This window comes from Garra rufa, chromosome 2 (assembly GCF_049309525.1).
Source record: "Garra rufa chromosome 2, GarRuf1.0, whole genome shotgun sequence".
In the NCBI taxonomy this organism is placed as follows: domain Eukaryota; kingdom Metazoa; phylum Chordata; class Actinopteri; order Cypriniformes; family Cyprinidae; genus Garra; species Garra rufa.
This window is the reverse complement of record NC_133362.1, coordinates 12,630,773-12,702,861: the sequence shown is the minus strand read 5'-3', so window position 1 is coordinate 12,702,861 and position 72,089 is coordinate 12,630,773. Positions and strand designations below refer to the sequence as shown.

Here is a 72,089-nt window from a genome sequence, read left to right as displayed (position 1 = left end):
AGATCCGAATAATTTTTGCCATAAAAGAAAAATAATTTTGACCCACACAGTGTATTTTTGGCTATTGATACAAATATACCCATGCTACTTAAGACTGGTGTGGAAATGTTAAATTTTTTTATTAGCAAATTAAACTAGAATGATTTATATTTCCTTTACCTGAAATAAAATAAACATTAACCGAAATAAAATACAATATAAAAAACTTTAAAGCTTTTAAATTGATGTAAATATTTCATGTATGTATGTATGTATGTGTGTGTATATATATATATATATATATATATATATATATATATATATATATATATATATATATATACTCATATATAACTTAAAAAAAAAAAAAAGTAGTATCCACTGTAAAAAAAAATGACCGTGATTTTAGCGGTAAATGACTGTAAAAATGCTACAGTAAAAAACTGTTAAAAAACTGGTTAATGGTAAGTTCCCCTATTATATAATATAATATGAAGTAATATATAATATATATATAAACTGTATTGGACATTGCATGTAATTTTACGATAGTATACCGTTTTTGAAATTGAAAAAGAATGTATAATTTACAGCGAATAAATTGACATTCCCAGAATTCCCTGCATTACATTTCACATTTTATGTTTTTCGTTTAAATAACCATGTTTTCTCTCATCAGTTTTGTACATTAGAGTTGTATGTTACATCTAATGTTGCTAAAATAATGTTCATTGCATTATTTCAGTCTCAAGTCTGTTACCATAATAGTGTACTACAAAGTAGGCCTACTGCAAAGGTATAAAACTGATTTCAGTACTTCAAGAGGTTGGGATATTAACATCATTTAATGAAATTACAGTATTTAAATGTAAATTTAAGTTAAATCCATAAAACCTAAAATGTTGCTACCGTATTTTTTTTACGGTAAAATTCTGGCAACCACAGCTGCCAGTTTTTAACCGTATTTTTTTCTTATAGCGTATCTGATAATAAAATAACGTTAAAACGGTCGTAGAAACTACGTTTAGTGTCCCAATCCTGAATATGCGGTTACATTCTTGCTAAGTTACAATGAGTTTCGACGCTGTCAGATGAAATATGTGTTGTTGGACCTCTTAGCCCATTTACAACGTATCTCTTACCAACATGTCCCTCATAACATGCCCACTCTGGATCTTTAAGAGGTGTCTCCTGCTACATTTTTTTCTCTCTCCCCTTTTGCTTTCTTCTCTCTTTTCCTAAAGAGTGACTCATGATATTTAACCTACTTACTGAGCTCCACCTATAGCTCCTCGGTAATATGGACGTCTCGGGTCCGCAAACTCAGAATGCAGCAAAGGGAAAACATGGTGGTCTTTCAGTCAAGTCCATCAAACAGAATTGATGAAACCGGCGACAGAAAACAAAATAACCAACATGGAGTTTAGAAAAGGCCCTCACTCAGCGAAGTGCGCTGACCCCTAGCAGGGGAGGCTAATGTAACACGTGAACAACACGAGAAGGTCCTGCACAGGAATGTCTCTCTGTGTACATGTTTGGTATGACTTGCTGACTTTCCGTCATGGTCCATGCATGTTTTTGAAGTCTCAAATTCTGCCTTTCATTAGAATGGAGCTGATCATTATGCAGCATTTCAGATGTTTGTTGATGTTATTGCAAACTAATGTTCGTTGAGGCGGGTCTCTAACGAATGCTCTTTGATATAGTATTAGTTGACAGAAGCTGCAAACCATTCCCCAGGAGGCACTTGTGTCATATGCTTCTGTGGCCTCCGCTCTTCTCTCAGCCTGTCTCTTTCTCTGTCTGTCCCCAGGCCAACAAACCTTGTGCTGGAAGCTTCAAATCCCATAATTACAAAGCTGACAGTTAACACACAGGTAAGCTACCCTTACTGACCGGCAAAGAATGCAAACATCTTCTGCATGGGGTTGAGAGACGGAGATGGAGGCCATGCTGCAGGTGTAGAAGTTGCTCCTCCATATTTCCTGGGGGTTGTGAGGGCATAAGATCATCCCAACACAAAACTGAGAGCGTAATCTTATCCTAAATCATTATGGGTGTTATCATTTGAATTATGCATATGACATATTGTTTTATTGGTATGTTCATTCTTAAAAACTAAAATTCTTTATTGACATCTGAGCTTCCATGAAGAATCTTTAACATCTATGGAATCTTACTATTGCATGAAAGGTTCCAAAAGTTTTTTTTTCATGGTGATGCAATAGAAAAACTATTTTTGGTTCCCCAAAGAACCTTTCGGTTAACACTTTTTAAAATACCTTTTTTTTTTCTTTGTGCGAAAAGCAAAGAACCTTTATTTTTAAGAGTGTTTTGGAAGTTTTGGTACTCTTGCTTATTTTAACAAATGTTCACTGAAAGGCTTTTTGAGTAACCTAAAAAAGTTCTTCTATGGGATTATTGTGAAAGCCACCTTTCTCTAAACCTTCATTTTTAAGAGTGTCCAGAAGCAGGTAAATACTTTCCATGGTCGTGTAATTAAATAATTAACATCTTAGGACTTTGCAGGTTATTTCTATGATTTGCTCACATTCTCACAAAACAAACAAAACAATCTCAGTACTTGAAATACAGGTCTGGGTTGTGCAGGTGATTTGAGGTTGATAAGTTATCTGATGGTGCTGCCACTCTCTCTAAGAGGGAGATGGCAGTTTCATATCTTTTTCAGGTTCATATCTCTCGCTAATAGCAGGTCAAGAGAAGCAAAAGCGTGATTGTTTAAGCTGACAAAAATCTATGCCAGATTTTTAAGATACACTATAGCTGCCTGGAGTGGCTTTCCAGCAGGACCTATATTCTGATGTCCTAAAAGCATATAATCAAAAACAAAAGATAAGCCTAAATCTACTTTAGCCTTTTTAAAGTTTAAATGTTGTATGATCAAACTTAAAAAGAAGAAGTAATGGAAAAGTAGTACGATAATGAACTAGAGGTCACACGTTGTCTGAACACACATTTTTAGAGACCTTCATGATATAAATATACCACCAACAGATCAGCTCATGTTTCCCTTTTCCCTCTTGGGCCTTGAATTATGATTCCATTAGAGCCCTTACAACAGATAACAAGTGTTAACATGTGGGACAGTAGCAAAAGCTTAGACCTCCACCTTGTGGCCTCATAGGGACATTACATACGAAAATATGTTTTATTGTCCTTCTAAAAAAATAAGGTTTCGCTTTTGGATTTCTGGATGTCATTGTAAATCTTAATTCATTGTAAATAGCCTAAATGTTGAGGTCAGTTTTGTAAAACACAGTGTATTGTGCTGTTCTCATTGTCTGGATACCTATAACATTAACTTTTGAAAATTATATTGAAAAAATAATAATTTGCATTTTATTCCATTGTTTATTAATATTTATTTTATATTTTCTTTGTCAATTATGAAACTTTATGTAAAAAATGTGTCCCACATTTTGATGTTTTAGTCCATTGGCTGAGATTGATTTTAACTACACCCCTACATTTATGATCAGGAGATATTCATGTGTCACTGTCTCTCATAGCTACATGGTAAGTAGATAGGCCATTTGGAGGTAAATGTGTTCAAATGTGTAAAAATGCTGTCTGTAACTTTAAAGAATGTCACTACTGAACATAATTTTTCTAAACGTTTTTGATAGTTATTCCATAACATTTAGTCTTGATAGGTGCCAAACTGTTCGAAACTGTGTTAGCTAACCATGTGCTGATTAGCATCTTTGAGCTAGGTTAAAAAGTTTCTTAAATTTGTCACTACTGAAACATGTTGGGCCAACTTAATGGCTGCACTTTGTTCTGCATATGTGCACTTTAAGACAAATGGATTTGTTGTTTGTTGTGTTTTTTTTTATATTTAAGAGATTTTAAGCTGGATGCAGCTTTTTTGGGTTTGCATCGAATGTTCTTCTACTTGTATACATAATAAATTTGTTTATGAATAAAGATTGATCTTTCCTTCTAAGCAAAAACCGCTAAAACAATTTAGCTGGTCATCCAGTCTTCTTTTAGCTGGTCATAGCTGGTCAGCAGGCTGGTTTTAGAGGGGTATTGGCCACTTTCGTAGTTGGTCGTGCTGGGAGACCAGCTAGAACAACCAGATAAAACCAGCCTAGCCAGGCTGGGAGACCAGCTAAAACCAGCTGCTTCCATCTTAAACAAGCTAAAACCAGCCAACCAGTTTAGGCTGGTTTTAGCTGATAATCCACCTTGGATTTCACTGGTCAGCAGACTGGTTTTAGAGGGGTTTTGCCCACTTTCTTAGCTGGTCAGGCTGGTTTTGGCTGGTCAGGCTATGAGACCAGCTGGAGCAACCAGTTAAAACCAACCTAGCCAGGCTGGGAGACCAGCTTAAACCAGCTAAGAACAGCCAACCAGTCTAGACTGGTTTTATCTGATAATCCACCTTGGATTTTGCTGGTCAGCAGGCTGGTTTTAGAGGGGTTTTGGCCACTTTCTTAGCTGGTCAGGCTGGTTTTGGCTGGTCAGGCTATGAGACCAGCTGGAGCAACCAGTTAAAACCAACCTAGCCAGGCTGGGAGACCAGTTTAAACCAGCTAAGAACAGCCAACCAGTCTAGACTGGTTTTATCTGATAATCCGCCTTGGATTTTGCTGGTCAGCAGGCTGGTTTTAGAGGGGTTTTGCCCACTTTCTTAGCTGGTCAGGCTGGTTTTGGCTGGTCAGGCTATGAGACCAGCTGGAGCAACCAGTTAAAACCAACTTAGCCAGGCTGGGAGACCAGTTTAAACCAGCTAAGAACAGCCAACCAGTCTAGACTGATTTTATCTGATAATCCGCCTTGGATTTTGCTGGTCAGCAGGCTGGTTTTAGAGGGGTTTTGGCCACTTTCTTAGCTGGTCAGGCTGGTCTTAGCTGGTCAGGCTAGGTAAACAACTAGAACAATCAGCTAAAAGCTGCCTGACCAGCCTAGCCAGGCTGGGGGACCAGATAAAACCAGCTACGTCCAGCTTAAATCAGCAAACCAGTTTAGGATGGTTTTAGCTGTTAATGCAGCCTGGTTTTAGCTGGCCGCAGTTGGTAAGCAGGCTGGTTTTAGATGAGTTTTGGCCACTTCCTTAGCTGGTCTGGCTGGGAGACCAGCTGGAACAATCAACTAAAACCAGCCTGACCAGACTGGAAGACCAGCTAAAACCAATTTACATCTTAAACCATCTAAGACCAGCCAACCAGTTTAGGCTGGGGTTTTTCAGCAGGGCTTTGAAAGCAGTTATTTTGAGTTAGATGCCAAATGTTCTCCTCCTATTTAAATTTGACATTGAAGGGGTGCATACAATGTATTTGCCCACCAGCAAATATAGTTGCTGCACATTCAAATACAGTTTTCAAGAAAAAAAAAAAAAAACCTGGAGAAAATAAATGCAGAACATGTTCACATAGGACACGGGGGAACCGCAGAAGTCCACTATGAAGGGAAACCCTGCAATGTTTTCCTCAAAAAACATCATTTTATTACAACTGAAGAGAGAAACCATGAACATCTTGGATGACAAGGGGGTGAGTAAATTATCTGTACATTTTTGTTCTGGAAGTGAAGTTTTCCTTAAAGTTTGAAATCAGTATAAGCAACCTTTTACAAAAAAAAAAAAAAAAATTGCAATCAAAATACAACAAATCTGATAAATCACACTTGAAATGTTGTTAAAATGATAAATGTTATTGATTTACCCCTGAGAACATTTCAATAAAATAGCAAAAAATAAGCATAATAAGCATGAATAAGCAATATCTGTGTTTCAGTAGTGACAAATATGGGAAGAGGACAAATATTCCAAAAATTTTCTAAAAACAATGTGAGAACGAACTGCACAACTACTATCTATCCAAAACATGTACCATATTTCCTCTATTAAATTTGCTATGTGATATTTTACCACATTTATATATTATATAGAGACTTATAGTGTTGTAATTTAAAAGCAATATCAAATTCAATCGTGTTTTGGTTGATATGGAAGGTGGAAGTGCGAAGTACTAATATCATCATAAAACCGAACTAATCAGGTTATTATGAAACGTTTGTTTTCCTAAACGCAGATAACAGCCATAAATTTCACAACTTCAAATATGATCTAGATTACTGAAAGTGGACGTCAAATAACTGCGTGGGAGTGAATAAAAACAACGCTGTCCATTGAAGCAAACGGAGCCCGCCCTCTCTACTTCATCATTGGTCAAAAGGCACGCCACTCTTACAAATTCAAGTTCCCATTGGTCCCCGTAGTATTGTCGAACGCGTTCTTTGATGACGTACAGGCTTGACCTTCCAATACTAAAAGATGATTGGGCAACCTTCGAGTCGAACATAAACTTCTCGGTTTCTATTGGTTTGTTTAGACACGCCTGTCCTCCATTGCCCAAATCTCACATCTGAAGGTTAAAGTCTGGCTGTCTCCATCATACCGCTTTTCAGCCCAGCGGTACTTGCGTATCAGTCTTTCACTTCTCGCTCATAAGTTGTAGAAATATTAACACAATATCATGTCGATATTTGGTGAAGTCCCGCAAGCTGCTCCTGTCGCAGTGTTTAAACTGTCAGCTGATTTTCGTGAAGATCAGAATCCCAGCAAGGTGAATTTGGGAGTCGGAGGTGAGAGATGCGCTTTATATCAGCACACACATTTACATACCAGAGCATACTCATATGAATGTCATTGTATGTCTATTTAATGCATGCTTTGGCCATGCACACAGTTGCATTCTTTCTATGACAACTGTAGGCCTCACCAATAATAAAAACTGAAAGCATATGTCTGTTCTGCTTCACTACAGCTCATTGCGTTTAATAATGTCTGTTTTATTAATAAAAGTGAAATATAGCCTGTTTTGAATGGGTATGATGGTGGTGGCCAGATCAGCTGATTTCTGAAATCCAATAACTGAAAGCATCAGTAACATGAGACACTATGCATGGTCTGACATTAACTGTTATATTCTTAACTGCATAACATGTGTATGATTTTATACTACAGGCAAGTCCTGCATACAAATCTGATATTGAATATTTTTTTTCTATTTATATTGGTGCTGTTAGACTAATAAAAACTTCTGAGTGTATAGGACCAAACATTTTAACTGCATGTTTAAAGAAAGAATTAAAAGCCTAAATATTTAATTATATTTTATGTATATATTATATGTGACCCTAGACCACAAAACCAGACATACTTCAATATTGCGAAGCTGGATAAATACATTTTCCATTGATGTATGGTTTGTTAAGATAGGACAACATTTGGCTGAGATGCATCTATTTCAAAATCTGGAATCTGAGGGTGCAAAAAAAATTAAAATATTGCCACATATTGAGAAAATCATCTTAAGAGTTGTCCAAATTAAGTTCTTTGCAATGCATATTACTAATCAAAAATTAAGTTTTGATATACTTACGGTAGGAAATGTACAAAATATCTTCATGAAACTTTATCTTTACTTAATATTCAAATGTTTTTTTGACAAAAAAAAAATCTATAATTTTAACCCATACAATGTATTGTTGGCTATTTAATTTAATGTGTATATATTGTATTATGCCACATTAAATTAAACTGTGATTTGACATTAAACTGAAGTCATTGCATTTAGCTCCAGAGGCATTTAGGGTTTCTAAATATATTGAAGGATAAAGTTACTCTTCCAGCATTGGTGGTTTCTATTGGAGACCAGACCCATGTTCAGTGCAGTTAACCGGGGATGAATAGATTGTGTTATGTCAACAGTATTATTGTGTAGAAGCAGTCGTCATGTGTCATCTGCTGTTTAGTTATTCCTGATCCTGGCTAGAGAGCTTGACCTCAGAGGATTCTGGGAGGATTATCTTTATCTTCCGCTTTTCCTGACATCCCGCCGGCACCATGACTCCTGAGATTCTGTGGCACGAGCAGAAGATGAAAGTCAGATCTCTGAAAATCCCCGAGTCATGGTTGTGTGGACTGTTTTTGAACACCTCCCCCTGGCCTGTGGTCTTTCCTCAGATTGAAATGATTATCCCTCTTGAGCAACCCAGAACACTGAATTCTTGTGCTTTCTAAAGACATTTAACATCTGTAACTACATCTTGTCATACTTCTGCAGAAGGTGACAAAAATATGCTTCAGAATATACAACTTTATTTTTTTTTTTTAAAGGTTGATACTCATACTAAACTGGATATGTTGCGTTATAAATTCAAAATGATTAATGCAAATAAATGCGAAATGTATTAAAATCATTCTTCTGCTTCACAATCTTTTGATTAAAAAACTTTACCAGTTTATGAACAGATCTGAATTTGGTTTAAATACATTTTGTTTTCCATTTGTTCAAGATGTTTCATTCAAGAATTGCATCAGGATTATTGCTGTTGTGTCGAATAAGCTAATTTTGCTCTTGGGTAAAAGTTCACAGATAAATCCTAATCAGACAGCCTTGATAAAAAGGAACAATTACGCATGACAGATATTGATTAGATAGGAATTCAGGGTGCTGTAATGTACACTGTTCGAAAGTTTGGGGTCTGTAATTGTGAAATATTACAATTGAATCTTTTCTATTTTTATGCGTTTTAAGATTTAATTTAATTCTGCAATGGCAAAGCTCAAAGTCTTCAGTGTTACATGATGTCTTGGCAGATTTTTAGATGAATGGGAAATTCAAATGAACAGCATTTATTTGAAACAATTCTTTTCTAACACTGAAATGTATATGCTGTCACTTTTGATCAGTTAAGCATCCTTGCTGAGTAAAACTCCTCGTTTGCACTAAACTTTTAATTGTAGTGTACAAATCTGAATTTTGCCTTTGTATATTGCAGTTTTGTTAAAAGCGTTAGTTCACCCAAAAATGAAAATTCTGTCAATAAATCCTCGTGTTGTTTCAAACCTCATCTTGAACACAAATTAATATATTTTTGATGAAATCCGAGAGCTGACCCTCCATAGGCAACAAGGGTCTAACCAATTCTGTCACATGGACTATTATGTTCTTGTTACCTTTCTGGACCTTGAACAGGACCATTGCTGTCTATGAGGTGCCAGAGAGCTTGGATTTCATCAAGATGAATGAAGGTCTTATGGGTTTGGAACGACATGAGGGCGAGTAATTGACAGAATTTTCATTTTTGGATGAACTATCCCTTTAAATGTTCATCCCATTTCTCTCCTTAGCCTACAGGACAGATGAATGTCAGCCCTGGGTTCTCCCCGTGGTGAGAAAAGTGGAGAAGATGATCGCTGATGACCATAGTTTGAACCATGAGTACCTGCCCATTCTAGGCCTGCCAGAGTTTCGTTCCAGCTCGTCTATGATCGCTCTGGGTGCAGACAGTCCTGCCATCAAGGAAAATCGGGTCAGTATGGGTCATTCAATTTACTCCTGTGATGGTAAAGCTGAATTTTCAGCATCATTACCCCTGTCTTCAGGGTCGCATGGTCTTTCAGAAATCATGCCATCAGATTTAGCAAAACGTTTATTTTAGACCTTGTTACGCATTTTGAAATGGCATTATTGTAATGTAGAGGTTTCTATTGTTTTGTATTGCAGGTAGGAGCTGTGCAGTGTTTAGGTGGCACTGGTGCTCTGAAGATCGGAGCCGAGTTTCTTCGCCGTTGGTACAATGGAACTGACAACACAAAAACACCAGTTTATGTGTCTTCACCCACATGGGGTGAGAAAAGGATCTAATTACACATGGAAAATACTGTAAAAATGCCTTTCTAATTTTTAAAACTTTTTTTTTGTCAAAATTGACAAGGTTTATATAATAAGCAATTACCATGTTTTGGCTTATCCTGAATCACTACGGTACACCTATAAGTTTTTATTAGGGCTGTCAGTCAATTAAAAATTTTAATCTAATTAATAACATGATGTTTTGATTAATTAATCTAATTTTGGCTGTGAAAATACGCACAAAAGATTATTTAAAGCTATTATTGTGTTAAATGAGAAAGTAGCAAGTAGACATTGCAAATAGCTTTAGAAAGAAATATTTGATTTGATTCAGCATACAATTTATTACACATAAATATTTGGACTGCAACGGCCTGATGTAAACTATGGAACATAAAAGAAGAGAATCTGAGAAACATCTCAGCATTTTTTCGTTCATACAGTTAAAGTCATTGGTAACCAAAACAGACTGCAGAATTAATTGACTACGATATAAAGTATGTGTTAATGTTTTGCCTCAAAAGTAGGCTTAACTGTTTTCATGCTGACCTTAAAGAAGTTGTTCACTTCCAGAACAAAAATTTACAGATAACATAATCACCACCTTGTCATCCAAGATGTTCATGTCTTTCTTTCTTTAGACATAAAGAAATAGTTTTTTGAGGAAAACATTTCAGGATTTTTCTGGGATTGCTTACAACCGCGTTTGGGATCATTTGAAGCCGCATTTAAACTGCATTTTGGAAGTTCAAACTCGGGGCACCAAAGCAGTTCACTATGGAGAAAAACCCTGAAATGTTTCCCACAAAAAACATACAGTAATTTCTTTACGACTGAAGAAAGAAAGACATGAACATCTTGGATGACAAGTGGGTGAGCACATGGTCTATAAATTTTTGTTCTGGAAGTCAGTTTCTCCTTTAAGTTCAATAATTACTTTGTTTTTATGTATTGTTGTCTTTTATTCAAGAGAACCACAATGCTGTTTTCTCTAATGCTGGATTTGAGGACATCCGTCCATACAAATACTGGGATGCAGGGAAGCGTGGACTCGATCTGGAAGGTTTTCTGGGTGACCTGGAGGTTAGTAGTGATTGCAAAATTCCATTGTCCATAACGAAAACGAACTCTTCGAAGTTACTTATTTATCAGTAATTGATGAAAGTTATCTAAAAACATTTGATTATGTGAAAAAGAAGTGTTGACCCTGACAGATTTTTTTTCTGCTGGGGTCAATGAGGGCATTAGTTCAGATTTTTTTGCTCTAGTGACATTGTCAATGACTCTAAAAATGTCAAACTCTGTTTTTAAAAAATATACAGTTCGCTACCATTATAGAAGTTTGGGGTCAGAAAGAATTTTTTAAAATAAGAAATTACACTTGTATTCAGCAAGGATACGTTTAATTGATCTAATGCGACAGTACATTCTTTAAAAAAATATATATTTCAAATAAATGATGTTGTTTTGAACTTTCTGATTATCCAAGAATCCTATAGTAAAGTATTAAGCGGCTCACAACGATAATTGATAATTTGAAAAATAATTATTAGTAGCAATTCAGAATATTAAAATGATTTCTATAGGATCATGTGACACTGAAGACTGGAGTAATGATGCTAAAAATTCAGCTGTGCCATACTTTTTGATTTGTTTACAAGGAAAACAGTGATTAGTTTCAAAATAATATTTGCTATATACCAGAAACGCTCAGACAATTCAAAGTTGGCCCATGATGACCTTTGATTTGGCCCTCAATGAAAAAAAAATCTTTTTGAGGGTTTTTTGCATTTTAATATAAGAAACAATATATGACTCTTTGTCTTTAGTAGCATGGGTATATATGTAATAATAGCCAAAAATACATTTTATGGGTCAAAATTATTTCTTTTATGGAAAAAAATCATTAGGGTATTAAAGTAAAGATCATGATCCATGAAGATATTTAGTACATTTCCTACTGTAAATGTAATTTTTGATTAGTAATATGGATTGCTAAGAACTTCATTTAGACACCTTTAAAGGCAATTTTCTCAATATTTAGATTTTTTGCACCCTCAGATTCCAGATCAAAAAGTTTGCACACCTCTGCTATATACAGTCTAATTGAAACCACCTCTTTACTGTCAGAGTGCACCTGATCACTCCATCTTTGTGCTGCATGCCTGCGCTCACAACCCCACCGGCACAGATCCCACCCAGGACCAATGGAAGCAGATCTCTGATGTAATGAAGGTGAGACCATCACAACAACCCCACATCTGATTCAGATTAGAACACTGAAGCACATGGTACAAAAATGGACCTTAATTGCACGTAATAAGCCATTTAAGCGCAACATGCAATTACAACCTACTGTTGTCTAAATTTAAACTCCTAGCAGTTTTATAAATACTGAGTTAACTCTTGCATAATCACCTAAAACCAACATATAGCAAAATTGTAGAGTCATGCAGGTCACAGAATGTTCTTGAAAAGTTCAGATGTTGGTATCTAACTTTTTCTCCTCTCATCTCTCTCTTCAGCGAAAGAGTCTGTTTGCCTTCTTCGATTCAGCCTATCAAGGTTTCGCCTCAGGGAATTTAGATAAGGATGCCTGGGCTATCCGCTACTTTGTGTCACAGGGTTTTGAATTGTTTTGTGCCCAGTCATTCTCAAAGAACTTTGGTCTTTACAGTAAGTGGTTCCAGAAGAGTTTATATTTGTTAAAGATTACATTTGAATGCATTGCATTGTGACATTGTTTTAAACTATTTGATTGTAAAGTATAATGTGATTTCACAGATGAGAGAGTGGGGAACCTGACTGTTGTAGCCAAAGACCAAGACAATTTGAACCGTGTATTGTCTCAAATGGAGAAGATTGTTCGAATCACCTGGTCCAACCCTCCATCCCAGGGTGCACGCCTGGTTGCCATCACACTCAACACCCCTGAACTCTTTGCTGAATGGTGAATGCAATGAAATAAAACATTACAGTACATGGTAGATAGTTTTATTAATATTTTGGAACTCGGCATGATCAAATTAGGTAATATTAGGCTTTCTATGCAATCCGGTAGATGTTTTTGTTGTAGATGTAGGGCTGGACAGTTTTTTTTTACATGTTGGGATGAAATATGCCCTGGATGTGTTCTTGACAGGTTTTGTGAGATTCGCCAGTGTATATGTATGTTTAGGTTATGGGTTATTTCAAGTCTGGCTTTTTTCCATCTTTCTACAGGAAGGACAATGTGAAGACCATGGCAGACAGAGTCCTGCTCATGCGTGCTCAGCTGAAGGAAAAACTCAAAGCACTGGGAACTCCAGGAACCTGGGAGCACATCACCGAACAGATCGGCATGTTCAGCTTCACCGGACTCAACCGTAAGCATCTCCTTCTAGTGCTTTCACACCCTGTTCATCACATCTGGACATATCTGTTCTGACACAGCACTCAGTTATGCTTTAGCTACTGGCTCTACACTTTACTACAACTGAAGATAAATAGTTGCTGTGGTTTCAAATATTCATGTAAAGTTTTTTAGGTTATAGGCTTTAAAAGTGGTAGTAAAAGTAGGTAAATGCTTGTCCTAAGAACGAAAAAGAAATACTGAAAAAAAGTTAGTACTAAGAAAAGAGTTGAACACTAGTACTTAAAAAATAATTAAAAGCTAGTAATCAGAGATTAGTTAAAATTAGTATTTAGAAAACGGTTAAAACTAGTATTTAGAAGAGAGTTAAAAGTTAGTACTGAGAAAATTGTTAAGTTAGTACTGAGAAAATAATTAAAAGCTAGCACTTAAAAAATAGTTAAAAGCTAATAATCAAAAAACCTAGAAAAGCTAAAATAGTTGAAAAATAGTTTTAAAAAAGTGCTTAAAATTGTTAAAATGAACACTAGAAGAATAGTTAAAAGTTAGTACTGGAAAAATAGTTACAATTGGTACTGGTTTAAAGTTTATTAGTTAAAAGCTAATACCTAGAAAATAGTAAAAAATGTAGTACTGAGAAAATAGTTTAAAAATAAGTGCTTGGAAAATAGTTTAAGTTTAGTACTGGAAAAATAGTTAAAAGCTAGTATTTAGAAAATAGTTAATTAGTACTGAGAACATATTTAAAATTTAGTACTTAAAAATAGTAAAAAAACTATTAATCAGATATTAATTAAAACTAGTATTTAGAAAACGGTTAAAAGCTAGTACTTGAGAAAATAGTTAAAAGTTAGTACTGGGAAAATAGTTACAAAATAGTTAAAAGCTAGTACGTTGAAAAAAGTTAGTACTGAGGAAATAGTTGAAACTTAATCTTGGGGGAAAATAGTTTAAAGTCAGTACTGAGAAAAAGTAGTTAAAGTTAGTACTGAGAAAATAGTTAAAATTAGAACTAAGAAAATAGTTAAAAGTTAGCACTAGGAAAATAGTTAAAAGCTGATTCCTAAAAATAGTTTAAAGTTAGTGCTGAGAAAATAGTTAAAAGTTACTACTGAGAAAAATGGTTAAAAGTTACTACTGAGAAAATAGATAAAACTTAGTACGGGGAAAAATAGTTAAAAGTTAGTACTGAGAAAATAGTTAAATGTTAGTCTTGGGAAAATAGTTTAAAGTTAGCACTGGGGAAAATAATTAAAAGCTAGCGTTGGAAAAAGGCATATTTTGTTTGCAGTTGCCACTTAGTTTGATATTTTGTTAATGAATGCAGTGTATGTGTTTCAAATTTAGATAAAATGTCACTAAAGCATTTCGAAATGTTATTTTTTGTTTTCCAGCTAAGCAGGTGGAATACATGGTGAAAGAAAAGCACATTTATCTAATGGCGAGCGGTCGCATCAACATGTGTGGCCTCACCACCAAGAACATCGACTATGTGGCCGAGTCCATTCATGAGGCTGTCACTACAGTCCAATAAGCACCTTAACCACACTTCCTGATTGTGTGTGTGTGTGTGTGTATCCACAAGAACATATACTCACACAGACACACTCTAATACACACCATCACTCAAATTTACTCATCAGCATTTCAACATACTGTTATAACTTGTAATTATACAACAATGAAGCGCTCTCAGAAGATATATGTTTCCCTTTACCTTCTCCTGTGTTTTCAGAAGAGATTATGTTTAAATATTATCCGTGGTGTTCATTTAAATCTTGTTCTATGAATAAGCACTTTGTGGTGGGATTTTATGATCTTTCGTGGTCTTAGATTCAGTTCAAACAGGTTTGTGTGACTGAGTCAAGAGTTATAGACAACCTTTGAGTTAGTGGGGTGGAACGGGTAGAAACTGGCCTTTGTTAACTTAACTCGTTGATTTTTATCATCTTGTGTCTAAACATTTCACTGTATTGAGTGCAGAACTAAAGGACAATGTGCGTGTTTCATGATCTATATGTCTGTATTCTTAAAACATGCACAGAGAGACGACTCTAGGACTAAATGAATGGGGGCATTAGATTGTGTTCCAGTGTCAATTCCTGATGCTCTTACCTCAAATTAAATGGCTTGAAGAATCATTTTACTTTAAAATCCAACTTTTGTGATTGAGTTTTAAATTTGTTGACTAGTTAAAAAAACTGAGGTAGAAACCTGGAAGATCTCTGAGTGAATTATACAGAAAAGTGATTTGAGGGTTGAATATTCCTTTAAGCTTTTCGTCTTTGATGTTCTGGAAATACTGGGTTGTGAAGAGCCCATGCATTGTTTTGCACTTTATTTTCTGATGTCTTTTTAATGTGCTAAATCTGGTCCATCACTTTTACTGCTGTGTTCTTGTATTCAGGCTCATTTGTGCACTGCAGGACCGTTTAATGAATGTGCAGCCATTAGTCCAAGTACATTATACTCCTCCACCCTGCTTAGTCACAAAAGATCAAACCTGTAGGCGTATAAAAAAAACTCTTTGAGCACAAATATACTAATCAAAGTGCATTGAAATAAATGAAGTAAACGGATATGTTTTCTGGTGTGTTTTATTAGCACAAGTCACATGTCCCAGTGACTAGTGATAGTTTTTTTACAGTATTATTCAGAATTTTGGGGTATTATAAAAAAAAAATCAATACTTGTTTTCCGCAAGGATGCATTAAGGTGATCAAAAGTGAAATTACACTCTTAAAAATAAAGGTGCTTTAAAAGGTTCTTCAAGCGATGCCATAGAAGAAACATTTTTGATTCCACAAAGAACCATTCAGTCAAAAGTTCTTTGAAGAACCATCTCTTTCTTGCCATTTTATAATCTAAAGAACCTTCTTTCGCCACAAAGAACCTTTTGTGAAACAGAAAGGTTGTTCAGATGTTAAAGGTTCATTATGGAACCATTTAGACAAAAAAGTTCTTCTATGGCATCGTGACATATTTATTGTAGATTTTCTGAAAGAAAACATAACTGAATAATGAGATTGAGATTAAATTGGTTGTCCCACAATCATTCTCTTTTGACTATTATATGTGATAATCCCAAATGATCTAGAAACAACATACTCTTGACTTTCATCTTCTATATAATAAGTAAGCCGTTTTGTGAAATGAGCATGAACAAACATATATTGTGGAGTGGAATCTGGGTTGGGGCAGACTAAAGATTCTTATATCCTGTAATGTTCAACTTTGTAAAGTTTTGAATATAACAAGGTTGGCAAAAATTTGTTTTTAAAGATTAATCTATGGCGTACTGTTTTTAAATGTGTGATTTATTATTGCACCCAGAGAGTGACTAGGATTTACTGTTTATTTTATAAGCGTATCAATTTTAAACTTGCTGTGATTAGGTTTGTTTCTTCCTCAAAACAGATTTGGAGATATTTCTATATATATCTCTGCAGTGAATGGGTGCCGTCAAAATGAGAGTCCAAACAGTTGATAAAAACATCACATTAATTGACAGGTAATCCACACGACTCAAATCCATCAATTAACAGTTTGTGAAGTGAAACGTTGCTGTTCTCTTACATCAAAATCCACCATATTTGTTTTCGCTTGTAAACTCTGCTTGATCTGTGCATATTTCTGACTCCACTGATTATGGATAGAGGACTTTTATAACTGAATATTTTAGGATATTTCAACTGGAAGCCACAGTGTGACGATTACGTGCAGCTTTTCTCTTCACCAGACGTTAATTGATGGACTGAAATTGTGTGAATTATTGTGGTGTTTTTATCAGCTGTTCTTACGGTACCCATTCACTGCAGATGATCCATTGGTGAGCAAGTGATGTAATGCTAAATTTCTCAAAATCTGATAAAGAACAAACTCAACTACATCTTGGGAGGCCTGAGGTGAGTGCATTTTCAAAAAAGATTTTAATTTTGGGTCATGAACCGAGACATCAAACTTTCCTTGGTCTTTTGACATACAGTGAGGAAAAAAAAAATTTGATTGCCCAGTGACAAAGAAATGATCAGTCCATAATTTTAATGGTAGGTTTATTTAAACAGTGAGAGACATAATAACAAAAATATCCAGAAGAACATATTTCAAAAAAGTTATACATTGATTTGCATTTAATAAGTGAAATAAGTATTTGAAAAACATGACTTGGCAATCACAGAGGTCAGACATTTCTTGTAGTTGGCCACCAGGTTTGCACACATCTCAGTCCCACTCCTCTTTGCAGATCATTAAGGTTTCGAGGCTGACGTTTGGCAACTCAAACCTTCAGCTCCCTCCACAGATTTTATGGGATTAAGGTCTGGAGACTGGCAACTGGCCACTCCAGGACCTTAATGTGCTTCTTCTTGAGCCACTCCTTTGTTGCCTTGGGTCATCATCATGCTGGAATACCCATCCACCCATCCATTTTCAATGCTCTGACTGGCTTCAATGCCCTGGCCCTGAAGGTACATGGCCCCATCCATCGTCCCTTTGATGCGGTGCAGTTGTCCTGTCCCCTTAGCAGAAAAACTTAATGTTTCCACCTCCTTGTTTCATGGTGGGGATGGTGTTCTTGGGGTCATAGGCAGCATTCCTCCTCCTCCAAACACAAGTTGAGTTGATGCCAAAAAGCTTGATTTTGACCACAATACTTTCACTCAGTTCTCCTCTGAATCATTCAGATGTTCTAACCAATTGTTTCCTTGGTAATTATGGTCCCAGCTGTCTTGAGATCATTGACAAGATCCTCCATTGTAGTTCTGGGCTGATTCCTCACGTTCTCATGATCATTGAAATTCCACAAGGTGTTTCTTCCATTTGTGAATAATCGCAACAGCTGTTTTCACCTTCTCACCAAGCTGCTTGGCGATGGTCTTGTAGCCCATTCCAGCCTTGTGTAGGTCTACAATCTTGTCCCTGACATCCTTGGACAGCTCTTTGGTCTTGGCCATGGTGGAGAGTTTGGAATCTGATTGATTGATTGCTTCTGAGGACAGCTGTCTTTTATACAGGTAACAAACTGAGATTAGGAGCACTCATTTTAAGAGAGTGCTCCCAATCTCAGCTCGTGACCTGTATAAAAGACAACTGAGAGCCAGAAATCTTCCTGATTGATAGGGGATCAAATACTTATTTCAGTCATTAAAATGCAAATCAATTTATAACTTTTTTGAAATGCATTTTTCTGGATTTTTTTGTTGTTCTGTCTCTCACTGTTCAAACAAACCTACCATTAAAAATATAGACTGGTCATTTCTTTACCAGTGGGCAAACGTACAAAATCAGCAGGGGATCAAATCAATTTTTTCCTCACTGTACATATTTTACGAGGTGGCAAATTCATAGTAATTCATATGAATGACCACCCGTAACCCCTAAAACTACCCCTCAGAAAACGCACAAAATCATACGAGTGAGGTTGTACAAATTCATACGAATTGGTCATAGATATAGTGTTGTTACATTCTATGCAAAGCTGTAACCATATATTTTTTTTAATTTATCACTGCCATTTTACAGGCACAAATAGCACCTTCAATGCAGTAGGTTCTGAGTGATCGAGTGGCATCATCTGAACAAGCTTTATAAGCAGCATATTCAAAGAATGTGTTCTGCCTCAAAATAACACCTAGCAAAGGTTATCATCCTGAAATAGTGCAGCAGTTGTTAGACCTCAATGAACTTTCTTTTTTTACTCATGCAACTTAAGTGGAATTTGCTGATATGAATCTAAAACATTTTCTTTCATAACAAGAGAGCTCAGGCATACCATAGTAAACCTTATTGTAATTATAAGTATTCATCAAAAATGATGCTTTCCAAGACAAATTTGAGTCAAATCTTCATTTATTGGGAGGCCAGTGGTACTTTTCATTCTAAAATACCACATACTTAATAGAACATTTGATATTCTCTTTATATATATATATATATATATATATATATATATATATATATATATATATAAGTCCTTGTATAATCAGAGCATCATTTTTAGTAAAGTCATACACAAGTCATCAGGTGTTTTCAAATAGAAGTCTTTGTAAACTCTGTAGAAACATACATCTATCTTTCAGCCAACCCACTGTACAGAGAGCAAACGCTGGAACATCTTTAGCAAATACCCACAGTTTAAGGCTTAAATACACATGTCAGTGGATGTCTTGTCTAAAGCAGCTGAGTCAATCAGTAGATGTGTTTGTAGGGTTGATCCAGACATCAGCATGCGTCATTCGGCCCACCCTGCAATGCAGCACCGTGACGTAAAAAGTGCTTCCCCCCTTTCCTTCTTTCTCTCTGTCAGCATGTGCTCTCCGTACAGCGATTTTAGCTCACAGTATTGCACACCACAAAGTGTCCATGTGACCTGAAAGCAAGCAGGCACGTTCAGTTCACTCCAGATCATCAAGATGCAAAGCAACTTTATAAAAGGGGCTAGCTCGGTTATTGCTATTAAATATTAGGAATAATAAGAAGGGGAAAGAAAACAGACATCCAGTGGTTTCCAGCCTGAGTCTTTGTGCTTTCTGTGTTCGACTCCCTGGTGGTGTCATAGGTCACTGTTAGCATAGAGGCAAAAAGAGTCTTGCGTGTGGCCCAACAGTTTCTATATGTCACCAGTGTCTGCTGCATGCATGCGGGGGAGAGGTATTAACTCGACATACTCAGTAAAAAACAGCCTTTCATGCAAAACACATCCTATGTGTAATCCCCTGGCATAATGTAATCATGTGACCTGTTGTTGGCAGGGATGAGCTGATTGGTTAGTTGTCATGAGCACGGCATGCTGGGAAAGTCATGGCAGTGAACCAGGAATGGCAGCTTGGATATTCTTCTGATATTTGGGTCAAACGTTTCAGGTCAGTAAGTATTTTTAAATGTAAAAGCTACATTTTCAGCATCATTACACATTACTTTTTAGTGTCACATGATGCTTCAGAAATCATTCAAATATGCTGATTTGCTGCATTATGTTGAAAAAAGTTACTTACTGATCCCAAACTTTTGAAGGGTAGTATGAACGCCATAATTTACAGGAGGTATAAAGCTTAAAGATGAAATTCACATAACAGCATGCTTATGAAAGCAAACATGGGTGAGATTCTCAGCATGTCGCATTACTAAGCATTCTATCGTTTTCAGTTTCAAAAGGGCTTAAAAACAAAATACTATAGGCTTCTTGCATGTTTTGGATATTGCTTATGATTTTTCATATATATATATATATATATCTGAGGTGACTTTTTAGTATCAACGCTTCAAGTTTGTTCAAGTTATGGCTTGCGCATATCCTAACTATCTATATTTCATACAGTAAACACAATGCTGCTCTAATAATAACAATAATAATACTGCTGTTTGAGAAAAGCATGCTGATATAATAAATGTTATTTTTTTTAAACAAATAAATCTATTGTCAAATACATGTGCTTGGACTATTAGCACTGGCATCTCTGACTATTTTTAAAAACTACTGAATATGGCCTAAAATAGCTAAAAAGAAAAAAGCCATATCTCTCTGTACCCTGTGCTCTTAGCCAAACAGAAGCCAAATAAAAAGCAAAATGATAAGAAAATAGCTTAGAACAACAAAAAATAGAAAAAAATTCTGACAGCACTTACCTAATATAGGTATTTTTTTCTCTGTCAACACCTCAGCTATTCAACAGAATATGAAATAAATGGGTCTGATCTGTTTCAAAGTGCTCTGATATTTGATTGAGTTCCAGGCACAGCCTGACAAACACCTCTCACTTAACATGATATAAAATCACACTATAAACACTTTGTTTCAAATGAAAGATGACCACGTTTTGTGACATACTAAAGGTTCTGCCCTCTCATTGGTTGAATGGTTGGCTTCAGGTCTCCAGGCTTGTGCTTGCTGGCTTTGCCCGGGGTCAGAGGTCAGAATGTCATTACCACAGTGGCTGGAGATGACATCATCACAAACTGCCATCAATATATCAACGATTATGTAGCATCTCGTCAATTAAAAAAGATGTGTCTTGCTGCATGTTGTGTATTTCAGGTTTGCTGTAACAGTATATTCCTCAGCCCGCCGCAATGCTGCAGGCGAGGTTTTCTGATGCTACATCTGGTGTGGTGGTCTCATTTTACCCTGGGTTGTGCTTTCTCTCACTCAAGATCCAGAGGAAGGCTGGAGAAGATTTCACATTTGTGGGAGAAGCAGGTGAGAGAGCAAAGAGAAGCAAACCCGTACAATGAATGCTAGGTCTTCACTTGTGATTGTTCAGGATTGTCTTCCAAAGGTTTATCTCCATCACGAGACTTCTTTCTTTTTTTGTTGCCTGGAGAGTAGAAAGTGAAATGTAAAAGGCCTAGTTTTGAACTGACCTAGATATTAAAAAAAGGTTAATTGATGTATAAATGAGTAAGTAAGAGATGAAAATGTCTGATTGATGAAGACCATGATTTAGCAAACAGGACGAGTTTCTGGCAGGGTTGTGAACCATTCAGAATTGAATTAAGAATGGTTTTAAAATTTCAATGCTAAAATTTAAATGCAATTTAAACTGAATTTGAATGTATGTAGAATTAAAATCAACACATTTTTTTAGCTTGACAACGGCAAATTTGGGATAAAAAGATAAGATTCAAATCTAAATTAATTTTATCATAATAAGAGGGATCATATTTTGTTTAGTGATAGTTGTTCATGAGTCCTTTGTTTGTCCTGAACAGTTAAACTGCCTGCTGTTCTTCAGAAAAATTCTTCAGGTCTAACAAATTCTTAGTTTTTTCAGCATTTTTGTTTATGTGAACCCTTTCCAGCAACGACTGTATGATTTTGAGATCCATCTTTTCACACTGAGGACAATTGAGGCGCTCATATGCAACTATTACAGAAGGTTCAAGTGCTCACTTATGCTCACAATTATGCATTAAGAGTTGGGGGTGAAAACTTTTGAACATAACGAGGATGTGCACATTTTTCTTATTTTGACTTTTTCCCCCCCATTTATTACTGCCCTTCAGAAGCTACAGAAGATACTTTCATGTTTACCAGGATACAAAATAAGTTAAATTGAACCTGATCTTCAAATTCAAAAAGTTTTCACCCTCTGGCTCGTAACGCATCGTGTCTCCTTCTAAAGCATCAGTGAGCATTTGGACCTTCTGTAGTAGTTGTATATGAGTCCCTCAGTTGTCCTTGGTGTGAAAAGAGATCTTATAATCATACAGTCATTGTTGGAAAGGGATACACAAAAAATGCTGAAAAACCAAACAATTTGAGAGACCTGAAAGATTTTTTTGAAGAACAGCAGGCAGCTGAACAACTATCACTAAACAAAACAACAAGCACAACAACAAAAAACACAGCTGTGGATCATTCAGTTAACAACACAGTATTAGGAATCAAGTAAACTTTTGAACGAGGTCATTTCTATAAATTCAACTATTATTTTCTCTTGTGGACAATATGTAACCATCTTTTGTGTGAAATATCTTATTCAGGTCAGTATTAAATAAAAAATAACATGCATTTCTCCAAGGCATATGTAAACTTTTAACTTCAACTGTATATAATTCAACTTCAATTTAAATTGCTTTATAAAAGTGTCTACTAAATGCATGAATGTAAGTAGAAAACGTTACTGAACTGATTAGGGCTAGTCGAAAAGCTTTGCACCAGCCTCCCACACAATTTTTCAACAGCAGAAATGATTTCTTAATAAAATGTTTTTCCAGAATCAACAAAGGCTGCTGGCCCAGAAATATGTCCTACTTGCGTAAATCACATTGTTCTGAGTGACTTGTCTTTTTTTAAAAAACAGATGTATGTTCTGCAGATTTCCTGGCTGGTTGCTAGGAAACAGACGGAGTTTGAAACGCAGACTACAAGCAGGTGTGTGTGTGTGTGTGTGTGTGTGTGCGCGCAGCTGTAAACGCAGGTGTCGTGTCATTACTGGGCAGATTCACAAATTTGCGATTCAGTCAGGTGCCTGGCAGCTGATACACACTGAGTTTCCGGAGCAGTTTTTTCCCCAGGTTTTCATCCGAGCCGCCCAGAGAGTGAGAGCTGATGAGCTGGGATGTAGACAGATCTGTCTCCATGGGTACAGCAGTCGCATCTGAAATAGATCGGACACACTATGACAACGGGCCATGGTCACATGACAAACTGAGCTAGAAAGTCTTTGGTTAGTCAATTCTCTTCTCTTCTCTTCTCTTCTCTTCTCTTCTCTTCTCTTCTCTTCTCTTCTCTTCTCTTCTCTTCTCTTCTCTTCTCTTCTCTTCTCTTCTCTATACATCCGAACTTGATTCTTGATTTCATCATTCCTGTTAACCTCCAGTCATAACAAGCAGAGCTGAAATGGACAGTTCTAGCCTGATGTCAACATTCCTTCACAGGTCATGTAAACAGAGACTAGAGCTCATGCATTTCCTCTCCCTGCAGTCTGTCAAACGTCTCGCTCGCTGTCAAACAGCCACTCCAATGTTTGAAAGTTTGGGTGCATTTAGTCAGAGAGCAGACCACCACCCTTCTTAAAGCGATAGTTCACCACAAAATGAACATTTGGTTAGTATATACACACACCATCAAGTCATTTTCTAACCTGTATGCTATTTACTCTTTTAAAGAAACTTTAATATTTTACTGCATAAAAGTTCTCCATACAGTATTAAAAACTATTCTTAAGTGTTGAATATGATTGATCATTGTTTGAGAAACAAAAAAGTAAAATGATTTTGAAAATAATAGATGTAGTCACTCATATACAGTGCCTTGCCTTCATTTTATTTACATTTTGTTTTGTTGCAGCATTATGTTAAACTGCTTTAAATTAGTTTGCCCCCACATCAATTTACACTAATGACAAAGCAAAACCAGATTTGCAAATTTTACAAATTTATTAAAGATAAAACACTGAAATAAGTACATTGCATAAGTATTCATACCCTTAACTCAGTACATAGTTGAAGCACCTTACCGCTTCAAGTCTTTTTGGGTATGATGTGACAAGTTTTGCACATCTGCATTTGTCAATTATCTGCCATTCTTTGCCTCACCTTTTCACCTCTCAAGCTCTGTCAGCTTGGATGGGGGCTGGCAGACATTTTCTAGAGTCCTAGTTGTTCCAGTCGTCTTCCATTATGGATAATGGAGGCTACATGCTTCTGTGAACCTTCAATGCAGCAGATTTTTTTCTTAACTCTTCCCTAGATCATTGCCTTAACGCAAGTCTGTCACTGAGCTCTACAGGCAGTTATCTTGACCTCAGGACTTGGTTTTTGCTCTGATATGCATTAGACCTTTTCTGAGAGGTGTGTGCCTTTCTAAATCATATCATTCAAATGAATTTGCCACAGTTTAACTCCACTCGAAGTGTAGTAACATCTAGAAGCATTATGAATGCTCCTGACCTAAATTTCGAGTGTCCCAGAAAAGGGTATGAATACTTATGCAACGGGATCTTTTCAGGTTTTTATTTTCAATAAATTTGCACTTTCATTTGCATTTATAAATTTGCATTTTCAATAAATGTTAAAAATGTTGCTTTGCCATTATGGAGTAGGGAGTGTAGATTGATGTGGGAAAAAAGTAATTTAAAGTAGTTTAACATAAGGCAGCAACAAAAAAAAATGTAAAAAAAAAAATGAAGGGGTATGAATAATTTCGCAAGGCACTGTATAGTTGTGCAAAAATAATGTTCTTAAAACCATTGTGTGTCCATGGAAAGCATACAGGTTTGAAATGGCATGAGGGTGAATAAATAACTGTAAAAATAAAATCAAATATAAAATATAAAATCAAATAATAAATACATTTTCATTTTAGGTGAGCTATTCATTTTTCAAAGTTTTCAAAGTGCAGTTTCTAAGCAGCTTTTATATTCATTTTTGGACTTAATGAGGTAAACGCTGTATATTGGTGCATAAAATTATGTCATGGTTTGGCTTCAGAAATCATCCTTCAGTTCACCCACCAGTTCCTTCTTTTCTCTCCACACGATTGTCTCTTATATATGGGGTGTCATCCATGCGCAGGAACACAGAGTCACTGGGGCTCTTCTGTCCATCTGACTTACTTCCTACAGAGGGAGCCAGAGAGCCACAGTCAGGTAATCACACAGGAAATAAACAAGGCATGGGTGTGTAGCACTATGCAGGAGTATCTGATTTAAAAAAAAAAAAACTATAAGCAAACAAAGACATTTAAAGCTTTGAGTCCATGTTTTTTGACATAAAAATGAAAATGATTTGGCAAACACAATTTTCTGACTTGTGTTGACATTGAAATAGCATTGAAACAGGAAGTTGGATGGGATGTATTAAAGGCCTTGACCTTTTGACAGCCAGTGGCCTTCAGTTTTCCTCACGACCTGAGATTAACCACAGTTTTTACTGAGGATGAAAGCATGAAGACTCTTTATAAAGTACCGTGGATTATTTCTCACAACTATTATGTGATGAAGAAAAAAATGCTCCAGCATTTGTTTTTGGATTACGGATCTATCTGTTTGCATCAAGATCAGAGAGAGAAGATTCTGATGAAGAGGGCTACGGTCATCATCAGGATATGGTAGGTAAGATGTCAAATTAATTGCTTATTTTGTATTTTTGCCGCTGTCTGATCATATATCATTCGACTGGTGGCATTTACGAGATATTTTCATATTTATTGAGCAAAAATAGAGCTGTGACGATAAATCAATGCATCGCGATTTGTGGATCGATTCTGAGATTTTCCGAATCCATCACAATTCTCCTTGAAATCGATTCTGGACTTTTTTTTAACAGCAGATGGCGCTTTAAACTAGTTTTTAACTGCACACTTACATACTTAAACCTTTTCGAACTTTATCCCCCGGTTTCACAGACAAGGCTTAAGCCTAGTCCTAGACTAAAATGTAAGTCTAAACTGTTTCAACTGAAAGAAGCTTGCACTGACTGATCATAAAATATATCAGTGCCTTTGTTTTGTCTCAAGATGCACACCAGTAATGTTTTTTTTTCCCTAAGAACGTTTATAAAAATTACTTAAATGTCCTAACTGAACTATGGCCTAATCCTGGTTTAGTCTAAGCCCTGACTGTGAAACCAGGTCTAAGAATGTTTATTTTGCCTTCAAGTGTGTGTAAGGAATCAAAAGCAAGCAGAGTAACGTCACAGCTGTTTATAAAGCATGCAGTGCCATGTGCTGTTCAAAACTAAGCTCAGAATCGATTCGAGAGACAATATTTTAAATTTCATCTTGTATATGGGCCATTCTACATCTACAGAATTGGTACAAACTGCTGTCCCACAACCAAAAACACATTTAAAAGACATTTAAGAATTCAAATAGTATTAGATGTTTACTAACTTCCTTCTATTATCTATTGACACCCACAATAATATTTAAAATATCAGTAAGCTTAATATAAAATTATCCTGAACCCTAGCTACGTTGCAGCTTTTTTTTTTTTTTGTATTTTGTATTTTGTTCCATAGCTGTTTTTTTTTTTAAGTGAAGTTTATATATTTCTTAAAAAATCCTAAAACTTTGTGTCCTGCATTTGCATGTCACTACCGAAACAGTGTATGTTTTAGTCCGCTGGCTGAGGCTACATCCCTAAATTTATGTTTAGGGAATATTTATGTGTCTCTTTCTGTCATAGCTACAAGACGGGTCCCATCATTTTGAGGTAAATTGTTTTCAAAATCTGAAAATCTGTGTGTAACTTTAAGGAATTTCACTATCAAACGCTTTTTTCCGAACACTTTTTTGAGAGTTATTCCATAACATTTAGTTTTAAATGTACAGCTGTTCAAAACTGTGCTAGCTAACCATGTGCTGATTAGCATCTTTGAGCAAGGATCAAAAGTATCCAAAATTTTCACTATCAAAACATTTGATGAAGTTTCAGTAGTTACATCTTGTTTTTTGAGTGTTATTCCCTAAAAGTGTCACTGCCAAAGCAGTCACAACCAAAACATTTCATTTTGGGTGAAATAAACAAAATTTTAGCATGTTTTATGTAGGTTAGAATTCTGTAATGTGATGTGGTCGCTACTTAAACATTACTGTCACGACTGAAACATGGGATGTTTTGTCAAAAATTAAGTATACTGAATTATGAACCAGGATGTTATGATAGTGTTTAGATCAATGTATATCCAAACTAATGATTCCTTAAGTTTGATACCAGTATGATCAACTTTGTAAGCTTTGTATATATATAAGGAAGATGTAAGCAAAATCTTAATCGGTCAATATAACCCTTCTTATTAAATTCTATATTACTGTGTTTCGGAAGTGACAAATTTGGGGAGAGGACAAATATTCCCAAACTTTCTGAAAATACAATAGGAGAATTAACTGCGCAATTACTAGAAATGTGTACCTTGGATATTAAACAATTTGCATACATATAAAATTTGCATTTTTTTTATTAAAAAAAGGGAATTAAATTTAACGTCTATATTAAATTAGTCTTTATTAAATTAGTAGTCCAGGTAAACATTTTGAGTATGTTGTGTTTTATAAATAAACTTGACCTCACATAACCACAAATTTGGACAAAAAGCCAAACCTTTATGATTTCATGCAGATTTTATTTAGAACTCTGATTTAGGAACTGCTGTCATATCTCAAGTTTTAATCAGCACTCCATGCAAAGTGTATTAAATATTTACAGTCGGATTTGATATAAATGCAAACACTGATAAGACATTGTTTAACAGTGTAATTTGATAACCCTGCATGCATTTGATACACTTTAGATAAGGCCTCATTTATTAGAGGAACTTTATGTTTTGACATTCATAAGTGATTTCTAGTTTAAGAATCAGAGTTAAACCTTTTCACACAAAGTCTGATTAGTTTTAGTAAGAGGATTAGAGTTTGACCATCTGTCTTGTCTTGCACTTGGAAGCTGAGAAACGTCCTAATTCCATCACATGCATTATCTGCATCCTTGGTTTCCACACAGATTAAAATGGCTGATGCGAATATGTTATGGTTATATTTAGGTATATTCAAACTGTATAAAACAACTCCTGAAATAGTGGCTTGAGACTGTGATTATGCAATCACCGCCAACTTCAGAAAAGGTCAGAAGTCTTTGGAGATGAGCTCAAATTGTCTGCCATATAAAGCTTTTCCGACAGTTTCCAGCTCTTGAGGAAATCTACTTCAGTGCTTTCATGTCAAATTGTTTTTGTATTTACTTACTGGCTGAAAAACGACCAAGAGAACCTGAGAAAGATGGTATAATGAGAAGCGAATGCACTCACGGACGATGCGGTTCCTCTCATTGAGGGTGATGGTGCTGTCTGGCTGTCTGTAGAGGTGGCTGTGCTGGTGGAATCGGGTCAGACAGGGCCGTGGTTCTGTCAGAGGAAGGGCGATGCTGTTGGAACGTGTCTCAGGGATTGTCATTCTCTCCCCAGGCGCATGACTGTCTGCGTCGGGTGTTTGCGGAGAGCTGTCCATGCGTGTAGCTGTCAGGGCGTTCTGATAATGGTTACGAGTGATCTGGAAAGAATGACATAACATACTGAGACACATTACAGGATATCTTTCATAAGTTTCATTAGATATTTAACATATAGCATTCAAATATTATATTTATTATTTACATAAACATTATTTTTTATAATGCTCATCACAGCTGCATTTATTGGATCAAAAATACTGAAAAAAAATGTTGTAAAATATTCAAATGTAAAATAACTGTTTTCTAGTTTTTATATAAATTTAAATATAATTTATTCCTGTGATGCAAATCGGAATTTTCAGCATCATTACTCCAGTCTTCAGTGTCACGTGATCCTTCAGAAATAATTCTAATATGCTGATTTATTATTGGTAACAGTTGTGCTGCTTGATATTTTTTGGAACCTGCAATACATTTCTTTAATTAATAAAAAAATTGGATTCTTTAATTAATAAAAAGTTAAAAAGAACAGCATTTATTAAAAATAGAAATGTTTTGTAACAATGTTTTGTTCAAAAGTTTGGGGTCAAATTTTTATTCTTTCTATTTTTGATTTCAGCAAGGATGTGTTAAATTGATATAAAAAGTGATAGTAAAGACTTTTTATTGTTAAATGTTTTTTGTATTAAATGCTGTTCTTTGTAACTTTTTATTCATCAAACAATCCTGAAAAAAGAATCATGGGTTTCCAATAAAATATTAAGCAGCACAACCGTTTCAAACATTGATAATAAATAAAATTAATAAATCAGAATATTAGAATGATTTTGGGAGGATCATATGACACTGGAGTACTGATGCTGAAAATTCAGCTTTGCACCACAGGAATAAATTATATTTTAAAGTATATAAAAATAGAAACCCATTATTTTAAATTGTAATAATATTTCACAATGTTGCATTTTTTTTCTGCATTTTTGACCCAATAAAAATGCCTTGATGAGCCTAAGAGTCTTATCATATATCATATATATACAATAAAATAATTAAATTAAATTAAATTAAATACGAATGGCCAAAAATCAAACAAAAACAACTGTATAATTAAAAAAAAATAGTTTATTATTTATTATTATTTTAATGCAAAAATAAAAAATGTTACAACAAAAATATAAATTATGAATTAAGATATATTCACACTGTCAATAAGATTATTTAAATGAAAAATACAATTGTAAGTATGCATCATGGTCAAATCTAACTATAATATATATATATATATATATATATATATATATATATATATATATATACACATACAGAATTTACAGAATACAGAATTTATTTTTACTAAATTTTAATTTTTAAAAAAATATATGTTTATCAGCATTAAATAGTTAGATTTGACCATGATGCATACTTACAATTGTATTTTTCATTTTATGTATATGTATTATATAAATTTCTACAATGAGAATTAAATTAACTTTTTATAGCATTACGGTAATAAGAGTTTAGGCTAAAAACTTTAATAATCATAAAATTAAATAAAAAATCAAATTATATTAACTTCTTTTAATATAATTATGTGAACCATAATAATATGACCCAGAATGTGCTTGATTTTTTTTTTTCTCTGCATGGTCAAATTTACCTTAATGATCTGTAGATCTGTAAGCTGGCGAACTGAATAGTCTGGTAAATACGGTGCTCCACTGATGCTCAGTTGACCCAAACTCCCTCCGTGAATTGTAGAATCCGAATGATTAAGACCGCTGCTCGGGGACGGTGACCTATGGACTGAATCACATCAGTAGAAGTCATTCAGTTGATTATTGCTTCAATTATTACCACAGGCATTTTATTTCCTCAGTATGTTCGTATATGTATTGTATATTTCTGTGTGGCAGAATCATTCAAAAGAGATTCACTCATCGATGCTATTGTAGGCATTATTTAATCTCTAAATGTGCTTTTAAAATGAATTAAGTGCATTGCTTATATATTCAAAAAATTAAGCTAAATGGACACAATTATGGGCAAGTTTTAATGAAATATCTTTAAAAAATCCTTGAAGTAAAATGGTTGTACTTGAGTAAACACACTTGAATTTGAGTTTATTTTGTCTTTGTCTTGTATTGTATTTTTGGCAGATTTTTTGATTATTTCTTATCAGTTGTTTTTATATTAACGCACAAGATGATCGAAACCTTCTGCTGATGCAATCAGAAAAAATGCTCTCCTATTAAAGATACATTCTATGGAAAGAAGTCTTATGTATGTCTATAGCATATGCTTTATGTCTGTGGTGTGGCTTTTTTTGTGTGTTTATATCACAGAGAAAACTCTAACCAGAGACTATGACACAGACACTTAGCTTCTATTCATTCTGAATTAATCTCTTCAACAAGGGCTAAAGACTCCATCCTTTAAGTTATTTTTACATTTTCGTGATGCTAAGCTTATGAGATTTTCATCCTTATATAATAACGTTTTGTCTGAGTGGGCAGACGTGAGTTTCTCTCCCGCTGTAATTACCCGATTCTACTCTCCTAAGATTTCCATAGCCGCTCTATTTAGATTTGCTGCCTTAATTATCTCTGGAGAGCGTTACTAGAGGGGTCTCGTAAGCTCCACGCTCAAAGCCTCTCCGAGTTTTTAATTGCTCATTAATATTTTTACTGCAGGAGCAGGACAACCTTGCTCGAGTTGTTCTGGAAACGCAAGTTGATTTATTTAATGAGGCTCTGTTCAGCTCCAGTGGTGAATTCTGACAATGTTAAATGAGCAAACAAACCTGTGGGTAGGATGGTCATGATAGCAGGCAAGCCGTAGTATGTGAACGGGCCGTTTTCAAACTTCAGTCCCTCTTTACCGATCTCCACCTCCACTCTACCCTACAGCCAGAGAGATATGGTTCATTGAGACACATTTTCACTGAGACCTTCGAAATAAGAGTTCGCAATTATCAAATCTGAGAAAAAAAAATCCACTTATAGTGGTTGGAACCCATTGTAAGTGGATTTTTTTTAACTCAGATTTCATTATTAATGAAATAGTGAAAGTTTATTTTGCATTTAATAAATGGAATATAATGTTGTCATGACTTTTTGTAAATTCATTGATTAGCATAACAGTTTGAACAAATATATTTAGTTAATCTTTTCTAATAATATTTTTATGAATTAAAAATTATATTTTTTCCCTCAGTCTGCAATAATGTAAACTGAGCAAAATGACATTTTTCTCCCCCTACAGTGGGGTCTAATAGTGAAAAAGCTTTTATCTGGTACTTCATGAATGTAGTATAATTGTTTACAGTTTGCAGTCATTAAAAATTTGGAAAATTAATTAAAAAAATACTGTAAAAAATAATTTAAAATTATTTTCCCCTTTTACAGTTGGGGCAAACAGTGAAAAAGCTTTTATTTTATTATTATTAGCTCATTATTTTATTAATGTTTTTTTTTTTTTTTATAAATTAAAATATTTTTTCCACAAATTAAATGACTAGTATAACATATATATTTTTGAACAAATATATATTTGTAATTTTCTGTAATTTAATAAAATTATTTATTTTTCTCTGTTTGCAATTATGAAAACTGAAATAGGGGCCTGTGTTAAAAATGCTTATATTTTGCTTTTAATGCAATATTTTGTAAGAAATTAATTGATTAGCATAACAATTTGATCATATATATATATATATATATATATATATATATATGTGTGTGTGTGTGTGTGTGTGTATGTGTTTATTATTTATATTTCCTCAGTCTGCAATAATGAAAACTGAGGAAAATTACATTTTACATTTTTTTCTCCCCCTATAGTGCAATAGTGAAAAAGATTTAATTTTGCATTTCAATAACGTAGTATAATTTTGTCATAAATTAACTGATTAGCATAACAATTTTGACTATTTTTTTTTTTTTATAAAACTATTTATTTTGCAATTAAAAATTAGGATTTTTTTCTTTTACTGTTGGGTCCAGTAGTGAAAAAGCTTTTATTTTGCATTTTATTAATGCAATATAATTTTGTCATAAATTAAAAAAATGTTCTTGCATAAATTAATTGACTAGCATCACAAATATATTTTTTAACAAATTTATATTTTTGTTATTTTTTATTTAGTAAAATTATTTATATTCCATTGTTTGCAATTATGAAAACTGATGAAAATAACATTTTCTTTACGTACAGTAGGGGCCAATAGTAAAATTGCTTTTATTAAACATTTAATGTAATATATACAGTATTTGGTCATAATTTACAATTGTTATAAATTAATTGATTTTCATAACAATTTTAACAAATATATAATCTTTTCAAAATTACATTTCTCCTCCTAGTGGGGTGCAGTATTGAAAAAGATTTTATTTTGTATTAATGTAGTATAATTTTGTCATAAATTAATTGATTAGCATAACAATTTTGACAAATTATTTGTTTAAAAAAATTATTTTTTACAGTTTGCAATAATTACAAAAAAGGCACCCCCCCTCCTTTTTTTACAATTGGGTCCAATAGTGAAAAAGCTAGCTTATTATTTTATTAATGTAATATAATTTTGTCATAAATTAAAATATTTTCCCATAAATTAATTGACTAGCATAATGAATATATATTTGTGAAAAAAAAAAAAAAAATATATATATATATATATATATATATATATATATATATATATATATTTCTAAAAAAAGATTTTGCATTTAATTTATGCAGTATAATTTTGTCATAAATTAATTGATTAATTGATAACAATTGTGACAAATTATTTTTTTAATAATATATCTGTATTATTTAGTAAAACTATTTATTTTACTCAGTGTACAGTAATAAAAAACATAAAATTAATTTATCTGCATAACAATTTAAACAAATTATTTTTTTAATAAAAAAAATTAAATGTTTAAATTTGTTTATAATTAATTTCAGAATGTCTTTAAAACTTGTACCTGCAATATGAGGACGAAATAATCCACAGGCTTGTTGCGCAGGAAGAGGTAATGCTTTGGTGATCGCTTGTTTTTCTCATCGAACTTGAGTTCCTGCACGACACTGGGGTGCTTTATTAACCGCAGGAGGATCTTCTGTGAGAGATGTGTCGACTTAAAAGGCTCTACTTCTACCGACAGAAAGGGAACAGAGAGAATAAAAAGCACAATAATGATATTGACAATGAAACAGCATTCTGATACTTTGCACTGCTGCACCAATGAGTAGAAATACTAGACTACCAAATGAACGTGAACACATGCTTTTGGTCTTAATTTGTATATGCCTTAAACCTAAAACAACTTTCAGTTTCTTAAAACTTAAAATTCGATTAAACCGAAACAGGGTTGACATACGTTTGACTCTCTCCTGTGGTTGTGAATTGAGCTTACCTGTTGCTAGAAAGCGATGTGTTGCAAGCAGAAGCTGTGGCGAAACTTTGACCTTCATTTCACTCTCTGACAGTTTAAATATGGAGAAATCTTGCTGTTTCCTCTCATGGTGAGACACTCTCCTCTTCGTACGGTTGTCAGCTGCAATGGTACAACAGCAATACATTATACTGGATAGGTTTCACCTCAAACCAATAACAAGTGAACGAGAGCATAGAAAATATGCTTAAAGGGTTAGTTCACACAAAAATCTAAATTCTGTCATTAATTACTCACCCTCATGTTGTTCCAAACCTGTAAGACCTTTGTTCATCTTCAGAACAACAAATGAAGATATTTTTGATAAAATCCGAGATCTTTCTGACCCTCAATAGAAAGTAACGCAACTACCACATTCAAGGCCCAGAAAGGTAGTAAGGACATTGTTAAGAAGAGAAGAAATTGTTGAATAAAGTCATTTTTCTTTCTTTGCGCAGGAAAAGTATATTCGTAGCTTCATAACATTACGTCACATGGACTATTTTAATAATGTCCTTACTATATTTTTGTGCCTTGAACTTTGCAGTTGTGTTGCTGTCTATTGGGGGTCAGAAAGCTCTCTGATTTCATCAAAAATATCTTCATTTGTGTTTGAAGATCAACGAAGGTCTTAGGTGTTTGGAATGACAAGAGGGTCAGTAATTAATGACAGAATATTCATTTTTGGGTGAACTATCCCTTTAAGATGTGTAATACAGACAATAAAGGGTTAAAAGAAAACTGTTATATCAAACTTTATGCAATTTATATACAGTATTTCACTCAAGATAATTGCATTAAATATAATACACTTTTTTGTATAAAAAACGTACATGCAAAAACTCTTTTGATTGGCCTGCACAAAAATTTTGTTATAGGATTAAGGTTTTTATTTATTTGTGACACTGGACCACAAAACCAGTCATAAGTAGCATGGGTATATTTGTAGCAGTAGCCAATAATACATTGAATGGGTCAAAATGATTTTTTTTAATGCCAAAAATCATTAGGGTATTAAGTGCATGAAGATATTTTGTAATTTTTCTACCATAAATATATCAACTTAATTTATATTAGTAATATGCATTGTTAAAAACCTAATTTGGAAAACTTTAAAGGTGATTTCTCAATATATAGATTTTTTTTGCACCCTCAGATTCCAGATTTTCAATTGTATCTTGTCCAAATATTGTCTAGTTTTGTGGTCCAGGGTCACATATGTTATTTATGTTTTATGTAATGCAATAATACTATTCATTCTCATATTTGGTGTTTCAGTGTTTGGTGTTTTTTTTTTGTTTGTTTGTTTTTTTGTTTTATTGCACAATTGTTTTGCAAGGTGTCCATTATTGCTATTTAAAATGATTAAATATGAAAAAAATGTATTCACATATTTAGTAGTAGCTTACAAGTTTAACTTAGTAAGTATAAGGTTATTGCAGCACATCCAAGCTAGATCAAAATGTTTTTTGTGACAACTTACCCCACTTTGGAGCTACTGGGCTATGTTGTCACAAATATTCAAGATGGTATAACTATAGCTTATTTTCTTGGCAGAAAACTTAAATATTCAATAGCATTTTTGTAGTCAAGACAATAAGGTAAATGTCTGTACTGAAATGTATTCACTATTTAAGCTACACTGTCTATTCATGATACCATAGAAGAACCTTTTTGTCTAAATAATTCCATAAAGAACCTTTAACATCTGACGAACCTTTCTGTTTCACAAAAGTGGTGGTGAAAAAAGGTTCTTCAGATTATAAAAAGGTAAGAAAGAGATGGTTCTTTAAAGAACCTTTGACTGAATGGTTCTTTGTGGAGCCAAAAATGGTTCTTCTATGGCATCGCTGCGAAGAATGTTTTAAAGCACCTTTATTTTTAAGAGTGTAACTTGCATAATATTCACAGTAAAATGTGTGACAACTAACCCCAGTCTCCCCTTTATGTTAGCACTGTTAATCATGCTGAAAAATGAAAACGATAATCACAGCGAACAGGCTTTGCCAGAGGACAATAACACAGAGTTCTGGAATCCAATTAGTGTGATAATTATTTGCAACAGGGTCACAGTGTTATCGACTATGCATGAGGAATCAGGGCAGGTTTTCACTCAGATGAATGCTTTGCAATGGCTCTGTGGAGAAAATATTCCACTAACAATATACCACTGGATGGATTTCGTAACGTTTAGGTGTTTGAATGTTCATCTGAAGCTTTATTATTGAAGATGAGAAGATATAGAAATATTAAACACCTACTGTAGAGGTCTGTTTCGTCCACAATCTCAGACTTGATGATTTCCTCGATGACGTCTTCCAGTGTGATGATGCCCATGACTTCGTAGAAAGGATCTCCTTCTCCTTCATTATTGACCCTCTGCACGATAGCCAAATGAGATTTCCCTTTACAATGCCAGAGAAAGACATAGGAGCATCATGGCAGGAAATGCAACTGGCATTTTAATTTTATACTCGTAATCTGCATTCTCATTTATGTAAAGTATATTAAAGCCAACTTCATGAAACTGCAGTGCTATTAAATCAATCCATGAATCAATAAAGTCATTAGTCAAAGTGTGCAAAATCAATAGTCACACAACTTTAGTAAATGAAGCCATGTTGCAGAGAGTCTTTTGCAGTGTTAAACTGATTTGTCACATGACATAAAGAGTGCTTGAAAGGAAGGCTCATGAAGAGATTAACTATGACAGGTCTGAAGATTCAGACCTGACCTTATGTAAAGGGTGCTGAGCGATTATGTAATGGGGTTTGCTCTGGTGAAGAAGCTGAGCATACAAAAAACCTGGAATCTGTTGGAATTTGCTATTTTTGAGTCCTTAAAAAGCTGCTCGGGCATTAATAGCTTGTTTGACATTCGTTCGTGCTCCTCCTTATTATTTAATAATTATGATGCCAAAATGTTTTATATTGTTAAGAATCAAATTTTCTGTATTTATATATACACTCCCAGATAGAAATAAAGTATACACTACCAGTCAAAAGTTTTTGGATAGTAAGATCTTTATTGTTTTTTTTAAAGAATTCTCACCAAGCCTGCATTTATTTGATTTAAAATAAAGCAAAAGCATAATATTGTAAAACATTTTTACTATTTAAAAAATTGCATTCTATATGAATATGTTTTAAAATGTAATTTATTCCTGTGATCAAAGCTAAAATTTCAGCATCATTACTCCTGTCTTCAGTGTCACACGATCCTTCAGAAATCATTCTAATATGCTGATTTGCTGTTCAAGAAGCATTATTATTATTATTATCATCAGTGTTTAAAACAGTTGAGTATTTTTTTTCATAATGAATATGAAAGATGCAAAGGTCAGCATTTATCTGAAATAAAAAGCTTTTGCAACATATTACACTATACCATTCAAAAGCTTGGAGTCAGTATAAAGAAATGGTAACACTTTACAATAAGGTTCATTAATTAAACATTAGTTAATGTACTAACTAACATGAACTAACCATGAGCAATACATTTGCTACTGTATTTACTAATCTTCATTAACGCTAGTTAACGAAAATACAGTTGTTCATTGTTTGTTCATGGTAGTTCACACTGCATTAACTAATGTTAACAAGATTTTAATAATGTATTAGTAAATGTTGAAATTAACATTACCAAATATTAATAAATGCTGTATAAGTGCAGTTCTTTATTAATTCATGTTAACTAATGTTTTTAACTAATGTTAACTAATGAACCTTATTGTAAAGTGTTACCGAAGAAATTATAGAAATTACCTTTATTTGGCAAGGATGCCTAAAATTGATTAAAAAAGTGATTGTAAAGACTTTAATAATGTTACAAAAGATTTTCATTTCAGATAAATGCTGTTCTTCTGAACTTTCTATTCATCAAAGAACCTGAAAAAATATACTCAGCTGTTTTTAGCATAATAAATATAAATGTTTGTTTTTGATGAGCAAATCAGATTATTAGAATGATTTCTGAAATTAATTAATATAAATAAATTACATTTTGAAACGTATTCAAATAGAAATAGTTATTTTAAATAGTAAAAATGTTTCATATTTTCACAGTTTTTGTTGTGCTTTGGATTAGGGTTGCAAGGGGGGTAAAACATTTCAGGTACATTTCCGGAAGCTTTCCAAAAATCCCTGGAAGATTCAAAAAAATCCTGCAAAGTTTTCCAAATTTTTGGAATGTTTCAGAATTTTACCGGAAATGTTCCACCTTTTTGCAACCCTGCTTTGGATCAAATAAATGCAGCCTTAAGAAGAAGAGACTTCTTTAAAAAAAAAACATTAAAATCTTACTTTAAAAAACTTTTTAAAAACTTTAAACAACTTTTTTACATTTTACATTAAAAAACTTTTGACTGGTAGTGTATGTTTATTATATTCTTATATTTTAAATAATTCATAAGTATATTTTCTGTATAAGAAAGGTGTATAAAAGATTAAAGTGTAATACAAGTGGTAGCTAAATACATTTTTAAATACATAGATAGTATGCTAAAAGCACATTTTATTTCATATTCATGGTATCTCAAAATAGTACACTTAGATGTTCTTAATATTATCTTAGGAAGTACTAAAGAATAATTTTTAGTACATCAAGTACAAAATTAGAGTGTGAAATTAAAGCACTTTATGTACTGAAATAAAGTGAATTTTAGTGCCTTTTTTATTTTTTATATTTTACATGGGCTAGCATTCAAAATTTTAGGGTTTAGTTTAGTTTTTTGCATTAAATTGATAAAAAAAATGACAGTAAATACATTTGTAATCTTACTTACAACAGATTTCGATTTATATAAAACACTGTTCTTTTGAACTTTTTTTTATTAATCAAGGCATCCTGACAAAAAGATTTCCTTTTTTTGTCAATTCATGGTTCTTAAAAAATTTTATGCAACACAACTGTTTTTAACATTGATAATAATAAGCAATGTTTCTTGAGCAACAAATCTGCATAGTAGAATGATTTCTAAAGGACCATGTGACACTAAAGGCTGGAGTACTGATGCTGAAATTTGAGTTTGCATGACAGAAATAAATTAAAATTTTAAAATCTATTTATATAGAAAACTGTTTGGAGAGCATAGGAGACATTCAAAACATTCTTATAAAAAAAAGTATTTGCACAGCAAAACAATGGCTTATCTTACAAAGTATTTTTGTCTTGTTTGTAGTCAAAAAATCTAAAAAATTCAGATGCATTAACTAGATAAGCAAAATTACATAAGATATTTAGTCTTTTTTAAAGCCAAATTTACTTAATTTAGTTTTCCCCTCTGGAAACAAATAAAATAATCTGACAGTGGGGTAAGTAAAACATTCTTAAAACAAAAACCCTTATTTTAAGCAAACTGCACTTCATTTAGTTTTTTCCACTGGAAACAAGACTAAATATTTTATGTAATTTTGCTTATCTAATAAATGCATCTTAATGTAAGATATTTTGACTAGAAACAAGACAAAAACACTAAATAAGATCAGCCTTTTTTTGCATTGTGCGTGTATGTATTGTATATTGTTACATTGAATTTACAGATTATTAATGGCAGTTTAATATTAACCAGAGCCTTCTGATGAGTCCCAACATTAGAAACTAACAGTTGAAGCCTGGTCATTTCAGCAGATTGTTTTATAAATCTCTCAAAAAGTAATGCAGCTTTGCCAACCGACTGTTCTTGAAATATGGGGCTGCTAAATCTATATTGGCATCAACTGCAAACCAGCAGCTTGTTGCTGCAGCAAAGCTATATCTCATTTCACATGCAAAAAGGGCACTTACATTGCAATCTTACAACACAATTAGTGTTGCTTATACAAGATTTCAAGACAGAAGCTCTTTGCAGTGGAACAAACAAAACATTGCAGCTAGCATTTCTGTTAATCATCAGTCGGCCAGATTTGGAATATCATTTCAGACGGAGAGGATTAAATATATAATCCTCAACCTTTGGATAAAGAGAACCTTGAGGACAGAAGCCTCTCTCACTGTGGTCTCCATGGCAGCAGCACACGCTGAGCAAAGTGAAGAATTCTGCAGGAGTCAGGTGGAGAGCAAGGGCAATGCAGCACTCGGCGCAATACACCTCAAAGCTGATGTTCAGGGAACTGCATTACATCACTACGCTATTATATAACACGAGCACGCATGCACGTGGAGCCAGGGGGGTTGAGCCCACACGGATGTCCCTGCGATTCCCTCAGCTGCCGTGCCAGCAAATGAACTCGTTAAAGCTGGCACTATACTCTACTCATGTGATGCATGGCAGACCAGTATGGTGGGAAATGCTAAATAAAGCACAGTGTGTAGCTGAAAACGGAAAGAAAGAACTGTCGAAGGAAATGCCTGACTGATTTCTAAATAGAATCCAATAGCACAGTTTGTCCTAAAAATGCATATGCAAATAAATGCAGGATTTTCTGTGTTACTTGCTTTTATTTTGTCATTTATTTATTTAGGGCTTTCTTAGTTTTGATGCTTTTGTGGATAGTTCACCCAAAATTGACAGTTCTGTCCTCATTTACATACAAAAAGAAATCTATTTAGTTTTTCAGTTCATGGTCTCTGTGGACTTTCATATAGAGGGTTGGCACTTATGTCACGGTTTGGTCAGTTACCCGGATGTGTGGCCATGTTGGAGATACTCTGATGTAAACAACAGCATGGATTGCACAGTTAATGTAATTTATGCTGTCTAAGCCATGGAAAATCTGAATTTTTTGGTTGCTTTAAAGTGAAGAAACAGAACAGAGAATAAACCAGTAGTTCACAACACACTGTCTGTCATGGAAAGATGAAGACAGATGAGAACTTACTTGACCTGAAGACCAAACAGCTGAGAAAACCTTACAAGAAAAATCAAACAAACAGAAAGACACCAGAATCTCCTTCAAAACCGGTTTTCAGGAGTCAAGAGCTCATCTAGAGAGGGCGACGGTGTTACAGGTTTTCACGTATCAATAGACCACTGTACAGTCGTGGCCAAAAGTTTTGAGAATTACATAAATATTGAAAATTGGAAAAGTTGCTGCTTAAGTTTTTATAATAGCAATTTGCATATTACTCCAGAATGTTATGAAGAGTGATCCGATGAATTGCATAGTCCTTCTTTGCCATGAAAATGAACTTAATCCCGAAAAAAACTTTCCACTGCATTGTTAAGAAGGCTTCGGGGCGTCCAAGAAAGTCCAGCAAGCACCAGGATCGTCTCCTAAAGAGGATTCAGCTGCGGGATCGGAGTGCCACCAGTGCAGAGCTTGCTCAGGAATGGCAGCAGGCAGGTGTGAGCGCATCTGCACACACAGTGAGGCCAAGACTTTTGGAAGATGGCCTGCTGTCAAGAAGGGCAGCAAAGAAGCCACTTCTCTCCAAAAAAAACATCAGGGACAGATTGATCTTCTGCAAAAAGTATGGCGAATGGACTGCTGAGGACTGGGGCAAAGTCATATTCTCTGATGAAGCCTCTTTCCGATTGCTTGGGGCATCTGGAAAAAGGCTTGTCCGGAGAAGAAAAGGTGAGCGCTACCATCAGTCCTGTGTCATGCCAACAGTAAAGCATCCTGAGACCATTCATGTGTGGGGTTGCTGCTCATCCAAGGGAGTGGGCTCACTCACAATTTTGCCCAAAAACACAGCCATGAATAAAGAATGGTACCAAAACACCCTCCAACAGAAACTTCTTCCAACAATCCAACAACAGTTTGGTGAAGAACAATGCATTTTCCAGCACGATGGAGCACCGTGCCGTAAGGCAAAAGTGATAACTAAGTGGCTCGGGGACCAAAACGTTAACATTTTGGGTCCATGGCCTGGAAACTCCCCAGATCTTAAAACTTGTGGTCAATCCTCAAGAGGTGGGTGGACAAACAAAAACCCACTAATTCTGACAAACTCCAAGAAGTGATTATGAAAGAATGGGTTGCTATCAGTCAGATTTTGGCCCAGAAGTTGATTGAGAGCATGCCCAGTCGAATTGCAGAGGTCCTGAAAAAGAAGGGCCGACACTGCAAATACTGACTCTTTGCATAAATGTCATGTAATTGTCGATAAAAGCCTTTGAAACGTATGAAGTGCTTGTAATTATATTTCAGTACATCACAGAAACAACTGAAACAAAGATCTAAAAGCAGTTGAGCAGCAAACTTTGTGAAAACTAATATTTGTGTCATTCTCTCAACTTTTGGCCACGACTGTACATGAAGCCAAAAGCTGGTCTAAAGCTTGCTTTTGCCATTATAAGCGAGAGGCAGAGAGACTGCTGAATCATATAGAGAAGTAAGCAGGAAAGGGCGCAATATTATGACAAACTAAAGTTAATAGATGGAAAAGATATGTACGAGTAGTATTGATTAACATATTAGCCTAAGATTTTACCTATACCTAACCAGAAATGATAAGAACAAACACGAATGTTGTCAAGATTCTTGCCCTGAAAATGAAAGTTCTGTCCTCATTTACATAGAAAAAGAAATGTATTTTGTTTTTCAGTTCATGGTCTCTGTGGACTTTCATATAGAGGGTTGGCACTTATGTCACGGTTTAGTCAGTTACCCGGATGTGTGGCCATGTTGGAGATACTCTGATGTAAACAAAAGCATGGATTGCACAGTTAATGTACTTCTAAATATGTTGTTCTGCTAATTTATGCTGTCTAAACCATGGAAAAAGCATGTGAAATATTAGGCTAAAATCTTAATTAATACTTTATTGCACATTAACTGTGCAATATGGTTTAGACAGCATAAATTAGCAGAACAACATATTCAGTAGTGCATTAACTGTGCAATCCATGCTGTTGTTTACATCTGAGTATCGCCAGTATGGCTGCGCATTCGGGTAACTGACCTTTAAGTATTTACTTGTTTGTAGTGTTTTGAAAATGTAAAGTCTGATTATTAAGAAGAATACAATTTGAGATTAGAATTAGTTTGAGAAATAGGATGTATGTAGTGACTGATCCAATAATTTGAAGGAACATACACTTTTGGGGCCTTTGTTAGCTTTTTTTATTATTTTATTTTATTTTATTAATTTTCTTTAGTAGAGTATATAGCAACCCACTCTAACACCACCAACAGTTTCAGTTTACTTGACTTACTGATAGCTGATAACTAATGAGAACAGAAACTAAATTCTCTCCTTTCATTCCCTGGAGTAGTTTAAATTACTGCCCAATAGAGTTTTGTCCTTTTTTTGTCCTACACCTTTACCTGCTGTTTAGCATCTGCCTAACTTCACTAAGTGGAGAGGGAAAGGTTAAGCCTGCATATTTCATTATTCCTGCTGTATTATGTTCACTGGAGGCAGAAGCTTCAAAGAGTGACATGCTGGGTGCTCACAGTGTGTGGAAGCAGATCCTCTTCTCTCTTGCTCTACTCTTTTTGTCCATATGGTCCCAAGCTGAGACACTGATTGGACCAAAAGGTCACTGCTGCAGCTAATCTGCCCTGATGTTTCTATATAGACAAGCACTTTGGATTTAAAGGTATAGTTCACCCAAAAATGACACTACTTAATTTACTCATCCTCATGTAGTACCAAACCTGTCTTAGTGCAGCTAAACTCCAAAATGGTCTCGTTTTGGCTGTTTTTGGTCATTTTTGGAGCTTGGATGGCCTGAGGGGGAGTGCATATTGAGCAAATTTTCATTTTTGGGTGAACTATTCCTTTAACAAGTGGAAAATGGAGCGATTACTGAAAACTAAGAGCAATCCACTAGGTAAACTTTGACCTCAGTGCTACATTTAATGAATTCTGTCAGACAGTTCTGCCATTTGGTGAAAAATAAATTCAAGTCTTGCACAAAGATTAAACTCAATCCAGAGTTAAAGTGCAGTGAGGGGTCAGTCTGTGCTGAAAATCCTATTTTTGGTCTGGGCGTTGCTCAAACTGCCCTGGATTCCTACGGCGGTTATGGAACTGATACTGTTGATGATCCCTTTACTAAATCTACTGCGTATGAGCATTCGTGCCCTGTGGGGAAGGTAAATCTAGTGAATCCTGTACCCTGCGAGAACAGTACATCTGACAGGTTACTGCATTACAGCTGAATTATGGCACTCTGCACTCTGCTGCTGCTCTGTAGCTTTGACTCTGTGCCTTCACAGAAAACACCATAAATCTCAATAAGACATTATTACGTAATTGCCTCTGTGATGCAGTAAAGGCCAAAGTATGATTTCATACTAGGTGTCAGAATGCATCACATCCCTGTCTAGACTTTGTGCAGGGCAGGATCAAGAGGAAATGGTAATCAGCCTTGCTTTCCACACAGATCCGTGCTTGACAAGAGTAATTTATGGATTTTCAGTGTTTAGGTGTGTCAAAATATGACTAATACAAACTCTTGTAGTGAACAGTAAGTAATGATAACAGAATGAAAACTGTTGCCATGGGAACAAATTCAAAAGTCCAGCCTCTCTGCAGATGTCAGCTGAAGTTGTAAAGATGAGGCTGACGCTGAATGTGCAATGTATGATGTAAAAAAAAAAAGCTCTGTTAATTATCATGTTATTACATTACATAGCAATACATTATATGTGATCCTGAGCCACAAAACCAGTAATAAGGGTATTTTTTTAAACTGAGATTTATACATCATATGAAATCTGAATAAACAAGCTTTCCATTGATGTGGTTTGTTAGGATAGGACAATTTTTGGAAAAACACCTTTAAAGTTATCCAAATGAAGTTCTTAGCAATGCATATTAGTAATCATGCATATTTCTAATGATGTATGGTTTGTTAGGATAGGACAATATTCGGCCGAGATGCAACTATTTGAAAATCTGGAATCTGAGGGTACAAAAAAAACCTTTAAAGTTGTTCAAATGAAGTTCTTTGCAATGCACATTCCTAATCAAAAATTACATTTTGATATATTTACGGCAGGAAATTTACTAAATATTTTCATGGAACATCATCTTTACTTAATATCCTAATGATTTTTGGCATTAAAAAGAAAAATAAATAATGTAGACCCATACAATGTATGTTTAACTATTGCTACAAAAATATCCCTTGCTACTTAAGGCTGGTTTTGTGGTCCAGGGTCACATATGTTCTAGACAAGAGACAACATTGCCAGAGGGTAATGGGTCACTTTAATCATTTAAGATTTAACCAGCAGATTTTCATCAATAATTCCATAACTTCAAAGTACAGTATGTTGTACAATACACTGAAGTCACTAAACTATTTTCTTAAAGGGACAGTTCACCCAAAAATGAAAACTGTCATCATATATGTGACTCTAGACCACAAAACCAGTCGTAAGTAGCACAGATATGTTTGTAGCAACAGCCAGCAATACATTTTATTGGGTCAAAATTATTGATGTTTCTTTTATGCCAAAAATCATTAGTATATTAAGTAAAGATCATGCTCTATTAAGATATTTTTTAAATTTCCTACTGTAAATATATCAAAACTTAATTTTTGATTAGTAATATGCATTGCTAAGAACTTAACTTGGAAAACTTTAAAGGTGATTTTCCAAATATTGTCCTATCCTAATGAACCATACATCAACGGAAAGCTTGTTTATTCAGCATTTTAAGATAATGTATAAATCTCAGTTTTAAAAAATTGACCCTTATGACTGGATTTATTGTCCAGGGTCACATATCACCTCCTTGTTTTTGCACATCTTAATTCTTTGTGCAAAATAAGACATTTAATAAATTAAAGTTAACATGATATTTAAAAAATATTTGTTACACAGAAGAAAGAAATGCATGGTTTGGAACAAAATGAGGGTGAGAAATAATGACCTAATTGAATTATTTGCGTAAACTATCCTTTTCCCACTTATTTTAAATGTTGTTTCCTTTCATTTTCTATCACTTGTTGTACCTTTGCACAACTAGAGTCATATACAAACAGCTTACCTTTTTTGAATTGCTCCAGCATTGCATCCAGTTTGGTGTCGTGAAAGACACAGTGCAGCGGGTGCTTGTAGAACTGAGTGATGGTTTTTAACGGGGTGCAATCATCTGGATCAACAAAGGCTAGATCTTTGACAAACAGTATATCAACAATATTAGACCGTTCGTTTTCAAACACAGGAATGCGAGTGTATCCGCTCTGCATCACGTCTGACATGGTGTAGAAGTCCAGGATGGCATCCGAGGCCAGCATGAAGCAGTCATTGAGAGGGGTCAGCACTTCTTCCACCGTTTTGCTCCTGAGTTCCAGAGCTCCCTGGATGATGTTGAGCTCCTCTTTCACCAGGTCATGATACGGGTCGGTAACTCTCAGCATAGCCAGTAACTTCTCACGGGTGTAGAAGTTGCTGATTTCCTGATGCAGCATATTGTCTAGGAGTTTGCTGATGGGATATGTGATGGGGAAAGTCAGCAGCATCAGCATTTTGGTCAGCCAAACCGTCTTGGACGCGATAGCCAGCCCGTGTCTGGACGCAACGGAGTGCGGTAGGATCTCTCCGATGAAGAAGATGAGAAAAGTGCAAGCCGCAGTGGAGACGGGCGTCACTCCGAGGATCTGGCACATCCAGACCACGAGGAAAGTGTTGGTGAGCACGTTGCACAGCACCAAGGTGCACAGGACGTAGTTGCCGTGTTTGCGCACCGACTCGATCTTGTGCGCGTACTTTTGCTCCTTGTCCGTGCCGCTGTTCTGCAGCACTCTGAGCTCCACCGGGTCCAGCGCCAGCATGCTGATCACCAGCCCGCTGAAGAGCGCGGAAAGCGCCAGAAGCAGCACCGACAGACCCGCCTGCAGCCACCCATCCGTATGCGGCGGCCGCTCCACCACCGCCAGCCAAAAGTCGCGCGTCCGGTAGTGCTCCCATTTGATCCCGTCAAAAGCGCACATGGAGTAATACTTGATGATTTCTCCTCTCCGCAGTTCTTTGGCGAGCAGCTCCACCAGGATGGAGTTCTGGCTGGAGGCTGACTTGAAAGATCCGAGAAGCTCTATATCCGAGCTCCTGGCGCTCTCCTCCACACACAAGTTGTGTTTGGGATGCACCTGCCCCTCTCTGCCGGGCTCCGGTTCTTCTATGAAAGCGATCCACGGCGCGGCTGTGCCGCTGGCGCTGCTGACGGTCCGGTTGAGCCTCTGCGGGGATGCTGCATAGTACACGCGTAACATGAACCGCGTCCCTTCGGTGGCCTTCAACAGCCCGTCCTGCACAAACAGATCTCCTCCCGTGTCCTCCGGTCGGAATCCCAGCAGCCCGTGGCTCGGTGTGGGGAGAGCGGAGGCGATCAGGAGGAACAGGGGCAGGAGGCATGGTCCGGGGATGCGGTGCGGGAGGAGAGCATCCGCAGCATCCGCAGCCATGATGCTGAGTGGGTTGTAGAAGGACATTGGCGAGCTGTATCACGTGGCGATGACACACATCCACGGACACACACATCGGCTCTGTTTGCCGAGTCAGTGTAACAGCTGGAGTCTCGTGTAAATAAAAATGACACCGCAGTGACGTCATGACGCTTTGCAGGGCTGCGATACTGTAAGGAGCAAACAGGAAATATGTAGGCTACAGTCCAGAAGAACCGGCCAAATCACCGAGCTAGAGATGATGTGATAGGCTTTCTGTTTATTTTACCACTGTAAACCCAAGAAGTCGGTGGACAGACATATATAAACAGAGAACTTTGTTAAAAAGGCATTTCTTAACTTAATATTAAATTTAATAATTAAGGTTTAATATAATGTAATATTGTTTTGTAACAAAAGTTATCATAGTATTACTTAAGTACTCTTTTTGCACCGAGAGACTCTGATGGGCCTGTAAAGACTGAAATTTGACCCTGGGCCACAAAACCAATCATAAGGCTCAATTAAAAAAAAAACCTGAGATCTGAAAGCTGAATAAATATGCTTTCTATTTATGTATGTATGGTTTGTTAGGCTTGGACAACTATTTCAATATTTGGAATATGAGGGTGCTAAAAAAATCGAAATAAAAATATATATCAAAGCATATCATAGTTTTGATATATTTACGGTAGGAACTTAAAGTAACGTATACCGCAAAACGTATACCGCAAAGTAACGTATACCGTCAAAAGGCAATAGGTTTTCTAATCAAACTCAATGCAAACTCTAATGTGGAATAAAAGTTAACGAGTCATAACAAATATTCACCACAAGGTGGCACTATATAACTATTTGCCTTGACTTCGACGCCACTGAATGATGGAAACTTTTAGACAAGTGGAACTGTTCTATTTGACTAATGAAATTAAATGTAAACGTGCTTTTGCAAAACACCTTCATAAACAGTGGTATAACATTTATCTAGGCTATAAGATATGTAGAAATGTCTCCTGGTAGTTTTTTTTTTCTTTTTTTCTTTGTGTGTTTCTTTTTTAAGAGAATGCTTGTCCGGTGGCTTTACACACAGGCTATTCAAAGACGTGCACATAACACACACAAAAACGTATAGGAAGACCTCAGTGTGTATCAGTTACGTTTGTCGATATTAAACATCTGTAAGATCATTCTTAGTTAAATCAAATTTTATAACACAAACTTCACCTAATTGCATTTCCAGCCGTTTTCGTTCCTAAAAGCAAGAAATTCGTTCTGTGGGATTTTTGGTAAATCATTTCGAAATGTCCAAAAACGCCCTTCGCCAACAGCAGGGTTGAAACAATAAGTTGTGGTCTCATAAACACGTACTTTTATCCTCTGGGTGTTTGGATCCAGGCCTCAAGCAGACAGCCAATGGCACAGATGATAATGCAGTTTATGGGTAAGATAAAACTAAGAAAAAGAAGAATTTGGAGATGTTTGGCTGTGTGTGCTAACCACTTTCGTCTGCTCAGCATCACTCGCTTCCACCTCGTAAATCAGGGACAAATATGTGGAGTTTTTTTCTCTCCCTCTTATTGCCCACGGCTTGTCGATATCCAGAGGGACCCGTATGTAAAGCCTTGACCTTGTCGACGGTTTGCAGGGAGGGCTCACAGGACAGTTAGCAGGCTCAGGAAACTTTTAACTAGTAAGTTATTGATGGTCCACTTGGCTGAAATCTTGCACGTCCTTTAGGAGCTGTTTAAAACTGTGGGAGTGCCGTGCTCGGATGGTTTCACTAAAAGTCTCTAAAAGACTAAATTTTTTTTTATTGTTGTGCGAGAGGAAAAGCGAAAATCACACATAATATACAATAATAAAAATTGATATAAAAACAATAAAGACATTTTTGATGTATACAATCATTCGTGCATATTATTTAGTTGTTTAGTCACAGTTTACGATTACTTTAGGTGAATTGCTTTACTGTCATATAATCCCATTTCATTTCTGCCGCCAATAAATATTTTATTAGTGTATATGAACTTTAAACCAGGCGAGTAGACATTTTCCTATTACTGTATTAAAAACTAAAAAAAATGTTTGTTGACCTGCTTTTTTAATTAACTTTTGAACTTCGACAAATTAGGCTACCATAAAGCAAAATATAGGCTACAGTCATATGCAAACATAATTGTAATGGTGTTTATTATGTTAATATAACGCAGTACAACGTAAAACATTTTGAAATTCAGTTATAACTCTTTATCTTGTCATCTTATCAGCATAAACGTATTGTCATCATTTTAATAATTAATAATGCGCGTAAATATTATGTCATAACCAGAAACTTCTATACAAAAAATAAATGTTTTTTTTTAATGAAGTTGAAAAGTTTTTATTTTAGACTACATGCATTCTAAAATAAATGCTACAATTTTTCGAAAGAAGGAACTAAATTAGAACTATTTAGAACTTTATCCATTTTGTTTATATATGCTACAGCTAAAGGATTTGTACAACAATTTTAACCTCGCACTTTTAATCAAAATGCGAGCAACAGATGCACAATCTGGGCTAGTTTATATATTGTTTTGCTTCACAGTAAACTAGAAGACGGTGTATTGAATGTTAATCCAATTTGATATATTTACTCCCAATAATCTCTGTAACGGTCCAGTTTAGAAAGCTAAACATGAACTTCAAAAGATTTCTCGTATAAAACTTGATAAATCTTGTCATAAATCTGAGGTTAAAGAGAGGCGCCCTGTCTTGTTTACTGCCAAGAAACATACTGTAAAAAACAGCGCAGAGCCTTATTTTCTTTGTCTTGTTTTATTCTTCTTGTCTGCAAAAAGTAAGTGGACTGTCGCAGGACGCCCGGGATGTTAGGCCAAAGTGTCAGTCACAGAAAGAGAAATCACATGGTTCCCGTTATTGGACAACAGTGTGGTGAGTCAGGTGACTGAGCATTATTTTATTGTCTATACACTGAACTGTGCACGTCTCAGGTTTAATAAGAGCATGGAGTAAGACAATCATACATTCAGATGATCGAACGTCGGCTGGTTTGTCGCGCCAAAAGATGCACCCTACTCATAAAATTGAATCTTTTAGGCTAAACCATATGTTCAGCACTTTATATTTACATTTCACAGCAAAGCTATGCAGTGTATAAAGCAGTAAAAGTACAAAGAACAACGTCGGATCTGTGTTGCTTCGGGATTATATACATTTTTAATATCTCTCAGTTGCCTACAATTATTTTATCGAAAAGATGGAAAACTAGTTCGCGTTGGTGTCTTAGTAAACGAATACTTCAAAAAGACAAAACAAGAAATATTTTAGACACAAGGACCCGTTAGAGGAACACAATGTGAGTTATGTCGTTATTATTATTATTAGGCTATTATTTTTTAGAGTAGTTTCTTGCTCTCTATATTCTGAATTGTTTCCTACGAGACCACCGTGGATAACTGTGGATAATTACAATAGGCTAAACACATTTTCATGAAAAACGGCTATCATGTCAGTAGGTTATTGATATTTTTCTTACTCGGACAAAACAATATATTTTCCAATATAAATATGTTACGATTATTATATTATAATTACTAATTGCATTTTATTCTTCAGCATTGTTTATTTTTTAAATATTTTCAACCACGTGATTTTCATAAGCTTTTATCTGTGTAAATTGTCTAAAAAATGCCATAGTCTTTTTGAAGAAAACCTCATATTTACACGTAGAATTACTTAAATGCATATCAATATATCAACTTGTAAACAAGTCGGAGGAGACGAAAAACGCAAAACACGTTTTTTGAATAGCCCTTCAGATACAAATCCGCGCAGTTCATCTGTAAAAACAGAGAGAAAGCTCAACTTTAAATACTCTTTACGTAATCTTGTTTTGAAATGAACGGATTCATTCACTATTTGTAGTCATTTATGTACAAAAAAGTCATTTGCTCAAGGATAACGACAACAGGACTGTTTTAAAATAAGAAGAACAGTTGATCATACAGACTGAAGCAAAATTACACAGTTTTAGTAATTAAATCATGATGTAACTAAAGAAAAAAGAAATGTAGAAATAGCAGTAAACAAGCCTTTAAAAATAACCTTTCCAGTTATAACCAGAAATGAATTTACAGCTTGATTCCATTGAAAAATCCCTTTATACTTTAGAAAACAGTCATTGCTAATTTTATAAAAAAAACTAACAAACAAACAAACAGCAGATATTGTGAAGAACCTATTAATGTAACATCGTTTACTTTTTAATTCACATGAAGCATATACAGCCATAAATGGTTTTGGATAAAAAGATAATTCTTTGCTGAACCAATGAACATCTGAAGAACCAACTGAAGAACTTAGCTTCTATTTTGTTGTATTTTATTCTTTTTCTTATTATTATTTAACTTTTTGTGGAGACAGAGCAATTATGCTTGAGATCCCCCGCAGAAGAAGCTTCTGTTAAATAAGAGTCATCTTACCTTTAAGAGCTGTTGCGTTACTACAGAGGGCGGTGCAGGGGCAGCAATGCGATGGAGGCTGGCCCTGGGGCGTGAGTTTACTCCAGCTAACTCCAAAACAGCTGAAGACAGGGGGGCTGAAAGAGACACCAGAGATCCTCGCTCAAGGAGGGGCATAAAAACACTTCAGGTGCTTTTTGATCGGGTTTTATAAGGAGATCTCTGCTGGATCTCCCTCACTGCGCTCCGCCCGGTGCTTGAGGACAGAAGATGCCCAGGCAGTTCTTCTGCCCAGTGTTCGGCTCGTCACTGTGGTTGGCACTGATACTCCAGTCTCTCATTTCCTCCGCCGCTACCTACAGGAGACCAGTGTCCGGAGGGAAGAGACAGAGCTTTCTGGAGAGGACCTTGATTTTACTGGACGTCAATACTCGAAGCCCGGTCAAAGTTTTGAATGACAACTTCCTCTCGTTGCAGTTGGATCCATCTATCATAAAGGATGGCTGGCTGGACTTCTTAAGGTATTACAGTTTTGCAATTCCATCCTACGCCCGATGATGCTTTGGTGATGCTGAAGTGTTTGTGTTGAATCCTGCTGGAGCAGCCGTCCTAAACTGGTAGGGGTGTTTTAGAACATGGTAGCTGGTTTAAAGCTGACCATGTTAAACTAGCAACATAACATCTTAAAGTAGTCAAGCTGGACCAGATAGTGACCAGCCAGGAACCATCTTCCATGTTCTAAGCACAGCTACCAGGCTTAACAGGAACGCTAGACATTATCAATGAATCTTTCGTGACAAATAACTTCCCAATGCTATTTTACCACTTTTAATCCATCGACCAATGTCTTGAATCCACTATTTTTACACAATACCATATTTTTTCTAAAGATAGGCGACTACAAAACCCATTAGATGTTTATTTTCACAGATAAACTTCATGTTTGGTTCTCTTTAGAGATATGATAGTCTGTCTATGCGGCTTATAATGTTATCATGTAAAATGCAAGCGTAGCCTGTCCATCTTCGCACTTTTATACATGAATTTTACCCGTGAGGTAGAATTCAACATGTTTACACGCATTGTTTAAAAAAAAAAAAAACATCTGTTGAATTCCAATAAAACGATGTTGTGGGATGAGCTTCGCCCATGAGCCCATCTTTTTACGCCACATACGAATATGAATTTATATATTAGAGCGCGAACTGTAAATATACGCGCAGATTTGAATGGTTGTGTTAATTTGCACACCAGGGCTTGACCTGGAAGTGAATATGAGTGTCCCAGCCCCCAGAGGAGAAAAGACACAAAACCATACGGAGAACCGAAATGTAAGTGTCTTTCATAGCCCCAGACAGGTTTCATTATCGATGTCGTGTTTACTACCGATGTATTACCAAATAATTATTATTACAGTCAGGATGAGCTGTTGGAAAAAATAGAATTTATGAGTTACTCCGTATAAATATGAACCCCAATCTGCTGTCGTGGCATTATTGTTAGTTTTCTGTTGTGTACAGTTCAAGTTATTGCAGATGTACGTGGTAAAGCAGAAAGTATTTGGGTTTTACATTTGCGTAGGCTACTTTATTTCTTTTAATATATGAAAAGAAACCAGGAATGAATAAAAGCGGAATTTGACATGAGTACTTTTGTAACATTTGTATACACGTCCACGACATTTCGATTCATATTATTTGTTTATCTTATATGGCTTGGGATTAGCCGTTGAGGTAAAAGTGATATTTATAATGTTTACCTAAGGATATAAACATGCTTGAGTTCAAATTAACGTTTTAATAATGTCAATGCTAATGTTAATAATAATAACATAATGCTAAAGTATGTGTATGCAAATATATTGCGCTTATTAGCGCAATTAGTATTCTTTCGTAAGCTGCGCTAATATTTTGTTCTGTCAGATTGATTCTAGTCTTCGTAATTTTCCCAAATAACATGCTTAGTCATGCTTCATGCTTGGTCTGATTAAAATGTAATTATCAAACTATTAGACTTGACACCAGATGTGCGAAATGTGAGTTTGCGTGCAGCTACTTTTGAAACTTTTTCCCCCCGTCTTTTCTAAAAATCAGTTTCGGCCCTCCGTCCAAACACAGGCTTCACCGATTAAAGTTTGTGGTAATTTAGGTCGTTTTTGCCTTTCACAAAACATTATAAAACAATTCACAACGTACATTTATTTTATTTTATTTTATTTCACTTCTAGGCTATTTTATTTTATTCTTTTTTATTTTATCTGTTGTTTTTCGCTCAAAGGCAAGGTAAGGCAAGGGAATATTTGAGCAATTTATAGGCCTACGTTTATGTGCACATTTTACAGCTTCTCTTTTTACGACTGGTACCGTATTATGTCTCATTATTTAGCAAAGCACTAAAGAAGAAGCTGGTATTTATTTATTTAGAAAGAAACGAGAGTGTAGCACCACAGGCTGCAGCTCTGTGTGAAATAATCTGCTGTTGATTTCAGCACTGCGGCCTAAAACACAATTATACATTACACTAAATCTGCTGAACGTCTGAGTTTCCGTAAGAAAGTTATGCACTAATTTAATAGCGAAAACCAGGTCGCTGCTTACAAATAAAAAATACCAAATAGTCAAAATAAAAGTTTGTAATTATTTTGTAATTATTGCTCTGCTCTGAAAATGATCCGGTTTTCTCGTGTCGGCATTACAGACTTTACATCGTCAAATTAAATAAGACATTGTGTCGCATACAGTGTATATACTATATCATATATTATGTATTCTGTATATGTTGTATAATGCGTGTATGTGTCTTTATAAAATTTGAAAGGATATAGACAATATAAACAAGTCTTTATTCAGTTTATTGTCCATCTTTACTCTCATAGTGTAAAATCATAAAGAAAAGCTCTCTTTGTGATTTTATGCACTGTCTAATCAGGTAATCTAAATAGCTTCATATGGTCACATTTAAACTGACATGTTTTATTAACTAAAAATACTACAAGACTACATTCTTTAAAATGACTCAATCAGAATAACTGCTTCAGACTTCAAACAAATGAAATTAGGTACGCACAGCTCCTTAAGGTAACCACTGCTAATTTTTAGTTTGTACAGTGAAGTATTGTAATCTACATCTTTCTGTATCCACAGCTCCAAGCGGTTAGTCACTCTGGCACGGGGACTCTCTCCAGCTTATTTGAGGTTTGGGGGCAAACGGACCGACTTTCTCCAGTTTCATAACCTGAAGAATCTCGCAAAGTTTAGAGGGCCGGGACCGGACTATTACCTCAAAAACTATGAAGATGGTGAGGTCTGATTTGGTCATTTTCACTTAGGCAGGTATTTTGCACATTGCTTGAGAAGTTTGACTTCTAACTTCTAAAAACACTGCTTGGAATTGAGATATTAAAGGTGTGTTTTTTGTGGACAAATATGCATGCATAATCCTAACATATATTTGAATATATATTGATGCATTTATTCAGTGCATGCCTGTTGAAAAAAATGGCTTTTTAATTACTCAGACGTTTTATCAATAAACATGGATGAGAATAAAATACATTTCGAGTATCTAGTAAACATGTCCACAATGCAAACCACATGCATTGCGCTTTTAGTGGTTAGTTTGTCCTCTTGTTTGTACTCCAAAAGCATTCTCGTGGTTTCCATGCAGACATAGTGCGCAGTGACTTCGCTCTGGACAAACAAAAGGGTTGCAAGCTGGCCAGCCACCCAGACATGATGCTGGAATTGCAGCGGGAGAAAGCGGCTCAGATGCAACAGGTCTTGTTAAAAGAACAGCTCTCCAATATATACAGCGACGTCACATTAACAGGTAGGAGATTACAGCAACATGCAGAAACTGAGCCAATACAGTTTATATCATGGTTAGGCTTTGTTTTTTGCCTTAGAATTTCACTAAATAGGTTTTAACCCATATACGCTCTCAGAAAAAAAGTACAAATAAGGTACAAAAGCTAAAAGGTACTTTACTGTATTTATTCGTAAATGGTTCATATCAGTACCTTTTGAAAGTGTATCACCTCACCTTTTTCAGAGAGTTTAGGTTTTTAACAAATCTATTGTCAGATTGTCCTGTCTTGGGAGATTTTAGTGTTTATAGTTTGGTTTTATGTTGTTTAAGCTTGTCTGAATCATGTTGAGTTGTTTTGTCTCATTGATGTCCAGGATCATAGGTACTCGAACAAATGCAGTGATGTAATTGTTGCTGCTTGTTCCAGAAACGCAAAGGTTTAAAATGATGAGAGACAGGACGGTCCGGCGAACAGTCAGCCAAGCATATGGTTTTATTGATCACTTTCAACAGCTGTGCTTTGCCTGTTTGTAAATCCAGTGTCCAATTTCAGATTTCGTAGCCTCACACACAGACACTGTCCCAAAATGTTCAGATCATTTAATGGGGGAATAAATGTTTGAAAGGCTAAAATCTCAGAGGATTTGTCAGAGACCTTTGTAGTACTGAAAATGTCAGATCAAGGATTGAATGAAGCTGAATGATGACATATACAAAGCCCAGCTGACAATGATTTTAGAAATGACACTTTGTAAAAGCAATTGCTATAGATCTGCATGCAATTGGAAGCGGGTCAATAGTATCTCTAAATTTCTGTGGATATTTAAATCACTAAAAATGTGTTTTGGTTGGATCAGGTGTGATATTTAGTTTGGATCATGCTGTGATTTTTGTTGCAGAGACACTGTTGTTGATTGAATTCTGATTCATCTCCAAGGGAATTCTTTTTTGGGTTTTCTTTAAACAGACATGCTTTTTTTTGTGTGTAAACGCCTTCGTTTTATGATTATAATCGTTGCAGTAATCTCAATGTAAACTCAAATCACTATCAGGTACAGTCAACCAGAAAGAGATTATTTGTTTAAAGCAGATTTAGTGTGGAAAGATTGTGCTAAGTTTTATGTCAGGCACTGTGCGAGTTCCAGTGCGGGTCACGCCGCCCATTTTCTTATTAATATTGATATACAAGCTCAGATGAGAATTTCTGAACTCTACTTGGCATTAGACAGGCCGGATGTTGTTCGTTCATATCTAATCCCTTATCGTCTTCAAGCCAGATTCAGTGAAAAGCACTCTAACTTTCACCCTCATTTTCCAAACATCTTTTTACGCACATCTGCGTTTGACAAGGCGGCTGTAAGAGGAATTAGATCTAAACACACTTAGCAAAGGAATCTCTCCCTCCATGGATCTCAGCATGTGTGCTGTAGCGAAAAGCCTGTTGTGTGCATGACTGATTGGTGAGAATGAAGACACCTGGGTGCACGGCACAGACGTCTGTTAACAATCAGGACGCCCCCTGCGCAGTCACTAGCAGGTGGCAGGGGAATTGCAGTGAGATAGCTCTACCCCATCCATTTCTGCGTGGCACAGGTCGGCTTTTCTGACCCTTTCTCATTAGAGCTATCAGTAATAGGCGCGAAAGCCCCCTGCCAGTTAAAACAAACCGTGGTGAGACAAGCCCAAGGTCATACTAGCTTTCACCTCTACACTCGCTACAGTTTAGTCCAGTTTAGTTAAAGCAAACCATCTGAGACAAGTCGAGGTCAGGGCACTCAAAGCTCTCAAATTGCTACAGTTCCATGCCGCTTTTACATTCCATGATGCTGCCTGTTGTTTAAGCTGCTTATTTACAACATGCGTTTTCAGAATTTAGTCATTGTTATTTTGTTACAATTATAAAAGATTTGCATTTCCTGGAAAAGAAGAGTGCACAAATTTCTAAGGCTTCTAAATGATCAATTTGATTAAAACATCTGATTGAGTTCATACTTTTTTAAAGCAAGTAACATGCATTGTAGTATAATTGTACACATGCCTTTTGCTTTACTGCTATATCGGTAACACTTTCTATGAAGCCCCTATTTATAACACATTATAAGGGTATTTCTAAGGCATTATAATAAATGCATAATGCATTATAAGAAACCTTATAATATGTTATACCATCTCATGAATAATCATAACAACAATTATAATACATTATAATACTTGAGTATTTGAGGTTATAACTTTTAAGATTATGATCATTTATAACACACAATGAACGGCATATTAAATCTTCTTAATTTATAATGGACTATATCATATTACATTTATTTTTTACATTATATTACGTTTTTTTTTGATGGTCCCCTAAGTCTATTGACTATAAGCTTAAACTTTCTAACTACATGCCAACTAACACTCCTTAGAGTATTAGTAGGCTTAGGTTATGGTTGGGCTAGGTAGAATGTTCATGTACTTGCAAAGTTACTTATAATATAACATAATAGTTTGTCTTTTGGGGAAACATCGAAACTTAGTGTTAGCATATATTCAGCATAATAATAATTACTGCTAGCTGACATGCAGTTGCAGAGTTACTTATCAAAAGCTGTCTGAAGGGTACCATCAAAATCATCAAACTGTTCATATTACACATTTATCTAAACCGATACCTGATCTTAGGGTTCTTTGGGAAATATTATTATAATTACTTATAAGTGGTCTTTGTATGCTTTAAGTAAAGTGACATGAGAAACATGGCAAGATATGAGACTTATAATATGTTATAACTATGAGGAGGTAATCATTCTCTTAAAAGCTATAACCACAAAAAAGTACAAATTATAATACATTAAAACTGTTCTTATGAATACTCATGAGATGATATAACATATTGTAAGGTTTTTTATAATGCATCATGCATTCATTATAATGCCTTAAGAATACCATTATAATGTATTATAAATACGGGCTTCATAGAAAGTGTTACCGCTATATCTTTTATACTGTTAATAATAAAGTTGAATACTTGTTGGACTGAAGCAACTTATGTTCACTTGATTATCTATATATAAAAAGAGCATGTTAAAATACGAGTGTCAAATATAATCATCAGGCTTGTGAGGAACGTTTTTATAATTTCTACATCTCTCAGTCATCTTTGTATTGCATTGAATTATATGTCTTCGGTTTGACGGTACATCATGATAACGTTCCCCACAGTATTACCATTTCAAATTTTAATGGCTATTAAAACTGTATTCAGTTACTGCGATTGGAACAACTAGGGATAAATAAATACTGTCCAGCATAGAGCAAAGATTTAAGCAACAGTCTCAAGTGTACACAGCACACAGAGTAGTTTTGTTTTGTGTGAAAACATGGCAGAAAGCTGTGAGGTTGTTAAAAAAAGTGCTAAGGGAATTATAAAAATGAATTAATTATTATCAGTGTACCTACCTCTGAAGGTTGTGACTGTCTTCAGAAAAGATTTGATGGCATTTTGCTTTCACCTAATAAAGTTTTTCACCTAATAAAGTAGTATTCTTAATCGCAGTGCGGCTTTGTCCGCAGAGGTTACGGGAAACAGCTGTATTTCTGCTCTTCCATAAGCACCACCTAGTGTCAGAGAGTAGATTTACAGAGAGTTACATTTACATTTAGCCTGTGTGCAGTTGTTGGCTGGCCAAAAAGCGGTTGTGGTTAGTGACTCAAAATTTCACCATAAAATAACAAATTTAATTTAATTTAATTTAATTAACGTCTTCACCTCAACCCTAAGCTTATCTTTACAATAATGCAAATACAGGCATTCATTTTTGTTCAGCGTGACAAAAATGAAATGTGCATGCCAAGTAAGCCCTGGTAGGTCAATCTAGCCTCAACCCCAAAAAATGGATCAAATTTGCATGCCCTGCTGTCAGTTTTGACCAGTTGATAGAAAAACAAACAGGCCTAAACATTTCCAGCACATTTGATCAATACTGTGATTATATAATAAATGTGATAATTTTGGTCACTATAAGAAATTAGAAAACACGGAATTTTCGTACTGATTCATCTCTACATCTTACTAATACAACTTATTATGAAAAAATGATAACAGATATTTATCAGAATTCCACCTTAATTTTTTAGCCATATAAATATCAGCAGCTGCACTATATTTGTTATTTTTGTTCAGTTTGGGCCACTGAATAAAATTGAGCATGAGCTCCATAATTCTCATATATCTTAATATATGAGCCATAAGAGCCTGATAAAATGCTCAACAAAAGCATTTTTTATATTTTGTCCAAAGGTTAAACTGTTCCATTAAAGGCTGTATCAGCGATTTCTAGCCTAAAACATAAGTGTCAATTTCAGCTTACCTTTCTTCAGGATCCGCTCGCTGACTGCCCCATAAATTGTCTGTGAAAAAAACGCGTCTCTCTGGTCAGCCTAGGGTCCGAGATATGCCAAAAAAACAATCGGTACTACCAACCTTTCCACACAAAAACAAACAGTGTTCCAACCAATCAGCGTCAGGGATTTGGTGTTGTGGACGTTCGCTCCGCCTCCCTCACATCCCTGCACCAGTAGGAAAGTCCATAACACCAAACCCCTGACGCTGATTGGTTGGAACACTGTTTGGTTATCTGTGGTGTGTTGATAGCGCCGATTGTTTTTTTTGGCATATCTCGGACCCTAGGCTGACCAGAGAGACGCGGTTTTTTCACAGACAATTTATGGGGCAGGCAGCGAGCGGATCGTGATGAAAGGTAAGCTGAAATCGACACTTTATGTTTTAGGCTAGAAATCGCTGATACAACCTTTAAAAAAATGAAAAATTTGATTATTATTTAATATCTCAAGCTTTATAGGGTTAACTGGTCACTTGATGGGCTGCCATTTTGAGATTATTTGAACAGAAAAATATAAAACATTTTCCATTTTTTGCCAAAAAACTGCTGCTTTTGTGTGATATTGAGTAGCATATCTTCCAGTGCAAATTACTGAGGACACCTTAAAAGTTTTATACTTTCTTTCTGGGTAAAGAAAATGCTCTTATATAGCTGTTTTGCAGATGTCATGACAAACAAGTGATTCATTTTCTATCCACCTAATTTTTGTGGTGTGGTCATTTGTAAATTTTGTAAATGTCCAGCTATTTTTAGGTGTACAAAACAGCTTGTTTTACTGCTTGATATTGCAAAACGGTGCATTACCTTTTTTTTTTAAATTATGAACACAGGTTTGCAGTGCAAACAGTTTTACCATTTACTACATGTTGTTATTCTTCTCGTTACTTTCTTATATCGGTTGAACAGGAGGTCTCACCCATAGTCATACTTCCATGTTGAAGAATAAGGTGGATAGGTTTTGCACGAGAATTAGCATGCAACATTTGGTAATATGGTTAAATAGATGCAGGGAATAAAAGACAAATTGCATATCATTATGCAAATTGATTGAAGCGTTCAAAATGACATTGTATTCATTGCAGAAATATACATTTAATAATAAGTGGTTACGTTATGAAGCCATCACTTTTGGTTACATTTTGATAATTTAGATAATTTACATAATTAGAGATTTTAATGTTAACAAAACACTAAGCAAACAATAAAACTGAAAAGTAAAACTAAGGCTGAAATAACCTATGATATATACAATAGTATATATGTAGAGGCTAAATTGTTTGCAGAAATTGAATACTTAGGGTTGGATATTTAAAACAACCCCAGACCAGAACGTTTGTGAAATGTCAATCCTTTTTTACCTTTAAAAAGTGGACACTGGACACTGTAACCGTGCATTTCATCAGTGTGTTAGTCTCCAGCAGGGTCGCCGCTAAGGGGGGGAAAGTTAGGACAATTCTAAGGGCCCACACCCTTTAGGGGCCCCCAGAGATCTGCTTTGGTGTGGTAGGGGGGGGCCCAACCTCATATTTTGTCATAGGGCCCAAAATTGCGAGCGGCGCCCCTGGTCTCCAGCGCTGATGGATTCGTGAATATCAAGCATTCATAACCCCACTACAGATGTATATATCATTCAGTACAAGCAGACGTATTAAGTATGATAAATATCCACAGTACACCTCTTCAAATGACTTATGCTCACATTGTTCGTCTCCTGTTCCTGGAAACGTCTCTCTTCCAAATGCATTGAGTGAAGTGTCAACTGATATGTAGCTAAATGCAGTGAAGGTAAATTCCATTGTGAGTTTGGCTGTAGAGGGCTTTATAGTTGTCATCATGTGATTCTTAGCATATCTGAGGTCATGGTGCACTTTAGATTCATCAGTCGATTTGCCAGACTCTCAGCAGAGCAGCATTCATCATAAATAACCATCTCTTTAAATCATATGAATTTCCTTGCTTTCGCTCTCTGCTCAAAACATTTCTCTTACATCCACTTAAAAACTTGAGGGAGTCTGTCTGCGCGATGCTAGAATGTTAAAATGCAGCATAGCTATATTCAAAGCTATTTCCTGCCTGTTTGCGTTAAGACAAATGACAGGAAGTTGTCCAGTGAGGGCAGTTTGGATATTAGCTAGCTGACGGTTAGCCTTTAGCCTCTCATTTTCGTTGACAGCAGTAACTGCTTGAGTCCTCAAATAGTCATTAAAAGTAAGGAAATGTCATGAAAATGGGCTAGAGGTGGGGAAACCTCCTGTAATCGTTCTGCGTACAATAAACGCTTCGATTTCAACAAAAATGAGGAGTGGCTTTGACCAGATGCAGTCTGAAGTGAGATGGTGCCATTTCACAACACTGCGTCATTTGTTTTCCTTAGCAAGTGTGGGTAACATGCCCATGTTGCTCGGAATTGCTTTTTGGCTCGTCGAGCCCAAGTTTTCGTCCAGTTGAAAACGTTTGCTCCGGAGTTGGGCGGTTATTTCATTGAAACGATTGCTGGAGTATTTTGATGAATACCGCATGGCAGAATTTCATTTGCCAGTCATCGAATAGTCTTCCTGTCCTCCCCTCTCTTCTTGTGCTCAAAGTGACACAAAGAGTTTGGAGACTTTTTGCCTCCTCCCCCAGCAGCAGTGAAAACACACATGTGTGCACTCAACACAAACACAGTGAGTGCACGTAGAATAGTGTGCTAATGATAGATCTGAGGCTCTGACAGATGTTTCTGCCTGTGAAGGAAAACATGATTTTTTTTTCTATATCTGAGACATTAAGCAGATACTCACACACATGCTCAATATTCTCCAGAAGAGTCGAGAGCTGAATATATCTGTAGGCCATACAAGCAGCACTCGTGATGGACATATATACTTGATTCACAGTTGCATTTTTCTTTAGCATGTTGCAAAGCTAATAAACAGTATTCTACAGTACACTCTTAAAAAAAAGGTGCTTCACAATGCCATAGAAGAACATTTTTGTCTAAATGGTTCCATAAAGAACCTTTAACATCTAAGGAACCTGTCAGTTTCACAAAAGGGTCTTTGTGGTGAAAGAAGGTTCTTCAGCTTATAAAAAGGTAAGAAAGAGATGGTTATTTCAAGAACCTTTGACTGAATGGTTCTCTGTGGAACCAAAAATTGTTCTTCTATGGCATCATTGTGAAGAACCTTTTAAAACACCTTTATTTTTAAGAGTGTACATATTAGTTTTTTTAACTTAATTGTGACCCTGGACCACAAAACCATTCTTAAGTAGCATGGGTATATTTGTAGAAATAGCCAAAAATACATTGTATTGGTCAAAATTATTGATTTTTCTTTAGGACCATTAGGTTAATAAGTAAAGCTCATGTTCAGTAAAGATATTTTGTACATTTTCTACCTTAAATATATCAAAACTTATTTTTTGATTAATAGTATGTATTGCTAAGAATTTAATTTGGACAACTTTAAAGGCGATTTTCTTAATTTTATTTATTTATTTATTTTTTTTTGCACCCTCAGGTTCCAGATTTTCAAATAGTTGTATCTCGACCAAATATTACACAACTTGTGACTGGTTTTGTAGTTCAGGGTTACAAATGGTTTGAGTTCTATGAACCTATTTCAAGAGAATATTGCGTAATGTTAAATTAAACTATCCACTTGACTACTTTTATGTAGCTGGAACTTGGAAAAGGAATGGTTCACAAAAAAATCTTAATTTGCTAAAAACATCTACTCACCCTCAGATCAACCAGAGTATATAGATGAGTTTTTCTTCATGAGAACAGATTTGGAGAAATTACATCATATGTTCACAAACAGATCCTCTGCAGTGAATGGGTGCCGTGAGAATTAGAGTCCAAACAGCTGATAAAAACATCAAAATAATCCACAAGTAATCCATGTGATTTAACTCCGTCAATGAATGTGTCAAAAGTAAATAGCTGTTTAGAAACAAATCCTTTATTAAATCATTTTACTTTAAACTGTCCATAATCCATAATAAGGCTTTCTCCAGTGAAAAAGTCCATCTCCTGTTGTTCTCTCACATCAAGATCTACCAGCATATTTGTTTAGAACAGTTTGGCTTGTAAACTTTGCTTCATCTGAGCATATTTCTCTCCTGATTCAGATGATATGACTTTGTCACTGGAGAATTATGGATAGAGGACTCGTATATTAACCAGAATCAATGATTTCAAGTTAAAAATGTCTTGACAGATTTGTTTCACAAACACACAGCTTTTCACTTCACATTAATTGATGGACTGGAGTGGTGTGGATTTCTTGTGGATTATTGTAGTGTTTTTATCAGCTGTTTGAACTTTCATTCTGACGGCACCCATTCACTGCAGAGGATCTGTTGGTGAGCAAATGATGCAATGCAAAAAAAAATCTATTCTGATGAAGAAACTCATCTGGATGACCTGAGGGTGAGTAAAGTTTCAGGAATTTTTATATTTTTGTCTGAACTAATTCTTTTAATTAAATTAAATAAAACCATATTATTTAAATCTGCATTCCATAACTTTTTTTTTTGGTTAAAAATGATTAAAAATCAATAATTGAGCAAGTACATAATCAGAGTTCAAAACTGTTTTCTTACCTTAGCCCAATCCACAATGGTAAGCTTGTAATGTTTTCTAATTTGAGTGGTTTGGGTCGTTTGTCTTTGCGTCCTGACTGAAATTTTATTACATTCCAGTTTTAAACGTGCACCTGATTACAAATACATGGGATTAATTTACATGCTACTTACAAAAGATTTGTATTTCAAAGAGAATATGTTCTATTGCTTTTTGAGGTTAAAAGAACAATTTCCTTCAATGACATTCGAATGCTATGACAATTAGAGACTGTGCAAAAATTTAAATCTACAGATAACGCTAATGCACACTAAATACACATAGTCACGCAATGTTGATATTGTTAACATTAACAATTTTAGAACAAAGTATAGGTTTTGATGTGCTCTGAGCTAACTTTTCTATCATTAGATTTAAAGGAGTTTACTTTCAGAACAAAAATGTACAGATAATGTACTTACTCCCTTGTCATCCAAGATGTTTATGTCTTCCTTTCTTTAGTCATAAAGAAATTGTTTTTTGAGGAAAACATTTCATAATTTCTCTCCATATAGTGGACTTCTATGGTGCCCATGAGTATGAACTTCCAAAATGCAGTGTAAATACAGCTTCAAAGGGCTCTAAATGATCCCAGCTGAGGAAGAAATGTCTTATTTAGCAAATTGATAAGTTATATTATAAAAAATGAAAATGTATATACTCTTTAACCGCTCATGCTTGTCTTGTCTAGCTCTGCATGGACTGTATTGCAGTTCAAAAGAGTTAGGGAAGGTCGACAAAATCCCATCTCATTTTCTTATCCAACCCTAAAATCATCCTACAACCCTGCAGAAGTACTGACCCAGTGTTTGCAAAGATGATCAAATGCCCTTTACAAAAAAAAAAAAAAAAAAAAAAAAAAAAGGGTAAAACAGTGATGTAGGATGATTTTGAAGTTGGGGGAAAAAATGAGATGGGAGTTTTTTCGACATGCCCTAATTGTCTTGAACCTGAATACACAGAGTACATGCAGAGCTAGACAAGACGAGCATTTGAAGTTAAAAAGTATATAAATTCTAAAAAATTTTTTTTTTAATAAAATAACCAATTGTTTTGCTAGATAAAAGGCTTTTCCTCAGCTGGGATCTTTTAGAGCCATTTGAAGCTGCATTTAAACTGCATTTGGAAGGGCACCATAGAAGTACACTATATGGAAAGAAATCCTGAAATGTTTTCCTCAAAAAACGATTAAACATGAACATCTTGGATGACAAGTGGGTGAGTAAATTATCTGTAAATTTTTATTTTGGAAGTGAACTTCTCCTTTGATCACCAGTGTAAAACTTTTTTTCATTTGTTCAGAACAGAACTGGCAGACATGTTATTTGTTCAGACAACATTTTCCAGTGAAACTTCCAAAGTGAACTGAATATCCACTCTGGTGCATTGACTGACAGCCCACACATAGATTATTCCGCAAATAACTGCAATTGCGTTTTTAACAGAGATGGCGACAAAGAGGCAAAACCTACGGAGTGCAGCTTTAATAAGCCAAATGATTTTTTAAATGAACTAAAATCTCCTGCAGCTGCTAGCAATGGCACAAGCACACTTGTGCATGTGCTAATTAGCAAAGACTATAACTGCTCTGAAGTGTCCAAACAACCATTGCTTTTTAAGTAAAGCAATATATTGTTTTCCATCTTGGATCTGTTTCACTGAGCTTGTTATGTTTTATGGAATTGTTGACTACTTTTTGGAGCAGCCTTCAAGTAATTAACGTTCATTGACGTTGCTATAAAATAAAAGGTAAAATACTGCCACAATACAGATAAAAGAGCTTTTTTTACTTTCTGACTATTGATTTTGTTATTATTTAGCATTTTTATTTTTAGAGAAAGAGATGTAGTAAGAGAGAGATGTTGGCAACTACGACGTGAACATTTGCAGTCTCAGTGTGTGGCATGAGTGAACAGAACTGCAAATAAATGAGACACTAATACGTATAACAGACTCTTCTGAATGTTTCCACATTGGCCATTACTCAAGGTCTTCTAAATGACCATAAAACAACAACTGAACTGGAAAAATAAAATGTGCCACAACAGAAGGTTATGAAGACAGAGTCGGCTCTAGACATCTTGTAAATGTAACAAGAAACTGTCAGACTGCATGGCTCAGACTGTGCTAGATATTGTTCAATTTGCCAAAATTAAGTGACAAACTAGCCTTTAAATGAATTTGCAAGCAGAAACAGATAATAGCAGCATATTTACAATTTTCAAAATAATGAAAATAAACTGTGACCAAATGGTAAGAGAAAACAGATGTTTACAATGCTTGGAACGAGCCGAAATTCCCTGCTGGGTACACAAACTCAATCTAATAATGATGTTAGCGTCAAAATTATTGACAGAGTTTCAGATCTTAAATGCCTTGAAAATTAATTACACTTTTAGAAAATGTTACATGGTTCAGTGATTTAATTGTGACCGAACTGTGTTTTTGAAATGGAAGAAGATGTGAATAACTCTGGTAATAATTCTTTGCAATTGCCACGTTACATTTGGAAGCGTAGCATAACCTCGGGAGCTACTGAGATCGCTGACATGGCTGGAGAATATCATTTTATTCAAAGCTTGTTTACTGAAATATAAGGTGGGCCAGGACATTTAGTTTCAGTTTTCTTGTGAAGATAATATTTCCAAATTCTGAGCCAGGACTCTGTGGGAACTGGACGGGCCACATTTCACACTTTTGCATCTAGCATTTCCCTTTAGTATCAAAATCAAGGAAATTAAAGATGACATGATACATTAATCTATGTCTCTTTAGCGGTTTACCAAGTCACACATATTGGAGTTATTTGCCTGGCCTCGCCATGCAGCACAAAATACCAAATAATAATCCAAGATAATCCCAGCAGAGGAGTTCCCTTTCCGGTGATTGTTATTAAGCCACAAGCTTTAAGTCTGTGAAGTTTCCTTTTCATTTGATTCATTCATTTGATAGTAGGTTTTAAATGAGTCATCAGTCATGCACTCATTGTGCATGAGAACTGCACTGCAGCAGCTGCAGGTAGTTTAATACCACCCCTTCATAAACAAATATTAAACCGCTGCGATTCCCCAAGACATCTGTGTCCTTACCACATACGTTTCAAGTGCTGACATGACTAAAACCTTTATTAAAAATCAATAAAGAATGTAATTGCATGAAATGCTTTAACGAAATCACCGTAGCAATTGCAAAATCTCAGTGGGCTTCATTCATGAAACGCCGCTGCAACGCAAATTGCATTTAATTCAATTGGATTTATGAATGTTTTACATAGAGATTCGTTCTGCTTGTGTTTCATTACTTAGGCCCAAAGGATTTCTCTTTGCGCACTGAAATGCACTTATTTTTGTTCTTACATGGAGATTTATGCATTTTTGGTTCCAAAGTTCCAAAATATTATTTCATCTTTGGCAGCTACACACATCCGGAACTTCAAATCTGTATGTAGGAGCAAAAATAAGTGTGCACTTTAACTATTTAACAACCAATCTTCTGTTCGCCTTCAATTCCACGTTTAAAACATACGTCCTTCATTACTTACAGACTTGTAGCATTTCCCTAATTAAGCTGTCAGTGGATATTCACGAGCTTTGCCCCAGAGCACCATTATATTCTCTGTTTTTTAAGGAATTAGCACTGTTGGACATTTCGTTAATAGCCGACATCACAACGACTGAAGGAAGTGATTGTTGTGGCAGCTTGGCGTTATGCGAGGTGAAGTCTGGTTATATATTGCCGTGGTGATTTCACCTGGCAGCTTCAGTACTCTCAGCCTGGTTGGACATTGATTTAACTAGTTTTAATGTTCCAAGGACCATCTGGCTTCACCACAAGTTCACCCTGCATGTTGAACTTTCTCCAGGAGAACTGCATATGCATTGAAGTCAGGGTTGTGTGCCGTTGTGAATTAAGACATTGAGAGGGATTTTTAATTTTAAGTTCAGTTCCTCTGACAGAAGACAGGATGAAGAATTGTAACATGAATTGAAATCGAAGAAACGCTTTCAGCATGATTTGTGCTTGAAACCGTTTATGATATACACAGCATGTTGAGTATTTCCATATTTGCATATTTGCACAGTGATGCAACATTTATGCTTATTATTTAGGCCAAACATCTACTGTAATATGACAATAAGGTTCATCAGTTAACTACTTTAGTTAACATGAACTAAGAATAAACAATACTTACAGCATTTATCAATCTTAGCTAATGTTAATTTCAGCATTTACTAATGCATTATTAAAACCAAAAGTTGCATTTGTTAATGCACTGCGAGTTAATATAAACTAACAATGATGCCGACTGTATTTTCATTAACTAACATTAACAAAAATGAATAAATAATGTAATAAATGTATTAGTTAATAAATGATTGTAAAGTGTTACCTTAATATTTAATACAAAAATAATCATAATTAAAAATATATTTAAGAAAAAAAACAAAATATGAAAAAATACAAACTTTTTTTAAAACATAAGTTAGTCAACATTAACTTTTTATTATTATTAAACTGTTCAGTTAAATGAAAAGTATTAAGTACAACAGAACTCCTGACTGGGTGATATTGCTTAATTATAAAGAAATCTGAAAACAATGGTGTATAGCAAGATTTTATTGTTTTGACACTCAGTATTGAACTTGATATATGTGACCATGGACCACAAAACCAGCCATAAATGTACATTTTTTGAAATTGACATTTATACATAATATACTGTAAAAGCTTTCCTGTGATGTATGGTTTGTTAGGATAGGACAATATGTGGCCGAGATACAACTTTTTGAAAAAATCTGAAAAATAAAAATCTAAATACTGAGAAAATTGACTTTAAAGTTGTCCAAATGACGTTCTTAGCAATGCATATTACAAATCAAAAGTTAAGTTTTGATATATTTACGGTAAGAAATTTACTAAATATCTTCATGGAACATGATCTTTAATTAATATCCTAATGATTTTTGACATGAAAGAAAAATCAATAATTTTGACCCGTACAATGCATTTTTGGCTATTGCTACAAATATATTGTACCTGTGTAACTTAAAAATGTGTTTTACATAACAAACAATATGTAGAGTACACAGTCAAAATTATTGATATTTATTGGCATGATTAATCAAAATGTAGGATTTGTTAGCAGTGAAAAACATACTGTAAATACTTTAGAGAAATGCAGTATTGAATCTGCATGACATTGTCGAATTTCTTGCTGTGTGTAACTCGTAAATAGTAAAAGAGACAAAACCTAGAAATAGTGTACTGTTCAGTTAATGAGAAAATACAAATTCTTAAACGTTTCCTTTAATTTTGGTATTGCGTTTCAGAATAGGATAGGATGGCATGGATTGTATTCTGCTTGAAGATCTGATCCGATAGAGATCATAGTGCAGGAAAGTAAGTGTATGTCAGTCTGCTATTTTAATATTCTGGCTGATCACAGGCCGCTGGCGTTGTCCTCCTCGCCGTCATGCGTGCTTCTGTGATGTTTCAGACAAAGGAGAGATTTGTGGCTCATGAACGTCTCATCTGATTTGTGTTCTCACTCCATCCAGCGTGTATCATGTTACTCTTTTCTTCTAGAGTACTTTTTTAATAGTACAGCTGCTGAACTCTTCCTTGGACTGTTCAGACTGAACAGAGACCCCAACTCAGTGGGTCTGCTGCAGAAATTTATTAAAACTGCCCAAAGATATGTGAATTATGTGAGGAGCTGGCTGGATCTAGATGTTACCACCTGTGGAGAGGGTGTTTTTCATTTTTATTTTCTTTGTCAGTAGTTGTTCTGCTCCTGCAATACCGGTCAGGGATCATTAATCATTCAGATGCTTCTCGCTGAGGTCATTTTGATTTTAATTCTCATGTGTAATCTTTAGTCCCAAGATCAATACGGAGGCCAGAACCAGAACCAAGGTTTGGCACACATGAGCAAAACTTTAAGCTGTTGCTAAACTATGAGTCCTCTATCCATAATATTGCTTTCTCCAGTCAAAAAATCTGTTTTGTCTGTATCAGGAGAGAAATATGCACAGATCAAGAAGATTTTGATGTGATAGGATAACTCCTTTCCAATTCTGCTTGCCATTAAGTAAAAAACTCTGAGTAGGTTTGATATCAACTTCTGCAAAACCAGTGATTAATTCTGCCTCTAAGTAGGTAAAGCTTTGTTTATATAACACCTTTTATAAATGGTGTTTATAAAGCGCTTTACAGAAGAAGTGCAATGTGATTGTGTGACTTTTGGTGGGTATGTCTGCCAATCAGATTGGATCTGTCTTTTATTCATCTAGCTTGTCCCATATTTTTGTTTGGTGTATGGATTAGTGAGTGGACCACAGGAATGGTGTCTGAGACTGAGATCACGCTTAAACACTAGTGGGCCAAGGCCAAATTAGGTCATTGCACAATTCTTAGATATTAACACTGATAAGCACGATAGGAAGGTGTCCGTCCAAAAAAACATTTCCAAAGTTTTGCTCTTTGACACTGTTTATAGTTTCTCAGAGAATGTGATGCCAAGCTTATGTTTGGAAATCTAGGATCTACTGTGCAGAACAGCCAAAAAATGCCTTCATTTCTGCCTTTTTTCTCCACGAAAAGTATTGTTAGATGACAAATAATGTTGTATACATTTTATGCAACTTAGAAAAGTGGATTCTATTTTTAGTTAAAAGAGAAAGAGCAAGAAATTACATTCATTTGCAGTCTCCAATTTCTCCCATTCCTGCCCAACTATTTGTTTATTTGTAAATCCAGAGAATTTGCCAGAAGCCTGAATATTGACATGTGGAATGCAGAACTATAGCTGCTCAGACTAACCATACAAACACAATTGTGCGTTTGTGTGTGTGTGTGTGTGTGTGTGTGTGTGTGTGTGTGTGTGTGTGTGTCTGTGTGTGTGTGTGTGTGTGTGTGTGTGTGTGTGTGTGTGTGTGTGTGTGTGTGTGTGTGTGTGTGTGTGTGTGTGTGTGTGTGTGTGTGTGTGTGTGTGTGTGTGTGTGTGTGAGTTAAGAAGAGTGTTTGTTAGGTTAGAGGGTGTTTCCAAAAGCAGCTTTTATTCCAAGATTTGGAATAAAAGCTGTTTCTGAACAGCATGTAACAGGCTTTTTATATCATATTCTGACTAAAGCATAAATTTAGATTATTGCATTTTCCCCAGTGAATGTGAAGATGTTTTGCCAAGGAGTTTTTTTTTTTTTTTTTGAAGAGGACTTTTAAGGATTAGTTCATTTCCAGAATAAAAATTTATTTTAAATTTGTCACCCCAATGTCTGTCTTTCTTTAATTGAAAGGTTTTTGAGGAAAACATTCCAGGATTTTTCTCCATATAGTGGACTTCAATTGGGATCAGCGTGTTGAAGGACCAAATTGCAGTTTCAATGCAGCTTCAAAGAGCTCTACATGATCCCAGCCAAGGAACGATTATTCATTTTCTAAAAGAAAATTAATATTTATATACTTTTTAACCACAAAAAGATCCTTTTTTGCATTTGAAAGATTACCATTTTTGGTTCCTTAAAGAACCAGTCAGTGAACAGTTGCTAAAAGAACAATTTTGAAGAACATTTTAAAAATCTAAAAACCTTTTTCGACTATAAAGAACCTTTTTTGCATTTGAAAGGTTCTATGGATGTTCAAGGTTCTTTATAGAACCATCAATGCCAATAAAGAACCTTTATTTTTAAGAATGCACCCTACCTTTTTGAAGCAAAGTACACAG

The 72,089-nt window shown here is 35.2% G+C and overlaps 3 protein-coding genes across 4 annotated transcripts in view; 2 read left to right on the top strand and 1 right to left on the bottom strand.

Annotated features, from left to right (window-relative positions):
- Positions 1 to 6,354: 6,354 nt before the first annotated feature.
- got1 (glutamic-oxaloacetic transaminase 1, soluble) lies at positions 6,355 to 15,581 on the top strand. The gene is made up of 9 exons (XM_073833724.1): positions 6,355 to 6,591; positions 9,146 to 9,327; positions 9,522 to 9,645; positions 10,621 to 10,733; positions 11,781 to 11,885; positions 12,176 to 12,326; positions 12,435 to 12,600; positions 12,873 to 13,015; positions 14,397 to 15,581. The coding sequence occupies exons 1-9, from the start codon at positions 6,483 to 6,485 to the stop codon at positions 14,534 to 14,536; spliced, it is 1,233 nt and encodes a 410-aa protein (XP_073689825.1). The 5' UTR covers positions 6,355 to 6,482; the 3' UTR covers positions 14,537 to 15,581.
- Positions 15,582 to 18,842: 3,261 nt separating this feature from the next.
- cnnm1 (cyclin and CBS domain divalent metal cation transport mediator 1) lies at positions 18,843 to 47,425 on the bottom strand. Of its 2 annotated transcripts, none has more exons than XM_073833723.1 (10): positions 45,701 to 47,425; positions 36,070 to 36,213; positions 33,791 to 33,931; positions 33,359 to 33,528; positions 31,189 to 31,288; positions 30,046 to 30,191; positions 28,249 to 28,489; positions 24,957 to 25,061; positions 22,935 to 23,099; positions 18,843 to 21,314 (listed from the first exon to the last, which is right to left on the bottom strand). In XM_073833723.1, exons 1-9 carry the CDS (start codon positions 47,142 to 47,144, stop codon positions 22,963 to 22,965), a joined length of 2,628 nt encoding a protein of 875 aa, XP_073689824.1. In that variant the 5' UTR covers positions 47,145 to 47,425; the 3' UTR covers positions 18,843 to 21,314; positions 22,935 to 22,962. The 2 variants fall into 2 exon arrangements, with proteins under 2 accessions (XP_073689824.1, XP_073689823.1); XM_073833722.1 differs by having other exon boundaries at positions 22,989 to 23,099.
- Positions 47,426 to 51,829: 4,404 nt separating this feature from the next.
- The window catches only part of hpse2 (heparanase 2), a 106,793-nt gene continuing 86,533 nt past the window's right edge, over positions 51,830 to 72,089 (top strand). Inside the window, exons 1-3 of the mRNA XM_073834584.1 lie at positions 51,830 to 52,080; positions 54,703 to 54,857; positions 55,226 to 55,387. Coding sequence (XP_073690685.1) covers positions 51,830 to 52,080; positions 54,703 to 54,857; positions 55,226 to 55,387 — 568 coding nt within the window. The remainder of the gene's footprint in view (positions 52,081 to 54,702; positions 54,858 to 55,225; positions 55,388 to 72,089) is intronic.

Coding starts and splice junctions, on each gene's coding strand:
- got1 (XM_073833724.1), top strand. CDS start 6,483: ATGTCGATATTTGGTGAAGTCCCGCAAGCTGCTCCTGTCGCAGTGTTT. Junction 11,886..12,175: donor AGATCTCTGATGTAATGAAG/GTGAGACCATCA, acceptor CTCTCTCTTCAG/CGAAAGAGTCTGTTTGCCTT. Junction 13,016..14,396: donor CAGCTTCACCGGACTCAACC/GTAAGCATCTCC, acceptor TTTGTTTTCCAG/CTAAGCAGGTGGAATACATG.
- cnnm1 (XM_073833722.1), bottom strand. CDS start 47,144: ATGTCCTTCTACAACCCACTCAGCATCATGGCTGCGGATGCTGCGGAT. Junction 36,214..45,700: donor GCTGGAGCAATTCAAAAAAG/GTAAGCTGTTTG, acceptor GGCATTGTAAAG/GGAAATCTCATTTGGCTATC. Junction 31,289..33,358: donor ATTTCGTCCTCATATTGCAG/GTACAAGTTTTA, acceptor CTCTGGCTGTAG/GGTAGAGTGGAGGTGGAGAT.